Source organism: Oxyura jamaicensis, chromosome 1, assembly GCF_011077185.1.
Source record: "Oxyura jamaicensis isolate SHBP4307 breed ruddy duck chromosome 1, BPBGC_Ojam_1.0, whole genome shotgun sequence".
In the NCBI taxonomy this organism is placed as follows: Eukaryota; Metazoa; Chordata; class Aves; order Anseriformes; family Anatidae; genus Oxyura; species Oxyura jamaicensis.
In genome coordinates this window covers 36,546,790-36,618,878 of record NC_048893.1, presented here as the reverse complement: position 1 = coordinate 36,618,878, position 72,089 = coordinate 36,546,790, and the positions used below count along the sequence as shown (strand labels likewise).

The window sequence follows — 72,089 nt, the reverse complement described above, 5'->3', positions numbered from 1 at the left end:
TTATACAAGGCTGTATTTAGATTAAAGCTTTATGACCTCTCAATGTACACCAGTCTAAAAATAACATTAAGCATATGTTTTTTATCACGGTTAAAGCTGTTGCAACAAACTCCTTTCCACCCAACATCACACCCAGCTGCCTGCTGTTATGTTGCACAGTAACAACACTCGGCAGAAACAAAAACCACTCCTGGTCGAATGGGACGGGAAACGGAGACTGGACTGTCGCTCCCAAGCTCCATGAAGTCCATGAAGGAGGATGCCCCGCTGGGCTGTGGCATTTACTCTGCTGAGTGAGACGCAGGCAAGAGTTTGATGCCAAGAGGAGATGGAGCCCAAGGCCTGATACCCAGTCAGGGAATGCTGTAGGGTGGGATGGGGCAGGATCCTCATCCTGGGGATCACCAAACATGTTTTCTGTCCCTGCACCCTGGCCTAGCCCATTCAACTCAGCAGTAAGGGAAAAACAGCTGCAGTGTCTGCCCTGCTGGGAGCCGGGGGATGACTTATTTCAGACTATTGTATGGCTGGGATATCTGGGAGAAGGCCATCAGTGAAGAGCAGGAGGAAGGGCAGCAGGTTCTGCCTTCATGGGTGCATCTTCACACGACTAAAGAGGCATGAAACTACATTAGTGCAATGAAGGATCAGTCCCCAGACATAAAAGCATCAAAACTTTGGAATCAGTGCAACTCTGGCCAGCACTGCTGGCTGGTCTGCATTGTCAGCATCACCCAGCTCATGCCCCTGGATCTGCTCACCCCCAAACTCATTTCCAGGAGAGGAAATGTTTAGGTTCCTGCCTACAGCTGAGAGTACCTTTAACTATGTTGTAGTTTATTTTGAACACTGCACAGTAGCAATGAACCAGCTTGCAAGGCTTTCCCATGTTACAACTTACCTGGGAAGGGACATTTGTCCCAGAGAAGTAAGGAGTGACTGAGGACTGTACAATAAGCACAGCAAGACTACAAATGTATGGAAAAAGAGGTTGAATCCAAGGTCAGACACTCCAAAATACCTCCAGTGACATGCACTTCAGCATCTGACTTGCTAACTTGGAACACAACCAATGCTTCTGTTTTGTTAGTAGGAACAGAAAAACACAGTTCTTCACATCTTTCTATTCAGCTTAAATGTGACAGGACAAGCATTTGACACTTTGGCAGTCAAGCAACAAAAATAAGAAGTTTATAAAGAAAATGCTGACACAACTGCTAGTGGTGCTGCTGGGCATCCCTATAACATGGGTGTGCGTTGTGAGCTGTTGCAAAGGCTGCATCCACCCTAGAGAAGGCTCACTGCTTATGTCCATGTTTAGGCACATCGGCACTATCTTTGTGCTACTGTCAGCTTTGGAAAAGCTGCTGAGAATATCTTTGACCTTACTGTATCTCAAGTTAGAAGCTAAATGGAAGCAGGCAACTAAAAGCTTGCAAGAATCTCTGCCAAGGCTAAACTCCCAGCAAGAAGTAAGAAGTGGTTTTGTAACTTTACTACATTTCCAAACACGAATGGTGCCCCTGACAGTCCTCAAATAGTCATTCAGAAACCAGCAGATGAAAGTCAAGTAACACAGCTTGAAGAAACCCCTCTGCCCTCTATCACCTCTGAGCTAAAATGCAACAGCTGGGGCATGTTTCCTGGCACTGGGACATGCCCTGATTTTCCCCATCAGAAATTTTCCTTTCAGGGGAGTGGCTACCAGCTTTATAGTGCACAAGCTTCAAAGGCAATGCAGGTCACTTAATCAGATATGGATGTAGCTGCTATTCTGTTCACTTGGGTACCAAGCGGCTTTGTGTCTCCTCCCTGCATCAGCTCACCTCAGGTAGCACGGTGTTTGCTATAGGAAAGGCAAACCTGTACCCACAGCAAGCAGCCACCGGGGCCCCTGCCCCACCACAACACAGAGCAGGGCTGCTGGAAGGAGCAGCAGCCAAAATGGGCACACACACAATTTGCTTCAGCTCTAACTGGATTTTTTGTGCCACATTAGCTGGCTATTTGCTCCATCCTTCCCTCAGCACCTCTTTATTTCAGCTTTACTTCATCCCCAGCCCTCCAACTTGCTTTTTGTTATCTCCATCAGTTTCCTTTCTATATTGCACATCTCCTCATCTAACCTCCACCTTCCCAGAATAAGAAAAACAACAGGAAAATAGTACTGCCGTTGTCACTGCCCTGTGATGCCCCTCACTTGGCTGTGTCTCTTCACCCTTGTGCCCAGCTTGTTATTGCAAGGGACAGGAACTGTCTGCTGCACGATGCTTTTACAGAGGGGTGCAAGCCCAGCTGCTCCCATTGTCGTACGTACAATAGGCTCTTTACCAGCACTGGTGCTGGATTAATGGCTTTGGGAGTGTTAGTCAGGACAGTCAGCTATTTTTATTATTTCTCTTGCGGTACATGGGAATTCCAGCCCACTCATCAAAGATCCCGTTCGTTGCACAGCTTCCCACACCAAGCAAAGGCAGGCACCAATTCCTGGGCTGTGTGGGTGGAAGCTGTGCTGGAAATTACATGCTCTCTTCACATCTGACTTGGCTTTTCCTAGGAAAACAAGAAAAAGCCACAGATTTTGGTCATTTCTGCACACATAGAGAGAGGCACACATTCGATGAAAGGCCCCCAAAACACCCGGAGTACTGCTGCTGCCTGCGTGGAGCTATCTCTGGTCATATCGATGAAGGTTTTGGTGTGGTTTGGTCCCATGTGCAACCACCTTCCAAGGGTTGAGCAGGAGCCATCGGGACTGAAGACAGCACTGGCATTTGTGGGCTAAGAATGTCTGTGAGAAGACTTCAGAGGGATATTTGTGTGTGTGTGTGTGTGTGTGCACATACATGCATGCATATTTATATATGTAACTGTGCAAAAGGCTACCTCAAAACCTGATATTGGAACACACCTATTTCAGGCCATGCTTGTAATACATTTGTTTAAAAGAAATCCTCACACTGCATGTAATAGTCTGTTATTTTTAGCTCTGTGAATTCAGCTTTAGCTTTTCTAAGGACCTGCATGGCATTTTCTCTTCCCTCCCCCCCTCTGGGAGCAGGTAACACTGAATTATCCCGGATTTAGGTAAAATGCTACCCTGTGTGACACTTTCTGTAAGCAGCTGGAAAGAACAACCCTGGCTTATCCTCTGTCAGAGGTCTGTGCCAGCAGGGAGGACATAGAGATGCCGTTTTGGGATGCCACTGCCTCAGTTTTGGGGTGCCACTGCCTCAGCATCTCCTAATCTGCTCCACACCTCTCAGGCTTCAACAGATATGAAATACAGCCTTGAGGAGCCCACTGGAGAGCAGCTTCCAGCCCCAAACCTCATCTCCAGCTTTCCCTAAAGTAACCCAGGGAGAGGCGCTGGGTCCCCTCTGCACGTGAGAACCCAATCGAGGGCTGAGGGCAAGGACCCTGACACGACCCCAGGGGGCTGCAGGCAGAGAGCAGAGTGTGGGGAAAGACACAGGGAGAGGGGGAAAGACACGGCCAGGGGGGAAGGACAGAGTGAAGGGGGTGAATGGGGCCTTCCCCTGACTGCTGGAGGCATCCTGCCATCAAAGGGCACGGCCTCCTGTGGAGAGTAAATGAAAGGCTCCTTCAGAGGGACTGGCAAAAAATAAATAAAGTAAATAAATAAAGACATACACACACACATATATATATATTCTCTGCTGTTTGGACGTGCTTTATTGCTCGCTGTCTCTCCAGCGCTGGCAGCGGGCACTAGGGGTCGCCCGGCGCAGCGGGAAGCCCGGGGGTCGCGGGGGGCTCGGCTGCGGGGCAGGGGCTGGCAGCCCCCGGCCTGCTCCTCGGGCAGCAGAGGCCAGGGGAGGTGCAGGACCCCCAGCCCAAGCTCTGGGGGCATCGCCGCCTCGGCAGGTGTCTCCAAAGGACAAACCCACAGAGGGTGCTGCTGATTCGTGAGCCTTGGCCGTGTCTGGCCCACAAAGCAGGGGGCACCCCTGTGGGACACCTTCCCCCACACCATTCCCCCCGGTGCAAAGCCAGGTCTCCAAATGAAGATCCATCCGTGCTGCTCACTTAGGGCCCAGTTTGCCCACAGCTCCCGGCCTGTGCCAGGCCTCGAGGGTGAGGCGGAGGAGGCCAGTCTGATATATAAGGCGCCTTTCTCACCCCACACCTGCCTGCAGCACGGACTGTCTCACAGCCCTGCAGTGCCACAACGTCCCCTTGGATCCACAGCCCGCTACCTTATGTGCCGCTGACCAGTCCCACCTGGGATTCACCGACCTGCCAAACCAGGCATGCGGGGTGCCAAAGTTGGAAATACACCACCTGGCTTGGAAAACAGATGGTATTCTACATCTGAAAACACCCCGTAGGGCTCGCTGGGTGCTAGCCCACTACCAGCCATGTGGCATGACATCTACGGGACCAACACCTCCCTGCCTCGAGCCCCATCTACGCCCAGCAGCGCGGTGCACATCGGCCACCAGCAGCCCCCCGGGGCACAGCCCCGAGGTCCCTTGACCTGGTTTCTAACCCCCAGCCCACACCCGAAGCACTTGGTAGGTTTTATTTCCTTCAGCAACAGCACCGACTCGATTTTGTACCAGTGCAGCACCGCACCTATCCCTTCTAATTAAGAGACATTTTCATAGAGGGGGTGAAGCAAATTAAAACAGTAATTAACTGAGAAACAACTCGAGTTGTTCTCTTAATTCCCTATGCGCTGGGCTGAAATTGTGTTCTGCCTTCCTACAAAATTACACGTACCACATCAAAAGTAAACACTTAATCTAATATTCTAATTGTGTTTTTAGATAAACATCACAGTTATAAATCATTTTAATGAGTACATAAAAAAGAAGCAAATACCACATTAACTTTTCATTACCTTTTTAACATCCCCCGTGGATAATGCAATTCGTTTATGAGTATAACAGCCCCCTCTATTATACGGTGTTGGTACACAGAGCGATGAAATCGTGTAGCTTTGGGAGTGGTTAAGGTGTTTTAGAATAAGAAATGGCCATGGCTTGTTGATCCACTGCTTGTAAAAATAAAGGTTATGTATTGTAACAAAGAAGACTGAGAGGGAAGCATGGACAATTTGATCCATTAATTAAAAAGAAAAGCTTTTTTTTTTTTTTTTTTTAATTGCTGCTTTCACACAGGAAAGGTTTTAATAAAAGGAAAAGTGAACAGTAGAAACTCAGGGAACTCAACTTTTCTTGACAAGCTGTTGCTCTAAAAGACTCTCCTGTTACAGTAACGTAATCAAATACATCCAAAAAATCACAGTTCAAGCAAACTAAGCATCCCAATGGGTGGCAACCTCTTAAGCAACAGGAATTCAACTGCCTTCAGAAGTGTAGCCATATGCTTCTGTAAAGAACAGAAACATCTGGGGAAAAATCATGCTGTTCTTTAACTCAGCAGAATTTCGACATTGACTTCAAATATGGTCAGGATTTGGGCGGTGTTTTCAGTCCTCTCCTTTAGAAAAAGATCCCTCTTCAGGGTATTTGCTTGATAGTAATAGCTTTAAAAAAATGAAAAATAAAAAAATAAAATTTTGGTTATCTGAGCAAAAGTAGCTAAGAACTTCTCTTTCTTTGGCCTGAAGTAAGTCAACATCCCATGCAGCCTTCCTACAACAGTACATCTATTGTTTATGATCTTACATAATTTCTTTGTGTCTTACTCTAAAATTTATGTTGCAATATTTGTACAGGCAATAGGATTCCACACAGAGCTTTGCAGTAGCTGTATCAAATAACAGCAATGGTGAAGAAAATAAACTCTTTCACCGTATCCTAATTTATTACACTTGACTGAAATGGTTTAGAGCCATCTCTGAGCCACACAACCAGTAATTCTCTGCTTCACAGACAAGACATATTTTCCTAGATATAAAGTAAAATTTTTATATAATGCATAGAGCGTATGAGCCATCCATTACCTGGTACCTCTGAAAAAATAGGATGGAAAGCAGCCAGCATTAATTGATCATCCAACTGTCCAGTTAGTCTGTGTGGGCAATTTATGTCAGCTGCAATATAATCATACTTTGAAACATTTTCCAGAAATAAATCTCCCATATAAAGGGAGGTGGCTGTCTTTGGGAGAACTCTTTATGCGCAGTGATTTTCCAGCTACAGCACTTGGGCAGGACACGAGCCAGGCTCAGCCCCCAGCGAACAGCAGGGCTGGTGCTCACATACAGATGCACCTGGAAGAAGGGCTGAGTTAATAGGGCCCCACATAATGTTCCTAAGATGGGTTTCCAGAAAGGGCTGGGTCTCTGGGATGTGTCAGAGACGCTTTGGCCAGGATCAGGAAAATCAGTAATCAAAATTATTGCTAGTTTGTGAAACCAGTGGTTCAAAGCCTGCCTTTGAGAGACTTCCCCACTGCAGTGCCTGGCCCAGCAGGGCAGGTGGGCAGGTGAGCTTGCTGGGCTGCTCCCCAGGCATGGTGGCAGCAGCTCATATGGCTGAACCAGGCACAAACCAGCTGGCACCATCCCTGCTGCTCTCCCTCCTGCATCCCCATCCAGGTCTTCTGGGCAAAATCAGCTCCTACAGCAGTCCAGGATTTTTTTCTTTCCTGTATCTCAACTTTCTAATCCACCAGAGCTAATATATTTACATCAAAGACAAGCTGCCTCTTAAGTTTTCAGCCTTCATCTCAATTGTTTTTCATCTCGAAGGAATTCTTTCTTTTGAGAAGCCAGCCTTGGAGCATTTGTCAAACTGCAGGGTGATGAAATGCTCTGCACAATGGAAACTGGGTCAATGGATCAGCGCTGTGTGTTTTAATGGACACTTGCAGCATGTCCACAGAAAGTCACGGTTTTCTCTGGTAGGATGATATAAATAATATTTTTTACTGCGTATGGAAGAATGCAGAAAAAAATTGATTTGTTACAACTGCAGCATACATCTTCAGGAAGCCTCAGCAGGAGAGCTTGTGGGGCATAGAGAGACTGTGTAATACATGAAAAATAATTACCCTTCTCCAGCTTCTCCTTGCTGCTCCACAAGACCCTGAGAGCAGGTCACCTCGGTAGCCTGAACAATCCCAGCTAAGCCTTTGCAATGACAAACTCATCCTCCCACGTGTGCTGGTAATCCCAGCTCCCTCCCTCCCTTGCACACACTCCTGGTGCAGCCCAGCAAAGATGCTGGCTGTGCTGCAGGCAGCATCGCCCAGCCCGCAGCCTGCCTGCAGGTGAGGGCAGTGGTGGCTGGTGTGCTTGCAGAGCTGCAGGGCTTTACCTGTGAGAACATCAGCCCCCTGACAGCAACACACAGAAGACCCCCAGCTGATGCATCTCTCTCAGCCCCATGCAGATCCCTGCAGCTCTCCAAATCTGTAGTGACTGAGAACCTGCTTGCAGCTCCCTCCAAACCTTCCTAATGTAAAGCTTCATGTGTTTCCAGGCATTGTTATCTAGCGAGCAAGCTGGGGGGCTTTCTGTCAAAACAGCTTTATTTTCTATTTTTAGCCTGGCTCCCTGAGGACACAAGTCTCAAGCAACCATGCTGCAAGTTTGCCTTTTTCCCCTGCATGCACTCCAGCATCTTTTGAAGCTATTAGTTGTTTCAGCTGTCTCTAATGGGAGAGGCCTCAAAGATATCGAATTCCTGTGAACTCTGTGAAAACAGGCAGCCGGGCTCACCCCAGTGACTAAAAGACAACAGGAATTCAATTGTGATAGTAAGCACCAGAGGCTCCACATGTGACACAGCTACCATGGCAGCCCCAAGGGCAGGGACAGCAAGGACCCCGACTCAAACCTTTCCAGGTGCTCCACTGCCACACACAGAGGCAGGGATAGCTGGCGAACACGGCCCTGCCTCTCCGGGGAGGAGCGGTACCTTTACCAACGTCTCCACAAGCTGCTCCATCCCATCCTTCAATTTTTAAATCAGCCCATCTTTTCCTATCTTCTGTCTTCTTGCTTTTCCAAGTCTTTCCATGACTATGTTTTTCCTTTCTTTCCTCATCTAAGCTTCCATTCTGTTCTCTTAATATTTTATCCTCCTGAAAATCACTTCTTCACCACGCAGTGCTGATCACCAGGAGAAGACCTGGTGGTGGCAGGACCATCTTGTTCCTCCAAGACTTCTCCACTGAGCCTTTTTCCCCATGAAGGTCATTTAAATCTAATGGGAAGTGAGAATTATACTTAGGTGTAAAATATGACATTATCCCTTTTCCCTGTACCCTAACTCAGACAGAGGCTTTAATTTAGCAGTGGTTTTGCTGAAGTGCAGGAAGACCTCTACCTTTCCTGGGCCTCCCAGGTAGAAGAGCAAAGATTGCACTACACAGAATTACAGCCCCACAGCTCCAATATACAAAGGTTTGAACAAGGGTTTTAATGACAAGTGCCACTCGAACCAGTACCTGGGCTCTGAAGTGTGCTGTCCCTGGTCCTTGCTCTGAGAGGACAAAGTGCAGAGCTGCTTAAATCACTTCTGCATGGGGGAAATCCTACCCAGTTTCCAAAACAGCTATTGAATATGTGGTGCCTCTGGACGTCACTGGGATCTCCTAAGTGATCTGTTTGCATGTGCTGAGAGGGTGTGGAGGGTTCCACTGAAAGCCAGTATCACCACGGCAGCAGTGAGAAAGGGGAGAAAGGGTTTGTTCTTCATCGCTTTGCTTAGTCCTGTCTTTTGCTACCTCCTCATGTTGTCCCAGTGAGCTCCAGAATGTGGATGCCTAACTACATAAACTACACTTGATCCAAGATTGCTTCCAAATTTTATTTTCTTCATGCTCCTGTCTACAGCAGAGGAATTTTCACACTTTAACAGGGCCTCCTTATCTTTGCAGGAGAGCCCAACTACCTAACTAGCAAAATATAGGGCTGTTATAAAACAGAGTAACTGCTTGACTGCTTATCTCAAAAATAATTTACTCTCTCCCTAAAGAGGCATATAGATGCAAGATGGGAATTTATTTACAGTTCATGCCTGACCTTTTTAATGTCTGGTAAAGTCATGTTATGGAACTGTTTGAAAATTTATTGTCCCCATTTAGCAACACTGACATTTTGTGATTATTGGCTCTGCAAAATCTACTGGCACTGTCAGGCAGAGAAAGTTCAGAAATTGCTTCCAGGGAACAACAGACCCCTGATTTTTAGAGTGCTGAACACTAACAGATTCTTTTTACTGCATATTTTTAATACCCACAAAAAAAAAAAAAAAAAAAAAAAAAAAAAAAAAAGGAAAACAAGCTGCAAAGCAAAGCTGAAAAAGGAAAGGAGAAAAATGCCCTTGATTAAACGCAAATCAGAGCAGGGCTTCACTCCCAGCTGGTTGAAGTCAATGGTAAAAAGCATCATTACTTCAAAGCAAGGATGACGGTGTCCAGGAATGCTCCGAGACTGGTTGTGTGCCAGTTGGGCCTGGTGGCAGGTGGAAAATATCTCGGAGAGGGCCAGCTGGCAGCGGAGCCACCACACCTGAGCTCCAGGCTCATGCGGGCACTGCAGGCGAGGAGCCCCGGCCATTAGTGCCTGTGAAAAGTCCCAAGTGCTCCGGCCAAGCCAGCGCCCCCCCCACCCCTGGCACAGAAAGAGATGGGGACAGGCCCACGGGCTCCTCAAATTGCCAACAGCAAGTCATGCTGTCTGTACATGGCCCCAGGGGGTGCTCCTCAGCGGGTGTCACAGCACTGATGAGGTCAGGCCACTGCACAAGTGAAATAGCCATAAAATTGTCAGTAGGTAATAGTTTAACGTGGCACTCAGGGTGGCGTTGAGAAAGCCTTTGCCAAGACACTTCAGTTGGGTTCATGTACAGCAGCAAAACATTACAGCAACATAAGTACTTGCAACCTCTGTTAGAAGGAGGTGTTCTTTGTCCCGACACCTAATTTCTCGATCTTTCAAACATTACCAGTCTTACTTTGAAAATTCTCCTTTTTCCTTTTATTTTTTTTTCCACTTAAAGCTACAAAATGTTGAATTGTTGGTAAAAAATCAACACAGTTCTGTACAATAGCAAAAAGCTAGCTGTTTCATCAGGGTGCTCTTAAAATTCAGATTGATAATGGTTCATAAAACAGGCAAATGCACAGTTAGCTAAACAGCTTGTCATTGGAGGACATGGGGTTTCAATACACTTATATTGCTGTAAAACATTTAAGGAAACCGGATTTAAAAGGAAAAACTTTAAGAACTGCAGCTACAAAGAGAAGAAAAAATAAAATAAAATAAAATAAAATAAAATAAAATAAAATAAAATAAAATAAAATAAAATAAAATAAAATAAAATAAAATAAAAATAAAAGATTTACAGCCTTTCAAAGACCCCATTTCCAAGCCCAGTTTGTTATCACAGTTGCAAACAAAACCACGGGGTACACCAGAGACCGTGGCAGTATGTGACATGAAATATGTAAAACTCTGCAAGTGGAAAAATTGTGCTTTACACTGGTGTGAAAGTTCTTAAACACAGTTATTTAGAGCTAGCCAAGCATGGCAGTGATTTCATTGAATTATAATGGTCTTTACAACTGGTCTTTTAAATGTAATGACTGATGTAATAGAGTGATCTTATAAAGTGTATTCAGTCATCTGAGGTCCAATGGCCTAGACTTAGCTGTGCATCAAGTCCATTTACAGGCCGAGTTGTTTTAAGTTAGTCCTTCTATCTTCCTTTCTTCAGGCTTTAGGAACTCCTAATGGCTCTTTAGTTACTTCTAATTGTATATTGTGACTTGAGATAAGACGCTATGGGTCTCCCTTCAGAGAAGACCACATCTGACTCCTGTGATTTTGACATTTTAATGACATTTTAATACCTCTCGTTATTGCTCCAGAGATCATATACATTAAGAGAATTATTTCAGCATGTTAAGCAATTTTTGACAGTCAAAGAGTTCAAAGAATATGTAGACAGAGGAGCATAGACTATGGCACGTAGCACGTAGCACTGGAGTGTCTTGGCAAAAGCTGTCTCAACACCATCCTGAGTGCCATGTAAAACTATTAACCAACTGATAATCACGTCGCAGCTCGGCTGACTGTCTGTGTCTTGGCCAGGTATCAGCTCTGTCAATGGAAATGAGGAAATTACTTGAGTGGCAATCGGGTTAACATGTTCGCACATCTCTGAGCACACCGGTGCTGGAACTGCCATGGAGAGTTCTGCTCGCCCTGCTGCGGGCATTGTGACTCTGCCTGGTGGCATCGCAGAATGGTGATGCCATTCTGTGATGCCACCATTTCTGGTGGCAGTCATGCCCTGGTCGGTCTCTCTCAATGCAATGGGACCCAAAAGTCAGACTCTGCTGAAGTGCATAGCAGTCGTGTTTCAGTATCACACAAATATCTGCAGTCTTTAGCATTGTTTCTGCCTCCCTCCACACTCCAGTGAGCTACTGTGATGGCTATTACCTGAAATCACCGAGCAGATTTTATTTGCCTATAGAAAATTAAAAGGCAAAAGCTGCACTGTACTGTAACAGCCGTGGCGTGATTGAATTAAAATGCAACAGCAGCTAAATAATTATCACGTTACTCCATTAGTCCACATTCATAAAGCAGAGTTATCAGCACTCAGTGACTTCCAACAATTATTTTAAATGTTTTTTTAAATGTGGTAATGGGGAAAATTTATGGAGTGTTTCTAAAGCAGCTTGCTTCTGAAGGACTTATTCATCAACTCTTCATTTATTCCTGTATTAACATTTGCAAGTCAGCTCTTAAGGAAATTTTGCATATTTCCATTCACAATAAATAGCATTATAAAATACGAACTGCTAATGACTGAATGCTGTTTAGAAGGGAGAAACATTTTGGGCAGTCACTCAAGAAAAATGTGTGTGTCAAAACCAAAAGTGGGTTCCTGTTTTCAGAGAGAAGGGAAAAGGGATTTGACCTTTTAATGCTAGGGCAGATCCAAAGGCAAGCGGCTGTGAATGAGCAGACTTCTGTGCTTTCAGCTGCCCTCCACATCGCCTCAACAGAGCGGTCAGAGTTCCTGATCTCCACATGCGAGTCGTAAGAGCAATGCATTGCCTACTGACGGTGCTCAGGGGCCAGGAGAAGCTAAAGGTGATGCTACGGCTTGGCTCTGCTGGCTGCGGTGGCAGAGGCAGGTGCCAGCTGTTCAGGAAACACTCCCAGGCATGCTCAATGCCTGAGGACCTGAAAGTGCACGGACTGTGTTATTTGCTAATTTGCTCTGGCTAGTATCCCTAATGAGCCAGGGAGCTGTTAGAAAATGCCCAGTGCTTCCTGATGGCCCTGCCGAACACATTGAGAAGTCCAGATACTTGAAGAACCAGGAAAAAAAATGTTACACGATAAAAAAAATCGGTGAGCAAAATACCGCGCATATGAAGAGGCACTGGTGAGTTGTAAACAGGCAGAGGTGAAATTCCAGCCTCACGTTCAAATATGTTGCTATTTCATGAGGTGCACCCATTCTACACTGCTCTCCATGAGAATTGCTCCTTTTAATGACAAGAATGATGCACAGGCAATTTTTTCCCCACAGTCAATCTATACAGCACACTCCCTTTAATTAGCTAGTATCCTGAATGAGGAACACTTGCACTTTGATGAATAAAAATATAAGCAGAAATTTGGTAGGTGAACTAGACACAAAGATACAACTAAAGAGCATATTTTAACCCATTGATATTCAAGGAGATGATTCTGGATCACAGTGTCACAGGGTTGATCCTGTTATTTTCTACTTTCTATCTCGGAGAGGCAGGCTTGATAGAGCGTTTGGGATTAATGGCGAGTGTTCTTTCCAGAGCTTGATCCTTTTCCCACTGGCGAATGACTCAGACATCTCTCACCCTTAAAGCCCTTCATCCTGCGTTTGCTATCTTTCATCAGACTGTCCTTGAACAGGTAGAAGGAGCCCATAGCCATGTTCTTCCTTCTTGAACAGGTGAGATACAAACATTTTACAAATATTTACAGTATTTCTTTTGAGCAGTAAAACTACAAGGACTGATTTAATTTTTTTTTTTTTCTTCAGTATTTTCATTCCAGCCCAAACATCCCAAGTTATTGTTTTAAAAGTGATAGAAGAATTTGTCATCTCATTTGTCATCTGCATTGAGCAAAAAAAGGAGATACTGCTACTCTTACCTATTCACATTTTCTGAACCAAATGTTATTTTTATTCTATAAGCTGACAAATCTCTACTTGGGTTTGTTGCAATGTTGGCTTTACTCTAAGATTAATGGAAATCAATCAACCAATTTTCACAAAATAAGAAATCTGAACTTTTGAAAAAAATAAAAATTAAAGACCTTTCATATGAGGCCCACTACAATTGTCCATAAATATTGTAAGATACCTGAATGAGTTTTTCTTCATTCACAATAGATTCAGTTCTGTTTTCTCTCTGTATCTAATGCACCAAAGCTATTGATCAAAATCTCAGAACAAAACATCCAGGAGAAATTTTGACTGAGCTGCTCTGAAAGCCTAGATTTCAGTGTGGACTGTCGCTTGTGTCTTACTGATGCTATTTATGCCCACAATAGAAAACTTCAAGCATTTTCAGCTGCCCTGTTATGTCTGCTGCAGTGCAGGATCCTTATGGCTTTGTCTACACTTGAATAAGCATTGCCAATAGCTTCCGACTTCATGCAAAACCTCAGGAAGCTGTTAATTGTTCAGCATCTGATCAGATACAGGGGCTCGTTCCAGGTCCCACTGCAGGCATGTTTGTCACCATTTTTCAGCAGAGATAAAAGCCATATTCTCGATTTTCATACTATTTTCATTCTTTCTGCAAAATGCACATCTGAAATTGATTGCTCCATTATGAAGGATTAGGGAAGCGGTGCACGGTAATAAATCACTTATCCCATTCACAGCGTAGAGGCAATCATAATGGGCTTAAACTCAGCTAGGGGAACATGACTAAGTGTAAATTAAAATTTAGACATAAGGTATCTAGAAAAGTGACGGTTGTAAGAACTTGTCCAATTTTACAGAGGGGATCACAAGGTGTAAAGTCATTACAATTGAAATGCTTTGGTCAGTCTTAAAAGAAGGTGAGCAATACAGATTTGGACCAGCCCACACTTGTCTTTGTCTGACTATTGTCAGTCCCATGTGCAAGCAACACCGTGCAATGCCAGTGTGGCCTCTGTGACTGGCTGGTAAGGAGAAAGTGGGGTATTATTTCAGGTAAGTGAAAGAGAAAGTGGGGTATTATTTCAGGTAAGGAGAAAGTGGGGTATTATTTCAGGTAAGTGAAAGAGAAAGCGGGGTATTATTTCAGAAAAAAAAAAAAAAAAAAAAAATGGAGTCCCCAAAGTTCTCTCCAGGGTGGAGGGAACGTCCTTCTGGCCAAACGCAGACACAAACAGTGCTGGAAATGATGCACTGGTATGTCTCTGCAAAAAAGCAGTGACTACTGCACTGCTCACGGAGTATTCACATTAGCCTGCACACCAGCTACTATTTAAAATATAACTGATGAAGCCCTGTTGTGTAAGGAAGCAGCAGTAGCTATGTACTGACAAAGCCCTCCCCCCCTTTCTGCTCCAGGAGCCTGGCACGATGCTGCCAGCATCCTCAGGGAGGCATGCTTGGTACTGCCCCACGGGCACCGACACGCAGGAGCAGCACGCAGCAACGTCTCTGAGCAGTACAGCAGGGGAGGAAAAATGAGAGGGAGCTGCAACACAACACTGTATTCAAATTCAGCAGGGAGAGACACTGGCTGCCTGGAGATGGACGTTTCCCTCCGAGGCTTGTGGCTCTTCTCAGAGAGGGGCTGTGGGCCAAGCAAGAGTGCAGGGTAAGAGGCTGTTGAGTTGTATGTCATTCATTGGTTTTGAAATCCTTTTTCCTCTAGAGTCAATCTGTGTTCCTGCTTTTAAAGGAAATACGCCTGGGTTCAAGCCAGCTGGCTATGCACGGCCCACCGGAGGTCACAGCTTCCCGTGGGAAGGCTGGCACGTACCCCCATCCCAAAAGAGAGCCTCTAACACACATTCAGTGATTATTTTTTCCTCTATTTTTAACTGTTCTACTTTTCAGGAGCAATTAATACACACAGGACAGGAGAGAGATCTGTTGGGGCATTCAGAGAAGGTTCAAGCCCCAGCTCCTCTATACCCAGTATTTAGTACCTAAACAAGAGAAGTTAAACAGAGTAGTACAGCTGTAGTAAGGCATCTTGAGGGAGACTCACCTCAGAGCAATGTACAGTCTCCTGTTTAGGCCACTAAAATGCAAAATCCTGGTTTGAATCAACAGAACCAGACTCAGGCTCTACAGGGTGAGGGAGGTGATCTCTACTGGCTGCAAGTTGTTTCTGGGGACGCTAATAGAAATGTGACATGCTATGGGAATGCTAAGCTTTATTGAAATGCATGAAAATATATGAACCCACAGACAACAATAACGAGTTCAGGTTCATTTTCCCTCCTTCTCACAATACAGAACTCTCAAAGATTATTCTGGATTTTTAGTTTTCCAGCAGAGGCACTAAGTCAGAAAAATATCACATCTCGTCTAGCATTGCAAGAGCCTTTGTGTAATTAAACATGGGATGTATTTTCATTTTAATTTGTACAATTAATCACTTTCCACATGAGAGGTAACAAAATATGTCTCCATTTAGGAAAAAAAAAAAAAAAAGAATAATCATGTAATTAAACATGATAAATTACTTCATGACAAGTGTTTCTCAGCCACAGGCAATGCTGTGGAACAACTGACCTTTCTTTCAGTAACACCTACACCTCGCTGGTAGTCATTCTCCTCCCTCTCTTTGGCATGGGTAGGAAGGGGCTGCTCGTCATTCTCAAGTTTTCCCCATTAGCCATTACCATTTCAGTTAACAATTTTAAATAATATTTTATCTCCAAACATTTTGTTCACAAAGTACTAAACCCAGCCCTTCTTTCTCTTCAAAAGCTGTCATTAAACCATCAGCAGGTTCCTGACTAAGCAGATGTGGCAGTACCTCTTGTGAGCGGCATCTGAATGAGAGGCTGGGCCCAGCATTCTTAATTTACTTAATGTGCAATTTGATAAATTCCTACCAACCAGCTGTCCGGGTTATAAAACAATATAGCACTCTGAAGTGATTTTGCAATAGCACAGGGAGAAACCTACCAAGGAAATTGCAGTAGCAGCTTTGCTAATCAATATTTCCATTACACTAAAGAACAAATAGCTGTCTGATTTTTGTGTGGAAAGTGATTTTTGCAGTTTTACCCTTACTTGCACATGAATTTAATTCTGGACAGGACAGTCAATTTTCACTTCCAGACACACAAAGAAAAGCTTGGAAAGGACGTGGGGGTCCTGCTGGATGCCAAATTGACCATGAGCCAGCAAAATGCTCTTGTAGCAGAGAATACCAGGGCCTCCCAGGCTGTATCAGAGAGACTGCTGCCAGCAGGTCGGAGCAGGCGAGCCTTCCCCTCTGCTCAGCAGCAGGGAGGTGCACCTGGAAGGCCTGGTCCAAGAGAGGCATGGACGTATCAGAGAGACCCCAAGGGCCACCAAGATGGTTTCGAGCTTGGAGCATCTGGTGTACACAGGGTGAAGGGGCTGTTCAGCCTGGAGATGAGACGTCTCAGGGGGAATCTCATCTAAGTGTATAAATACAAAAAACACTTTATTATTGTGAGGGTAGTCAGGGAGTGGAAGAGGTTGCACTGGAAGAGGTTGCTCAAAGTGACTGTGTGGTCCCACCATTGGAGAGTTATTCTATAAACTCAGCTGAACACAGCCCTGGGCAGCGTGCTCGAGCTGTCCGTGTGTTGGGACCCTCATAGTCCTCCTCTTTCCACAAACCCTGTTCAAGAAAACTAGCATGAGAGAAAGAAAAAGGCAAAAGGAAGGAGAGGGGGAATGAAAAAAAAAAAAAAAAAGTGAGTTTTTCATCTTAATAATTAACATTTCTGGATGGGAGCACACAAGCACAGTTTTCATTAGCACCATCACTTACGCAGCCCTCCAACGCCGTACACTCATGCTGTGGGTGTACGGTGCAGCTGTCGGTGCAGATTCAGGGATGCTTTAGGAAACACTCTAAGGACTTGATTCTCCTCTGTGCCTTGCACAACCCTTGCTGAGGGCTCCATAGAGAATTATTCTTGACATCCCATTCCCAAAGGATTTGGTATCACCAGTGCTGAGTAGCTCCTTTGATGGTGATACGTGGATGTGTCTGGGAGCACCCCACCTCACAGTTCCCTGCAGCCACACACGTGAACTTATTAAAGCCCCGAAAGCTGTTATCTGTGGCTCCACAACAACCTCACACAACCTCAGTGTTTCTCCTCTGGCTGCCTCTCTCCTGCCAGTAACTCGCTCCCCAATTCAAGAGAATCTCTATTGTCGAGTCGGCGCTGCACAGCCGAGTGGCCCCGGCGGCAGTCGCTGAGGCAGATAACCTCTGCAGAGACAGCAAGGGGAACCACGTTTTAGCCTCTAGCTGGTGCAGTTCCTATAACTGTCACGAGGTTAAAGCAAACAACTGATTTATAAAGTGAGAGATAATATGAAAAGATGATTCTCAGAAATCACCGACATAGTTCACAGAAGGAGCAGGGCCCGTTTGTTACCCATTAGTACACAATGTGTGTGTTGATAGCCTCCTTGGCCACACTGGGACATAATCTGTTTAAGGTCACACCAAAGTTAAATCAAAACAGATACATTGATTAAAGCTTGTCAATATAAATTGAAATTTAAAAGAAAGATTTTTTGTCCTACCTAGAGAAATTAATAGAATTATGTACAGGATAAATCAGACCTGACTGAGTCAGATGCTCCCAAGCATATATATTAGCAAGGAACAGACTCTGGAAGTTCATGCTGAGCCCTCACTCACACCCAGGAAACCACGATACAGGCAGCAGAACTACAAAAACTGCAAATAAAGGCCCGTTTTGGCCACAGCAATGCAACATAACCTCTTTGATATTACAGAAGCAAACTTCTTTCTAAAGGCTGTGATACAGGCCTTGTCAGAGAGGATAACCACAAAATAGCCTGTTTTTCTGATCCATTATGGCAATTCTGATGTTCCCAAGTGAGAGGAGTGGAGAGCCTGTAAACATGTCATCAAACCAGGGGTTACGTTTGTTCCATTCATTTCCTAGTTGAATTGCATTCAATTGTTGCCACTGGTTACAAGTAGGAACAGTTTCAAAATGAATGGGAGTTATTAGAAAAGAATTAAAACTTCGAATGGATTTCCTTCCCATTTACTTTTAACGTTACATGAATGTAAGGGGAGTTGTTTTTGTGGTGGTGTTTTTTTTTTTTTATCCCATTGCCAGATAGACACATATTATTAAATGAACAATTTATGCGTATTCTGATGTTTGCCATGTCACATAGGACCGCCACAATAAGAGGATACATATGAAGCCTGAAAATGCTCATCAGTGCCTGTTTGTACAGCTACAGTTGCAGTTTGTGCCAGTCAAGAGGCTTCAAGCAAGCCATTTTTATGACATACCCTGTAGCTCCATATACTTTGCATCTAAAAACATCACATGCATGCTATTAAATTGTCCTGGATTCATCTGGGAAAGAGGTAGTCTTCCGAGTAGCTGGCATGGTGCTGTGTTTTGGATTTAGGATGAGAGTAGTGCTGATAACACACTGGTATTTTAGTTGTTGCAGATCAGGACTTGCACAGAGCCAAGGACATTCCAGCTTCTCACACTGCCCTGCCAGCGAGGGGGCTGGGGGTGCACCAGGAGCTGGGAGGGGACAGACCCGGGACAGCTGGCCCAGGCTGGCCACAGGGATGTCCCACGCCGCATGACAACATGATGAACAATAAAACCGGGAGGGTTGGCCAGGGATGGGTGAGGCATCAGTCAGCAGGTGGTGAGCAATTGCATTGTGCATTGCTTGCTTTGTACATTTTTGTCATCATTATTATAATTACCTTCCCTTCCTTTTCTGCCCTGTTAAACTGTCTTTATCTCAACCCACAAGCATTTACCCTTTTTCCAATTCTCTCCCCCATCCCCCATCCCATCCTGGCTGTGGTGGTTAGCTGCCTGCCAGGTTAAACCACAACACAAATACAGGACTGGTCTGTGGTAAGTGCAGACCAGTTAACTAGTGCATATTATACATATACATAGGTATAATCTTTTCCCTTTCTGAAATTCCTCAGAATATTCCAGTTGGTCCTTTCCAGTTCAGGTGTATCAGGGAGGAGCAGTGGTGCCCTTTGCCTTCTTCATCTTCTGACAAAGGGATAATATTGAGAGCGTTACTCTATGAATGAAAAAACGATATTGTTGTGAAACTGAGTTGGTGTTAACCAGTATGGTTTCAACAGAATTTCAGCTGGCGTTTTATTCAGCACCACAGGAGTCATCCTTGACAAGCTGTTCATAACTTTGGTATGAACAATTACCTCCATCCAAATTCATTGTAATTTTGGAGCCTTACGTCCAGCTTGTTTCTGTGAGGCAAAGCTTGTAATTGAAACCAGGTTCCAGCAAAAATACCAAGTTTTAATAGCAGCTGAGCACTAGCAAATCCAGGCATGAGGACAATCTAAGACTGTATTTGTAATTGTAGTTTAGAAATGTATACAAATACTACTTTTCCTTTCAGTTTCTAATTAAATACGTATGTTCCAGCATGCCTCGCCTTTCCTCAGCCCTATCAAAACAATCTCAACAGGCTTGTGAGCTCCTGAAGCTGCTGTTAGCTCGCACATGTTGTTGAGTGACAACTGCTAGGCAATTGTGTTCCCCAGCTCTCTGTATAATTATGTTGCAGGCTGTGGTTCCTTAGAACTGTGTGCATTTTGCTGTACAGTACTCCTCTGGATCAATGCCATTCCAGAAGGGAAACCTCAGTTCTATGGCATAACCAAATATCAGGGTTGGGAGGTTTTTGGCGTTCCCATTTATTTGGTGGCCAAATTCTAAAACAATGCATGATAAGATTTTGTTGGCTAGACCATTAAAATAAATAAATAAATAAATAAATAAATCTCTTAAAGCTCTTGCTAGTCATGTTAACTTACAATAGAAACAAACTAAAAAGGCATCTTACCTGCTTCCCCTCCTTCACCCTCTTAAAAAACAATCAAACAAAAAACAGCAACAAAAATAACTCCAGACATGAAAAGCAAACCAGTGTATTATCACCAAATTTTAGCACTTTTAGGAAAGATATGAATATAATTATGTAAAAGGTAAACCCTGCTGACATACCAGTCTGCTCCCCAACACCTAGTTTTGCCAGGCCTCTCATGTTAAGAGCCACCAACCCCATTGCAGCTGCGTACTGAAAGTGTGGGAGAAGGGAAATCATGAGCAAGGTAGAGGGAAAATCTGGCGTTTTGTCATGAAATCTGCTTTACCGGGCCGGGAGCGCAGCTGGTGGGACACAGCGGTCCCCTCCACGCCTTGCAGCAGTGCCAAGGCCACCAGGCCGTGCCACCACCCAGCACCTCATTGCCGGACAGGCATCGCCAGGCCCTTCACCCACCTGCACAGACCTACCCAAACTTTATGGTACGTACACAAGTGAAGCTTGGAAATGACTTGTAAACGTTTTAAAAGGGTCTTCAAACGGGAGCCATTTATAACAGAGAGCTCCCATACTTTGGCAAGAAAATAAAACGACTAGATCCGTTTCAAACCCGTTTGTCAAATTCCTGCAATTTCTTATTTGTGAAGAAATTTTGCTGTACTTTCTCCCCGGTGTTCGGCACTTGTTAATGAGGTTACGGCGCCATCTCCTGGAACAAACTAAGTAGTTGGCGTTGTCCTGAAATTCAGCTGATTCTCACCCGTGTCCACAGAGCCAGCCAACGCGCTACGTCCTGCCATGACAGCACAACAGGATGAAGTAGCGGGACAGGAAATAAACTGTGTATTATCAACTTCTTTTTTTTCTTTTTTTTTTTTTTTCTTAGCAGCCATACTGTAAACTGCTACAATAAACGTAGAGAAAGAATGGAGAGGTTAACCTTAGCCCTTTGAGAGGAAATTCTTACTCTCCATTGCTAAGACAATGGCAGATTCATCATTAGAGAATCAACACTGGGAGAGCAGGGACCCACTCTAACACATTTTGCCATTTGTTAATCCAAACTAAATTAAAGGGTTTCTGGTTCAAGCCAGAGGATATAAAACCAGAAGGTCCAAAGTACTAATATTACAATGAAATTGAAATACCACAGACAAATTATGTTCTAGATTTACGCTTGATTTCTTTACAAAAGGACCAATAAATTTATAGCAATATGGGCATTTTCATATAAAAATGCTCATCAATATATATATGCATATATATATAATATTACTGCGTGATTTTATTTAACACTTGGCATTGGAAAAAATATTCAAGATTTATCATTTCAGATCAGTAAAACAATTACCACACGTACAAAACTTGCATCTAGGTAGAACTGTAACCTCAAAAAGGAAGGACCAAGAAAACAGGAAAGCTCACCTATTCTCAGATAGATATACACATACTAGTGTGTTGGAGAGCCACTTGAAAGAACAGAAAATATCTGAATGAAAACTTATTAACGAGCATGTGTTTTAATCCTACAGCTATGTATCACGTTAATACTCTTAGGTACTTCACTATATTCACAGTGCATTCTGAAAACTTTGTTGGGGGCATAAAGAATGTACTCATTACATGAGGTTAATACGAAAGTTATCATGAAGAAATTCTAGTTGTTCCATGTGTATTAACATTATTGGTGAATTATCCCATTGAGTGGGATTGTAGCCAGTATACTTATTACAATTCTAAAATTGCAAGAGAAGTGTGAAAAAATATAGCTACAGGATTAAATACTATAGTTATCCAAAAACTTTTCTTTCATTAAAAGGTTTCAGGGCTTGATATTTAAAGCTCTTCCTGAGAGACAAAATTATAGCTTTTTTATGATCTAATCAATGTAAGATAATAGTCTTGGGGCATCCAGTCTCTGGAGAAATGGTAGTTTCTGCAATCGCTAACATTTTATTCATAAAGCTGTCAAATTGCTAATACGGGACTACAGTAATACCTTGTACACAATGCAGCATCCTGTTTTCGAGCACAAATAACCTTCAGCACTGTGCTGCATTTACCAACATGATAGCGTATTCAGCAATATAGCCAGGAAGAAACAATTTGGAGTTTTCTTTAACAAAGGGCATTGATGGCCAATGAGCAATGAAGACAGACTTCACCGAGTAGACTTCTTCAGCCACACCATCTACCAGCTGTAAGAATGGATATATCCGAAGATGCTTCTGATGCTCTTCTCAGATACTGTGCTTTTAATAAACCTATTTCCACTAGTTTGTCAAAGAAATAACTGGTCTGCAAAGTGGAGTGCATTAACTATGACATCTTTGTAGTCAAACATATTATTCTGTATGCAGTCCTCAGACATTTCCTACGGCTCCTCTGTTTCTGTAACATCGGCTTTGTCAGAAATGAATTCTGTTTTCATTGCTATAGGCTGAACTGTGGATAAAACTGCAGAAAAGTACGCAAAATTTAACCAAGGCAAGCAAGACTGTTCTGCAGTGACATAAAGCAAACAAACATTCACAATAAAAGATGTCATCGTTTTACAGTCCTGAAGTGCATGTGTTTGAACATTTCTCTTGTAAACAAACACTGCAGTAGCACAGAAAAAATGTTGTGACATTTAAGACCAACTTTGTAAATAAATACTTAAATCTTGTATTACATTCTTTGCCCTTTCCAAGCACTACCCAGACAGTTTGCTCCTCATGCGTTCAAATATTAGCTCTAGTCTACAACAGTAGCAGGTCACTTTCTAAGAAGAGAAAAGTAGTCTCCAACATTTAAACAGGATGCTAAAGTCTGAAAAGAAACATATATTTAATTTTTAGAGCATAAGCATTCACATTTATCCACCAGATCACATTAAAATTAAAATTAAGGAGAGGGACACGGAATAAATGTCCTCCCTCTTCACCACTTCCAAAAGCAGAAGGTAGTAGGTGTAAGACTAAATTTCTGCAGAATGTTTTAGTTTATTCTGGGTTTCACACAAAGGCCTTAGGTGTGCATTTAGGCTTTTTGTTGTTGGTGGTGGTTTTTTACTTGCTTTACACAGCAGCAGTTTAAAGTTTCCCTTGTGGAAAATAAATTTAATTTATTGCAACAGTTGAAAGTATTATCAACTCACAGCTTTAGTTATTCCATCCTGACAGAGGAATCACTTAATCTTATTACTTGAGGTGAATTTTCCAGAAAGAAATCAATGAAGCAAGCAACTTCTTAAAATGAACATTCCCTTGAAAATGTAATTGCGCACTTAGTAAAAACATAATTAAAAAATAACAAATTACTGCATTCTTACAGCAAAATGCATAAACCTGAAAATTAGCATAAATCTACTATCTCAGGTAACAAAAAGCTCCTTTCCATCTCCTACTTGTTGCAATGTGCATCAAATGATCAAGGTGGCATGACCAGATTTTTTCTGCGTGACGTTCTTCCCATCTTTAGGCAGCATATTTTGCTTCAAATCTACTCAGCGAGCTTTATTAAATATTTTTTCCCTCTGTTGTGCACCAAATAACAGGAAAAAAATGACCAAATTGTTATATTCTGCAGTTTTCTTAAACCCCTATAGGAATGCCTAAACCCAACAATGGATCTCATCTTTCCTGTTCTTCAACATGATCAAAGATGCATGGGAAAAAATAAAGCCAGTCAGGCACCCAACTGCTTCAGCACACCAAATCCTTCTGCAAACTCCTTCTCCCTTAATCAGAGGCAACTCGGATACAGCGGAACACCTGCTTCTGATAGTTAAGCTATGAAAAGCCTCAGAACAATAAGACTGGTAAGAAAAAAGCAGACCAATAAATATTAGCCATTTGCTAAACAGCAATATAACACAGATTCACATTTGTACGTGGCAGCCTGCCCTTGCACTCCTTTGGTCATGGTTCAGCCACCTAACAGACCTGAAAGAAATCATTCATGGAAAACCAGAAATTTTACAGTTTCAGAAGATTCTTTGTCCCTAAAATAACCCTTGATGATATCAAACTGTTTCAAATCTGAATACATTAATTCAAACCATTCTTTGAGAAAGCATCATTTTCTATGTATATAAATAACACCTCTTGAATTTTGTGTAAAATTTAACATAGAATGATTGAATGCACAAGGCTGAAAGCCATTCAACTGCATTTCTGTTCTTTTTTCTTGGAAGACTAACAAGGCCAAAAAAAGGACAGCCCTACAAAAATCAAATACAACAGCACTACAGAATTACAGAATTGGGGTTTTCCTCTTATTTTAAAAAGCTGAGAGTGAAAGAGAGGAGCAGATCTGATAAACTGTCATGTTCTTCGAAAAGGACCTGCAAGTAAGGTCACTGTTTCTCCACATATATGCTCCTAAATAAATAAAAAGAACAGTACTTAATCTTTCACATCATACATTTTTTTCATTTTTCACATCAGCCACATGAGATAAAAATATTCTAGTATTTTAATGGGCGTTGAATTGCGCCTCAGGTTCCAAAGTTGTTACCAAGTGGGAGAGCAGCAGTTCGGTGTTTCACTTTGGCTCTACTTTGCTTGACACATGAGGATAAAGACGCTTGGCTTGCCTAGTTTGAAGAAAAGGAGGCAGCCTCGTGGCTCTCTGCAACTTCCTGAAGGGGAGAGCGAAGTGCTGGTCTCTTCTTCCTGAGAACTGATGATGGGACACAGGGGAATAGCACAGAGCTGTGCCGGGGAAGGTTTAGACTGGGTGTGAGGAAAAATCTCTTTGCTATGGCAGAAGTCAAACCCTGGAACAGGCTTCCTAGTCCTAGTGGGGTGGCTGATGCCCCGTGCCTGCCAGCGTTCAAGGGGCATCTGGACAATGCCCTCAGTAGTGTGCTTTAACTTCTGGCTAGCCCTGAAGCAGTCAGGCAGTTGGATTGGAAAAATCTTTGGAGGTCCTTTCCAACTGAGCTACTCTATTCTATTCATCTTGCCTTGGCAAGGTCCTAAAACCAACTCTCATCCATCTACAGCCTCAGCTCCACAATTCTAATTCTGATGATGAGGTGAGTTTTGTAAACAAGTCAAGATTTCAAATCAGAGCTGTGTGTTTTCAGTTTGCAGCATTAGTTAAAAATAGGACTCTGTAATCTTGTTGCTTTAATTTAGCATCTTCCTCCTAATATAGACTCCCTTGATCATCTTTGCATTTAGAAAATTTCGCTTAAGTTGTTTGACTGCTGAGTTTGACTTTGAAGAATCAGGATCATGGGAAATCCAATTTTTTGTTTTCTTCTTAAACGTTAGTTAATTTCTACCCTTCTGTCAAAAACGGCCAATGTTGCAAAATCAGTTACCTGTGTGAAAAATCAGTAGCTGCACAGGGAAAAGAATCAAAGCAGTACTTGCCGCACGTTCCCCCAGCAGGCAGAACTTAGCTGTTGCAACAAAAAAAAAACCTTCTGACCTAGACACGTGATTCTTTGTGCAGTGCAATTTAATGGAAAGAAAATTCTACCTGAAACCACATTCCTTTAGTTGTGCTGCACATGGAACATGGTTTCATTTTTGTCCTTTGGTATGTTTTTAAGCAGGATAACATGAAAATGTATATTTTACATATATATATATATATCACTTGATACTCTAAGTTATAGTGACTTTTAAGTATACTCGTTTTTAAGTGAAGTGGTAGAATTACAAACTTCCTCAAAAATTGGCTTCAATTGCATATAAGCACAGCATCTCTCAGAGAAATCCCTCTATAAAATGGATATTACATGCAATTCCTGAAAGAACCAGAACCGCTTCCATGGACAACGGAAGTGGCATAGATATGGGAGATAAACCTGAGCCTTACAGCAAACAATCTGAGAAATACTTTAAAAAGTCTTCCAGAGGACTTGAAATTAAAATATTGGGAACGCCCAGATGGGTGGCATCAAAATAACAGTCATCAGATGATTAAGAGTCCAGTATTTTCTCAGCTGAACAGAAAAAAGGCTAGAGGTTGGAAGGAAAGCAGTCACGTGTGATTTTTTTTTTCATCTATTACAAAAAAAAAAATAAGAAAGAGTGAATTGTAAACTTACTCTACCACAGGAATAGCTTCACAGCCCTGAACCAAGCGACACAGTTTATGTCCTAAGGCCTACAGCAGTACTGAATCACCTCCAAATTATCAGGTGAGAGAAATCCACAGATGAAGGGAAATAATTTCTTCAGAATAAATATAATATTGAAAATACGATTAAAGAACTTAAAACCTACTAAAAAGGCTTTTGAATATATACTTCTGTAGAAAACCTGTGGAAGACTGGTTGGACTTATTTATTTAAAAGGAAGCAGCAGGGAAGAGAAATTAAACCACAAAATTCCAGGATCACAGAATTTCACAGCTTGCTAATTACTTCTTTTTTTCTTCTGTATTTATCTTCAAAAACAGGATCAAAGGCAGGAGCATTTTTTTTTAAATGAAAATATTTGCACTTTCAGATTATTTTTGTTTGTTTTTCTCAGTGTTGCATTTCAGCTGACATCTGTCTTCCAGCCAGTGTCTGTGTGGTTCTCAGAGAAACACTCTTATGTCCTCTCCAGTTCAGGGTTAGGCTCTAAAACACAATACACAGACTACAGAAATCCCTTTGTTTGTTCAGGGGGACGGATGACCTTTGTGGAAGGCAGTTTTATCCTCAGCAAAGATTATGTGGAAACGATACAGCCTCATGCATGGAAAAGAATTTAAAGAAGTCTAACTCCCTACTGAGACCAAATTGCCTGATGCCCACCTCTTGCAGAAAACTTCCCCGTTTCAACACTATTCACAAAGCTTAATTCACTTCATTATGGTCATGAAACCTGATTTCCTTCTCTTCCCCAAATTCAAGATACAGTGAAAAATTTAAAACCTCAAGATACAATGAAAAATTAAAAATTGATACTGATGAATAAGCTCTGTTTTAGTGTAAAAGAACATTTTTGCTCTAACTCTATACTGAAGAGCTCTTCCAGAGCACCAGGGCAATCCTTGCAGTCACAAAGCCTGCCCGTTCACGTTCAATAGAGCAACAAGCAAAGCTTCCCGTCTCACATCAAAGGGTAAACAAGGGGAAAAAGAACGTAATGAAGTGACCAGTAGTTTTCATTTCCCCAGAGTTAAAATAAAAAAATGGTAACAAAGAAATAATTTTTATCTGCAGTTTAGGGTAGCCGGGAAATAAAACCCAGAAGCTGCAGGCTTAGCTGTTTCATCTTTGCAAGAACAGGGTGAACTTACAAACTTATTCCTCATATTGTTACTGAGCTACATTAAGCCAAATATAATAGACACAAATATGAACTTTTAAATCACATTTCTAATTTGTGTTGATGTTAGAACGATCCTTCATTTGAGAGAAGCAGTGCTGCTTACATGCATATGAATGAACCTCATCCAAACAGCAGTTGTATCAGGACTCATTTCATTTCATTCACGTAAATACAATCTGAAAGCAGTTCAGCTCTGTCAACTGCTATATTAGATGTAACATTTGGAAGGAAAGTTAAAATCAGTTTAGATTAAAGTGCAGCAAAATATGTATCTAAATTATGCGTGTGTGTATATATACATATATATATGTGTGAATCATGGGTTTGTTTTTTAAAGAAAATACCTCCTTCACAAGGATGGTGAGATTTTTCATAGAAAAATCAGAGCATGCTGAACAACTTTTTCTAGTAAAAACTTTAATAATGTTTGAGATACAAAAATAGTTAATGGCAACAAAGGCCAACCATTTCTATATTATGTGTGAGGTTATTAAATTCTCTTGATTGAGTTTGTGCAAAGTCATGAAAAGTACTGAAGTTCTAACCATACAAGGTACCTTTAAAACAAAACTAGAATTCTGAAAGGCTGCTCTTAGTGTCATTTTGTACTTCAGTTTCAGACATTTATTGCCTAATAAACAGCTAGAGGTATTCCTGACATCATCCTTAGCAGAACTGAACCTAATTGCAGGGAAAGCATAAATACATCAGATTTACTCAAACATACTTGACAAAGTGGTGCAGAAAAAAAGCTCTGCTACCCCAAGAACAAACACTTAAAGTGGTCCAGTGAATGTCAATGGAATCTGAACACCTAACCTAGTTAGGTTTTATAAAAGCAGCAAGTAATTTCAGTAATGCAGTTACAACCTTGATAAGGCTGTCTTCCTGCCTTGCTGAAATATCCACAGCTACTTGGTGAGGATCCTATCTTGGAATTTCCATAATTTATAGAAAACTTAAATCAACTTAATTATTCTGTGAAATAAATGTTGATTCTTATGTTCCCACCCGTTTCGTAAGTGGTCAAGTAAAAATTACTCTCTTGTAAAGAAAGCATTCACCATGTCATACATCTCAACCTTCTATTCTGTCCTTAAGCTTGCTCTGCTGTACTGTAAATAAAGTGAGTATTATTTGGATCCACAACATAGGCATTATGGCAGCACCAAGCACACGCACCTCTCAACCGTGAATTTAAGTATCCTGTTTACTTACCATTGCCACCTACTCCTTTTACATGTTTTAGCCTCACATTTCATGTTTATCATACCATCCTCACACTTAGCTTTAGGTCTAGAAAACATCTTAATGCACTCTGAAAATTTAACACAAAGGAAATAAGATTAATTTGACAACTAATTAGCACAACAGATTCTTAATTAGAAGGCCTGAATATTGCTGTAATTGAAGTAGATGAGTTATACAGCAGGGGGAAACGCACCTAATTCACAGCGCTTTTCTACCATATGGTTTCTCTCTAGCGTCATCCCATACTTTTTCATGACATTTAGATATGTTGGTACAATTAATTTCATTTATTTCTACTTCTAGAAGACAATTGTTACATTAGTACGACGACTTCGGAGACAGAGAAAGCTACAATTTCAAAATTTCTACAGCATTAAAATTGTTACTACTGAATGAGTTCATAGATTTCTTCTTTCATGTCCTTTATTTAAAGTAAAATGCACCAATATCTCCCCTGCTTTCCCCAATCTTAAAGTGTGTGAAAAAAATCGCCCCTGAACCCCAATGCTCACAGGAAACTCTCTCTGAAGTCATAAAAATGTATGTTTGTTTAGTTCAGTGGCAGCTTCTGCCACATCGCCATGTAACAGGCACGTTTCCAAAAATGTCAGCTAACCCGAGGAAAATCAAGTTCAGATTTAAGAGAGACAACTAGCCAACTGCATTAACCAAATAATAACAAGTCCCAGTTTCAGGCAGTGTTTCATCATCTTTTGGTATTAAATTCCAAAATCCAGTTCATGGAGGTGCTGCCAGCTATCGCATTCTAGTCCCCTTTCAAAGTACCTCAGCATATTGACAGCAGATTTTTTCCCCCTTTCAGCTTGTTTTCTAACATTTCTCTCTCAAGTCTTATGACCATTCCCTGTTCCCTCTCTCACCAGAATACCAACAACAGTTGCAGTACTGTGATCTACTGCTGATTCCACGTGCCAGAATACCTTTTTGATAGGCACAGAACGATGCTCTGGCAATGCTTGCCTAGGTACCACCTACATTAGTGCCTTAACAAAAGCTGTTGCACAAAGAATAGGAGGTAGAAGGCACCGAAGAAACCTCCTTTCACAGTTTTATAACAAGGGCAGAGTTGAATCCAGAGTTCAGCAGCCATTGAGCAGCTATTGTTCTTCTCTGCTCATTTTACCTCCAGCTCATCCTATTTCCCTCCGATCTTCTGGTTTGTCCACCTCAGTTCCAGGGAATCCAGCCTTTGAGTCTGAAAAGCCATGAGAACTGCAGAAGCTGTCATATTTGCTGCGAGTATAATCTGCAGGGTCATACTATTGGCATTTCAAAAACCCAGGTTAAAACAACTAACCTTCATTCCTCCCTTCCTGTATGAATGTTCTGTATGTTAAGATACCTGAAAACTGCACTGATACAGTAGCACTTATTTTAACTTGTATTACGAATAAACTGCACATGCTGTTTTACAGACAATATATATTTGTAAACTTGCTCATGCAAAATTAGTGTGCACAAGAGGGATATTTGTTTTTTAATCCCCACACCTTTAAAAATGACATTTATGTCTGCTTTTTTTTCCAACTGTGCCCAAGCCCTCTCTTTAATATAATAAATCTTACACAGAACTTATCTGCCAGCCAAACCAATTTATGAAGCTGAAACAAAACGAAAAAAAAAACAAATAAAAAGTTATACAAAAACATGGTGCACCTGGATGCTTGATTCCCACCTTCCCTCACACACACCTTTCTTGTTGTTGTTTACAAGTAGAAAGAGTGAATAAAAGAAAAAAAATCATGGTCACAAAATTTTAACATTTTAATCCTAAATATTACAGGGCAAATGGATGTTGGAACCTATTTCCATACACCATGCGTCAACTTTTAATTCCCAAATGTGGCCAAATCTGCTAAAACAAGAGTGGTTAACAAACTCTGGATTATGGAAATACATTTCTGGAATAAATGCTAGAAAAGCAACAATGGGAAAAGCCAACTGTCTCCATAAAGGTAAATAAAGTGGAACAATGTGTAGATTAGATACTTTTTTGTTTCTTACTCATAACCTGTCAATTCAGTGCATCGTATGGTTCAACATAATGGTCCCCGTTTTGGGCAAACATCTAACTAGTGTCCATTGATTCCAAGTTAGTGGATGATGAATCTTTTTGGATACTTTCAAAGATGGCTGCCAGCTCAGGGTTAGAGCTTATCTGTGACTGAAATTCACTCATTAATGGACTCTTCTCTGCTTCTGGAATGGTTAGAAGCGCTGCTACTGCCCTCATAGCTGATCGTTTCAGTTCATCTTGCTTTTCAAACTCCTGTTTCACTGAATTTGCCTTGACCTATAAAAAAACAAAAAAAAACTTTTTGAAGATTTATCTCAAGTTTCCCTCTACACCCACCTTAACACACACAGCTTATAAAGATCTATTTCCTTCCATAGCTTTGGAAAACTTTCACAATAGTTTTAAAGGTCTTAAAATGTCTACTTTTAGCAGACTTTTTACCGGCAGTTGAAAAAACAGACTGAAACTTGAACACTGAAAGGTAAGCAGAAAAAAAGCTGTGAGTTACCAAGTCAATTACCAAATTGAAACAACTCTAGCAGCCAACCTATAGCTACTAAGGTCAGTAAACAACACTGAAATGGTATTAACACAATACTTCCTGTCTCCAGAGAATAAGATTTTTTAAAAAGAGTTAACCTTTATGAAAAAATTGATTTGCCTTGTTTGATTTCAGTGATAAAAACAAGCTATTGTTAAAAGCAGACAAATTTCTTGACTCAAAATATAACAGATTACAGTATTGAAGAAACGTAAATCAAGCATTAAATCACTATCAGAGTACATAGCTGGATCAAGACAACGGTAGGTATAGGAGACCAACTGTGCCAAGAACCAAGAATCTCGTAACATAAATGATAAAAGGAGAAAAAAACAGCACCACTTTACACAGCCTCCATCCCTCATCACCTGATTTGTCTGCGATAACAATCATCAGAAGTCAGAAAAACCCTCAGTATTCTACTTTCACTATTTATAATGAAATGGGACAAGTTGTCCACATGGCAGCTAAATTTCTAAGGAATAAAAGGAATGTCATCAAAGAAACAGAGGATTTTAAAAAGAAGCTTAACAAGTTTACTCTTCAATTTGTACCTTAAGGAAAGGTAATACATCTATAAGAGTTCACATTATTTGTATTATTTTACCTGTTGCAAATTATGAACTGAAATAATTCAGCAAATGCTGAGGCAATATACTTAGATTCTCAGAATTGTTCTTCATACACAATTTTTTTTACACTTCTGTAAGACAATACTAAGTAATTAACAAACAGAAGCCGAAGTTTAAAACAATACCTTAGTTGTACACGTAGCACGCAAAGGTTCAACAAGCCTGTCCAGTCTCTGCAGCACTGCACTTGGACAAAGCGTAGACAGTCTCACCAACATTAAGAAGGTTAGCATCTAGTTTGAGAGAAAAACAATCCAAAAATCAGTTATGCTCAGCATGCGAAGAGAAATTCCAATAATGCTGTGTAACCTTTAACAGTAATATTAAAAAAATGTTTTAAATAGCAAAATATTTATGCATATGAAGTAGTATTTTTACCATTTCAGTCTATCCACTATTTAAAACATTTTCACTGAGTCACTGTGTACACACACACACGCACAAAAGACAGCTAACCTTAATATCATAGTGGTCCTTCAAGCCATCTTCAACATGGTTCAGGAATTCAAATATATCTAGTCTATCCAAACAGCTATCCAAAAGAGTATACATGCACTCAAAAGCAGCTTTCCTTATGTCCAACCCATCATCGACTGTATGCTTAAATGGTCCCATTTCCACCTGTTGGCAAATTTCAAAAAATGAAGTTAGAAAGTAATGTATTTAGAAAAACTAAGAGTCTACTTATGTTAATTTAGCCCTGTTTTTCTCAGTTAACATACCTCTCTGATTAATTCCTTTCTGACTTTTGTTTCATTGTACAGATGAGGAAGCACAGTATCTAAGAGGTCCCTTATTAATGATGGTTTATTGTGTGCAGCTGAGTTAAATGTCACTAGGGCTACTCTCCTGACATTGAGATCCGGGTCTTCCAATGTTTTCAGAAAATCACCTGCAATTGTGTACAGAAACAAATCAACACATTCCTAAGCTACCAGAAGACAAGCCTATTCAGTACATATAAATGTAACAATGCGTCTCTCAGCCCACCCCACCCTCAGTGCATTTTCAGATTAGAAATTTTAGAGTTCTATAGCACTGCCTGGGTAAAATAAATGCCTGCAAAAATATATCATATTTTCATCCCCAATGTTTAAAAGAGATGAAAATTTTAAAAGGAGAAAAACAGCAGGCTGTAAACAAGTAAATTCCATAACCACAATAAAAAGGGTAAGAAAACTAAAAATGATTTTTAAACAAAACTAAACAAGATTTTGCAGTAATATATACGAATAGTTTTTGACTGTATGAGTATTCAATACTTAGTGAATATTTCCAGAAACCAAAGGGGTGAGGCAGCTTCACTGGAAGGGGGGGAGAGCAGAAGGAGAAACCCAGAAGCACAATCAACCAATTTTATATATTATTATAAAAACTATTATAAAAACTTAGTGATGAAAGTAACATATAACAGCTGACACCACCTCACCAAAAAAAAAAAAAAAACTTGCTCTCTACAGAACTGTTTTTAAAGATGAATCCTTCCCTCCCTGTTACATCTGTACATAGCTTTGTACAGATTTTACAGTGTAATCATATCCTCTATAAAACTATCATTCACCATAGCATATTAAACAGATCTACAACACTATCATACAAATGAGCATTGCAAAGCTCCACCATACTCAAAGCTCTGGTTACCCAATCCCTATAAAAACCACACATGCTCCCAATAACTTTCAGACCACAAAGCATTACAGAATCACGAGGATCTAAATTGACAGGTTGCCCAGCATTCACATCTATACATATTTTAACTGAAAATGTCCAATATTTCCAAAACTACCCTTCTGGTTAAAGACAGTACCTTACTACATCAAACTGATATAATTTGGCAAGAGCATGGGAAAGGAAATCTGCTTTTAGGCACCATCCTAAATACCCTAGCTCTTTGTATTCTTTGCCCATCGCAGCTTCAATACATACTACTTTTATCACACATCTTTACTGCTCAGAATTCAAACCAGCTAGAATTAATAAAAATAACTGTTTATTAAGGAAGCACTTCATAACTGCTGCAACAGCTAACATTAGCAGCTATTTCTGGTACCTACACAGTATTTTTTTCTGAAAGCACAAAGAACACATTTTAAATGCAACTCAATCACTTGAAAACTTAGAGGCTGTCACTAAAAGCAAATAACTTACCTATGCAGTTCTTCAAGAGTGGGTCTATGGGTTGTGGATGATCAGAAATAGTGAACTTAACAGCAGTAACCACTGAACTTCGAGCATATGAGGATCCTAATATGAAATAAAATCGTGAGTACGTAACAATAGAACAGCACAACTAAAGCTTCTAATACTCTTAATAAAGCTGAAAAATAAACGTTACTTCCACAGATGCACTAATGTTGCATTTTAAACAGGGGGTGATGACATAGTATTTGTAATAAACTATTTCTGTCACAGAAAACTCAAGTAATGAGCATATTAGAACACATTTTTTAATTCATCTCACACAAGCTTACAAACAACCTTCCTTTATGAAGTAGAAGCACATGAAGAAAGCACATCAATACAGTTCTTGATATGAAACTGATTCATGAATTATACACAATTCCTCCTAATACTTACAAATTTCAGAATTCTCATCTGAAATTAGGAATACTGTAGTTTACTTATAAATGTCAATACATTACAATTAGGCCATCAAGCAGTGCCCTTTGTTGCCCATGCACTGCCCCTTAAGTTTATAGCTTTGTTGAATGTAACATAATAAAATACCATACTCATACGAAAGATTATAAAGTAATTCATGTTATGTATGACTAACATCCTAGAGCAAAATGGATCTAAGCTCCATGTTGTTCCTGGTGCAGAAGTGGTGAGGGAGAGCAAAACATGAGTATCACAGAACTTAAGCAAATCATTTGCAAAAACAAAATATATATATATATTAATAGATAGAATAAGGCCATTTCCTACAACATATACATGAGTTATTACTACTCACCTGATGCCAAGTATCCCTTGAGTCGTGGAAGCAGAGTCTCTGGGTCTATTAAAGTAAGCTTGCCCAAGCATTCAGCAACAACATTCCTTGTACCCTCTTCTGCACATTCGCAGTGTTTCAAAAGTAAGGCCCAGATGTTCTCAACATATGGCTTGAGACCAATCACTGATGCAGAGCTAATTATTTCTTTCAAGGAATGAAGAAGAAGGTATTGCCTCTTAGGTTGGCTGGTTATTTCTTGTAAGACAAATGGCAGATACTCAGGAAGATTGCCAACACTAATACTGCCTAATGCGTAAGATGCTGCTGATTTGACTTCTTCGCTAGGAGAAGAGAATGCTTCTAATATTACAGACTTCAGCTCAATTTGTCCACTTAAGTCAATGTGATGCCCAACTTCCCCAAGAGAAAGCAAAGCCAAAAGCCGAATGGAATCCGTGGACCTTGAGTTCTTGACATCTTGAATGAACTGACCTACAACAGCTGGTCCTTCCTTAGGGCAGGCTCGAGTAAGGGCAGCCACACATTTGGCAATGGAATAGTAAGACTGCTTGTGAGTAAGTGCTGTGCTCTGAGAGTACACTGGACCCGTTAACATGCGGAGTAAATCCATGTAGCCTAAATTATTTGTACCAGTCACAACTAAAGCTTGGAAAAATTCTAGCATGGCACTAAGTGCTCCACCCTGGAGTAGAGGCGATCTCACCAGCCCAATAAGTTCGTTGAGAATGGACCCACTAATCTTTGACAGGGAGGAAGGGTATACTTTAGCCAGTGTTGTCAGAAAACTGATGGCCATCTGCGATACATGCATATCACTTTCACTAATAAGAGGTGGAAGCTCGTCCAGGACAGCATCAATCATGGCAGCTGTCAAGCTGTCACTGTAATTCTTAATTAAGATATCTAGAGCAGAAAGAGTACCCAGTTTCAAAGCTCGTTGGTTCTTTCTCAAAAAAGAAGCAAGAATAGGAACTCCTTCCCCAAGGATTGGTCTCAAATCTATCTTCAAAGGAGAACCAGCAATCAGAGTCATGGCCTTCACGGTAGTTAACCGAGTGATCTCATTCTTCAGTCTCTCTAGGAAGATCTGAAGTGTACTAGGTAGGTCTGTACCCAAGCTGTCACCAAGGCTACAAATGATTTGACCCATGCAAGATATTGCCCTTTCTTTCACTTCCTGATCAATGTCAGCAGCCTTTAATCTCTTGATTGTACAAGTAAAGAGATCTTTGATGTAAGGAGTAGCATCAAAGGAAGAAGGCTGGTCTAAAGGACGAATGACCTTCACAAGCTGTTGGGTAACCAGAAGCGCCTCTGATGTTATCTTGTAAAACGGGTCTCCAACACAAGCTACAACTGGCGGTACCAGTGCTTGAACATGAGGATGAAAGACTTGGGGAGAATGATTGCAGAGGATCACATACAAACAGGATAAAGCATCTATCTTCAGATTAGAAGAACTTGATTTGTCATTCAGTGAAAAAATTATTCCTGGAAGAAAAAAGAAAAATGTACTTTTAGGTTAGGGTATTTATATTCTGTTAGAACACTTCAAAATTTCTGAAATAAGATAGCTGTAACTGTGTCAGGTTGGGTGCAGGAAAACATTTCTTGAATGCTTCTAATCTTGAATGCTTCTAATCCACTTTCACCTCTTTATTCAAACAATTACTTTTCAGACTTCCTCTACACAGAGGACCTGAGCCATCTGATGGTTTGTGATGTCTTTTCTTAATTATAAAGGTAACCTGTACCCTTAAGTTTTCCAGATTTACTTTTCATTTTTACTTCAAAATTCAGCATTTTAGGCTCCAAAAGCCAAAATCTGGGCAACATTTTTGATGTAAGAGGACAGCGTTTGATCTTGCAACTAGAGGCAAATCAACTTTTCATCAAAATAGAAAAAAAAGTCAAACTTACAGCCAACGCTTGTTTCCAAGATTAATGGATATGCGTCACTAAAATATTTATATGGTTTCACACAGCAGCTGATTATGTTGCCAATTTCTTCAAATAGAAACAACACTTCAAAGCTTTTGTAAAAAGCACATTGAAGTTTTTTTGTATTTAGAAACTTCATATCCAAGTTGCCAGTAAATCTTTAGGTTAATAGTATGTTTTTCATACCTGGTACAAGTACAGGAACATGTTGTGTTAGGGCTCCAGGTAATACATTTACTAGCTCAGTCAGCATGTTGAAGCAACACTGACGGGTCTTCACACTTTTCTCCTTCATTTGTTTGTGCAAGGCTTTAACAATGTTGGGAACCTGTAACCATCACACATCTGTTAATTGATTCAGCTGACATTTCTTTCACCTTTGATCACTGGGGGATATAGAAGGCTAGGACACATCTTTCTCTATTTCTGATTTCTCCACAGAATCGGAATTGTTAGATAAACAGTAGGAAATGAAGATTCAAAAAGAACTGGTAACCATAAAAATAGCAATTTAACTTCAAAAGGTGAGATGAAACAAATGAAAACTAGGTTTGCACTAATAAAATTATATAGAGCAACAATTGAAAGTTTAGTCAAATAATTAACTTAGAAAAAGGAAAATGCCATTTGACAATATCCTTTTTATGCAAATAAAACATGTTGCAGCAAATAAAATTTTATCTTGATGATTAGACCTTTTGCTTATGTTCTAGAACGCACAAAATAACTACTTTGCCTTGGTACCGTGGCAAAACCACACAGGTCACACAACTTTTACAGGTGAGAGTAAAGAACAAGTCAGCTAAACACATTTGCCTGAGCTGCTAGTTTTAGTTTCCAAGACTGCTGTACTGTTCCGGGCCAGTTCCCTGGCTTACTCTCTCTGTTAGTACTACAATAATAATTTGTAATCTACAAATGACAGAAGTATAGCACAGCATATTTCAGGAGCTATCCATATGAACAGGACAACTTCAATGTGTCTTCAAATAGATAACAAAAATTTGATGAACAACCTGACTCTGAAGCATTGTCAAAGGTGTCTCTCCCTGCTCCATTGCATCAGGATCACAAAGCCAACTTTGCACAGGTCGAGTTTGTTTTAAAAGAGAAAGATATGCATGAAAGACATCTGCTTTAACATTCTCTTCACGCTCTTTGAATCTGGCTATTAAAGCAGGAGATACAGTTTTGTAGAATTCTGGAAGCATTTCGTGTCGTGTGCTAACAACAGCATCCAGACATTTAGCAGCTGCACGCCTCACTTTCCAGCTCATGTCATCATCATCACTATATTCATCATCGCTCCCTTGGAAAAAAAATATGCATATGTTCAAATCTAGACAATCACAGCATCAAGCTTTATTTTAAACAATTAATAAAAACACACTTGGGTTCTTTGTGTGAGGGACTCCAAAGTAACAGGTGGAGAAGTACGTTACAAACCATACATAAAAGGCTTCTGAACTGCCTAAATCTTAAGACTAATTATTTTCTCTAACAATTCTCTCACACTAGTCTTACACATGTATTTATTTAAGCTGGGAACTGGACAAGGTGGTTCCCATCACATTTACAGCCTGACTACTGATTTAAAGCATGTTCTTCTTTTTTTTCCATGACATAATCAAAAATGCAGCAACTACTAACTGACCAAGATTCAATAAATGATTCTATTCAGTTCTTTCTATGAATGCATCAAACCAAATAATACCCAAAATGACCACAGAGAACATAACAATAAGCAATACAAACTGACTTTTTAAACACTAAGGCAACAACTATGCAGCTCATTCAATCTTAAAGTAATGATAATGTTATGCTCTGGTTTCAGATTAGTTGTATCCAAGTTTTCATAAACCTTACATACGGCAAAGAATTTAGCCACAATATTAACAATAAATACCTTCTACTTTTCAATCAAAATCATTTATCCTAACAGAAAAACACTGAGTATGTTTCAATTTTCAATGTATTTGATTTTATGCATTAAGTAATGATATTTTATATACTGGAAGTACTGAGGAGTCTTTCCCATGACAAATACGTATTTTCAATTTATTAACTTACATGTTTCTTTCTTTGGTTCAATCATCTTAGACACTGCTAGCTTTTACCATCTCATTTTTCTCTTTCAAGTATTTTAAAGTATTTACTTCCAGTGGTGAATGTAAAGTACAAGATACATATCTCCAGAAGTAACATCCAGTACTTCTATTGTACATTTATTTTTAAATGTGCTGTTTTTAAACACATCTAAAAAATTGAATTCAGAAGTATACAAGCCATTCAAATACTTGTACTTATTAGCAATACCACCTGTTTTCTCAGTTCACAAGCTCTTTCTCTCCCCCTCACCAAAAACCAAACATACCTTGATCATCATCATCACCACCATCAGCATCCATAGCATTTTCATCTTCGTCTTCATCATCATAATTGTAATTTGGATCATAGGTAAGGTATTTAAGACAAATGTTTATAATAGTAGATACATGAGGATAAACTTCTTTAGGACATCTGCATAGTACAAAAATAAAAGCAAAGTTAAATTACCTACAAGAATTAAAACATTTCTACCTAGGAGACAAAATATCACATCTTGAACTCTGAAGACGTTATAGCCAAGGCAAGCGTCATCAAATGCAACCATCTGAATCTGTAGCTCAGAAAGGACCCAAGCTACTAGACTGGAAGACCAAGATATGCCTTTGGATATCAAATTTTTCTCCCTCATCATCAGTGGACAAGAAATATTGGAATACTTCCCCCCCCTCCTGTATGAATTAGTAGTATGTCTGGCACAGTAGACAGTTTATGAAGTGCAGACATAACATACTGCTTAACGTTTAAGTTTTAAGACAGTTATAGGAAGAGTTCCAGTTCAAAGCGTGCAAAAATATTTTGTACCAAGGAGACTAGCAGTTGACACTTACAACCGAAAAGTACACTACACATAGGCACGTGACATAGGTACCTGAGAATTACTTACCTCCTAACAAAGGATTCAAAGGCTTGAATGCAATACTCTCGTAGTTCATCATCATCTACATTACAAAACTGTACAACCAAAGGAATTATTTTCTCAAGATATTCACCTGATAAAAGAATATTAGCAAAGTCATTATTTTCATCTAAAGAACTTTTTAGTTACAGATAATTTATGTATTTTTCTTACCTATTCTATGACCTGCTTGCCTACTGATAGCAGCAATACACTGTATATAGGTCCTAGTTGTTGACATGGAATCATTTTTAGACAGCTCTGTCAACAGATGTTCAATGAGGTCAACAAAAACCATATTGCCACAACTCATAACCAGGTGACCAAGAGCAATGATGGTTCTTTTCCTCACAGCAAGTCTGGGGCTAGTCAGCTGGGGGAGCAGACAGGTCAGAATTGAAGGATGGAAGTTAACAAGCAGTCCTCCTTGCCTTAAAACAGACAAAACACAAACTCAAACCAATTGAATCTAGGTAACTTCGTTCATATATTCTACCAGAATTATTTTAAATATTTTCAAAACATCACAGAAATTACAATTAAGTTTTTAAAAGTTCCAAAAGCTTAAACACAACAAAGGAGCTTAAAATATACCTTCAAATCAATAAGCACTGAAAATTAGCTTAAAGCTACAGTTCTCAGAAGATGAAACAATAATCAGTCTATCAACCAACTTATCTTCAATACATTCATTTTTTTTAAATGAGGCTTCATCTGTACTTAATATCTTGCCATATTTTTTATTTAACTTAAAAAAAAATAATTTATGTTTAATATTTAAAAGATTAAAAAGATCAAGCTTTAAAAAGTATTTATCAGCATTCACCAGCATTTCGGAAGAAGGATGTTTACCTGCTCAGCATATCAGCCATGATATCCAGTGCCTCCAGTTGAACAGACACATCTTCTTGCTTGGCTATAGCACTAGTGAGACGCCCTGTGATCTTCTTGCAAACATTAGCCGCTAATGCAGAACCTGAAAGTACAACAAAACCTCAGCATATTCGTAATGAGAAAATACAGGTTTTAAACACCAGAGATCCTCTGTCACTATGAGAAGCTGAACGTAACATGAAGAAGCTTTCACACCCAACAGAACAAGCTTGAACAGCCAGTTGCTTTGCTAATGTAAAGTATTATGCTCTGCATTAGAACTGTAAGCCTGCATAGAAACATACTGAGTAAGATAACTTTAGATTCAGGTGAACAGAACAGAAAGGACACTGCTTTCGGCAGGGCAAGCAAGTGAAGACCAAGACAAGTCTAGAGCAATAAATAAAAGGCATACAGGTAGAAATAAAGGAGTAACTAAAAGGTAAGGGGAAGCACAGAAGTAGATAAAGCCACCTCTAAAGAACAGCTGTAAAATGAAACAGGATTGTAAAATGATTTTGCATAAGAAGCTATTTAATTCTACTTGAAATACTGCTGAAACACTTGAAAAAAGGACAAAATATATACCCAAAGTATTTTGAAATTCAAGTTAAAATTTCTTCACTGTATCTGCATAGCTTTCTCCCCCCAGCACATACAACTCCCCAGCACCGTTTAGTGTAATTTTGTGAAGCAGTTCAGGTTTTCCAATGGCTAGCACTCATCTTCATTTGGATTAAGTTCTGTGGGTTTTTCAAATCCTATTTTTGGAATGTAGACGTGTAATTAATACCATTACAACCTACATTAAATATAGGTTTTTTATACTGGAAGATTTTGCTGTCTTTGAGGCTTACCTCCAGCTGAAAATCTGGTTTTGTTTTGTGAGGGCATATAAAAGAATAATAAAAGCTTCAAGTGACTTACAAGTTCTTTCATCTCACCACTACCTGATAAACTCATCATTTACTTATGGACTTTCAGTAGAGGATGTCAAAATCAGAGGGTTTGGTGGTTTTTTGTTTGTTTTTGTTTTGTTTTTAATTCAAGAAACCTCAGCCTCTAAAAACTTCACGTCCAAAACCTTTTTAATCACTTCTCTATTCTCATTCATACAGTAACTTACAATATTTGAAAATCACTTGAATAAAAATGTAACACCATAATGATGAGCTGTTCATCATTAACATCAGTTTTGTAGTAAAGACTACCTTCATTTAAAACTGCAGGCAAGCACTGCATTAATTTAGCAGGCAATTGTTAGAAACATTAGGTACATTCCAAAATACTTACCTAAACTGAGGCAAGAAATCAGATCACTGAAGAAAAATGAGTTATAATCAATTTAAAAGTCTACTATCAACCAAAAAGTAAGATGAGATTTAGCTATGTCTACAGCCTAGAAACGTTCCACCACACAATTATTAACACATAAGCTTTTACACTCAATTCGTTATACCAATGATCATATACTGTAAGTTAATTTTCTACATCCATACAATTCTTCAGTAAAAGAAGTTTTTTAAACCAGCAAAATCTGCAAGTACAGTCACAGAAGAAACAAAAATATCTTGAATAGCAAACTCCTTACCGCTGGAAGCTGGGGGGAGTTCTCCAATCACAGTTTTAAGGCCAATGCTTGAAATGTCACGTAACTGTTCTTTATCTGAAAGCATGTTTGTACAGAGTGTATCTACAATGGTCTCCACTTGATACTCCTTTACTTTACTCACCAAAGGGCCAAGGCTGTATAAACAGAAGAAAAGTATTAGGCTTGTAACCTTAAATAAAACCCTCAATCCTTCATTTTATTTTACTATTTTATTTGAAGTCACAAACTTTTAGATTGGTTTTGGTAGCAATATAAAGCAGAATTTTTAAATCTGAAAACCTTCAACTGGTTAGGCTGATAAATTTACCTTAAATCTAGTAGCAAACTACTGTTTACTGTTTGTTTTTAATCCATTGGTGGAAATAGTTTCTACGTAATTGTTCTGCTTCACAATCTCAAAGTCTGAGTCCCTCTTAACTTCATCATACTTAACGCCAAGATTTATAACTAAGTTACCTAGCCAGAGACACCACTTTATGTGTTTGACCACCAGTGTCCATCCACACTGTTGGGACAAGTAAGCAAACCTCTCGATTACAGCATCTTTATTTTTCACAACACGTGGGTTCAGTCTGACAGACCCATTCTGTCTTAGGGTGCCTTAACTGAATGCAAACAGTGAAATAAAAATCAATGATATGGTCTTCATTTACAGACTCCAAACATCCCCTTACACACTTCACTTGGAGGAAAGATAGAAAACGTCACCAAATTTGGGGGGTTTAGTTATTCAGTTTAAGAATCATGACAATTTTACATCCCTAGCCAAATGCTCCCATCTGAACACTGAAGCTACAGGTCTCTGGTGAAGTCTAGTTCATTACTAAGAAGGACAGCATCCTTTACCACCTTCCTAGCCCAATCACCAACGTTTAGTGTCTGCCCATTGATAACACCCTGTTCCAAAAAGGACGTTGCGCACAAAAACAACGCCGCCTTATTTGGCCTCTATTTTCTTCCAGCACTAGCTAGTAAGTCTTCCACATCTTTCTTCACGCTCTAGGAAAGACACAAGAGCAGGACTTTGGTTTTATTGAGCTTTGTAGGAGCATACATACATCTTATCTCAGCTACAAACCCAATGCTGTCCTGTTGCAGAGAGGAGATCTAGAAAATCTCACAGACTTTATGTAATGATACATGACAAAAATCACAGCTTGACTTTCACCCTCTACATTTAGCTTCCAATGTAAGCCTGAAAGCACTGCCATCATGTCTCACTGTGGCCTTGGATGCTGCCATCCATCTGCTTTTCTTTCTTTTGTATTGGTATTAAAAGTATTCCCACATTCTTGCTGTGTTAACGCATTTTCTTACTGTGTTTAATTACTAGACAATACATGATCTGATTAAATCTATTATCCGCTATGCAATAAAAGTAGTTATGAAAAAGGACATGATTTCAGTACTAAGCAGATCCCATAAATTAATCAAAACTAACATCAAGAACCACAATACAATTAGTTTTTCTCTAATGCAAAAGTGGTACTGTAAGCACTTGGCAACAATCACCAAAGTTTTATCAGCAAAACAAGAAAAACTACCTTGTAAAAATAAGTTATTTTACAATTCCATTCACCTGTGAAAAGGCTCCATAAGAGTAAGAACTTAATCTTTTTCCCTCTTCATATTTGCTTACCTAGTTTCTCCCTAAATTTTTTAAATCACCTGCCTTCAAACCACCTCAGAAATGGAAAATAAGTTTTGAAAGACTTGACCAATTCTTTTAATTTAATTCCACTCCCCCCAAACATACTACATTAACAACAAACATGTCAAATTCTGGAAAATGAGTACTGTAAGCTGCTTGTTCCATCAAAAAGCAGTCGTTAACCTGCACAAGGAGTAACTTCTCTGAAAGACACAGCTCCATTGTTCTACAAGCTTCTGCACAATGACCTTGCCAGCTATTCTCCCTCTGTGGTGGCATCTATCACATTACAACCAATCAAAGCACTCTCACTAACGCAACATCAATACAAGAGGTGAGATGCAACAGGAAGCTCGAGTTAGTGAATTCTTGCAGGCCTTGGTTTTGGACTGAACCTGAGAGAAGCAAGGGCTGTAGACCAAGGAGCTGCATGCAAATCACACAGGAAAACAAGCAATGGCTTGACGCAGAAATGGAAACAGCAGATGGTCCAAATGGGGACCATCTACAGAAAACACGGGAACCATGAACTAGAACTCAGTCTTGAGCAAAGAACTTCCCTTGGTTATGTTTTACAGCTGCTCCAGATGTCCCATCAAGAAAATCCTACAGCCCGATTCATAGCAGTATCTCAATGCTTTTCCACCTATGACACATGCTTCAACTTGCATTGCCATCAAACTCAACTTGGGCTACAATAAGAAAGCACAGAAGTTTTCAAGAGATTCTGTATGCACCCTCAGTGTGAACTTTGAGTGCGATGACTTCTGATATGAAGGGCTCACCTAACCTGGTTATGATTTCCAGAAGTGGAAAGACTTGGGCAAGGTTATTATTTCAGAAGCATTTTTCAGAAGCTTAAACTTGTCGCAATACCATTTGTGTGTAAGTTGGTGCCCAACTCGCAGTACCCGATCCAAGCAAGCCTGTGGGAGGGTTCCGTCAGGTCTGTGCAGTCTTCTGCTGAGATGCCGGAGTGAGCAAGTAGCTTCAAGAGCCACAGCAGCCTGCTGCCGCAACCAACAGAGCCAGAAACCATGGATGTTTCTGCTGTTCACAAGGAAGGATCCAAATCTTTTTCTTTTTTTTTTAATATGCCCTTCAACACTGTACACAATGTACACAGACAACCTAACCACTCTACAAACCAGAGGTATAAAACTGAACCATATGGAAATAAGTGCATGAACAAATGCAGAAAAAGAAGCATCTTTAAGCCAATTGCAAACTGATTATTATTAGGACTACTTTAAAATATGATGCCTCCATTTTTTCCCTGCACTGAACTTTAATACTGCATACATCTGCTTTTCATTAAGGTTTATTCTAGCAAAGCTAACAGAGGATAAAATGATCTCTGCAGGCTTAGTAAACACTAACTTCGGAGAGCTGAAACCAAATTGAAACCCTACAGGTAAAAATGAACGAACTTGTTATCAAAATAACATTAAGTGTAAGGAAGCAAAGTTTAACTTTTCAAATCCATGTCACCATTTACTAGAAGTACATCGGATTTTTGAGGCTGCAATCATTTAGGGCTGTATTATTACTGAAATATCTGAAGTATGCATAAGTTTTACAAATAATTTCACCATCTGCTTGTAAAACAGATTAACATAATTAACAACAGAACAACTTCCAACTGGAAGTATTTGTCTAATCTAAATACTTGTCAACTGTCAAGGCAGGACTCTGCAGAAAGACAGTCTTCCCATGTTCAGAAAAAAAATAGTATTTAAAAAGTTGTAATGTATTAGTTTAAAATTCAGTTTTCACTGATACAAATAGCAGCTATCAAGCTTTTACAACAGCTCGGTCACAAGTTAATTTGAAACACACGGGTAGATAACTTTCTTCTTCCCCAGATTGCCCTTTCAAAGCATTTTACTGAAAAAAGATAAAAACACAAGCCCGAGACACTAGGGAAAAAGGTGGGATGAGAACTTCCAACTTCATAAATTTGAAATATCCAATGTAATAATAGAGTTGCCAGATCATGGTAGAGCAAAACCCTGATTAACAAATAGCAGGATGCAGTTCTAGCAAATGAAGAAATGCAATACATGATAGTCTAGTTGTACTAGATTACTGGAAGCAAGCAATCTAGATGCAAAGTATTTCCTTTCAGTGATTACAGCAGGGAAAAAAATGCTTTGGTTTTATTTCCTAAGATTCTAAGAGTGATTCTGAATTAAAAGAGCAAATTTCACATTAAAAAAAAAAAAAAATCATCTCACTGGCACTAAGTCAACTGTACAAAACGAGAAAATAAATAAAAATCAGCATGCAAGCAGAAATTCTGTCCAAGATATCTGGCAAGATACTCATCTGTCAATAAAGACTATTACTGTGGAAGAAGATAGTCCAAAATCTAAAACAAGATATGTCACTCAGGCAAAAGCTTACTTTAAGCTTAAATCATCTAATTCCCACATTATTGTATTATAAAAACCCGCAAGTATTTTAAGACAGAAAAACCACCCCTGAGTCTTCATGATCTAAAGGAAAAAGTTGCTGTGTATGTATTGAGACAAGCACACAAGATGACAAGCAAAGCAGTCTGTCTTGTTTTACTGGAAATGGGTCTGGAGTTGAAGTCTAAGTCTCCAAGAACACAGCTGGATCCTGGGTTCACCACTAGCTAATAAAACTGTCAGGAAGGCATTTGCAGGGGAACACGCCAGTGACCCATCACATTCAGAAGCAAAGGCTCGAGGCAACAGCATGCAGCATACAAGCACTCAAGTTAGTGTAGGAGCTCAGTACTGTATTTACCAAGACTGAGAGCAAGACAACCCCACACTTTTATTACCTTGCTGGTACTGCTGAGGAGACCAATTTCTGGGTTGTTTTAGCAGTGGAGATTTGAGGATGTGTAGCTCAATTCTGAAGAGCTGACAACAGCAAAATGTTACCTGCTATTAATTTTACTTGTCGACATGCTTTGGATTTTCTCACTGAAATTCAACTTGGCACTTTGGACCTTACCAAATTAACTTCTGAATGTACAGTCGAACATAAATTTCCTCATTTTGAAGTTGTGCATTTTACTGATTCCTCTTTCTGGATGAGGCTACTGTCCTTTTGACTTTACGTGGGGGAAAAAAGAATAGTCTGATCAGACAGTTTAGAAGCACCTACAGGGTAAATTCAAACCCATACGTTCCAAACTCCTCTGAAACTGTCTTCTATCCTGTCTCTGAGCATCAAGTTGTCCACTCCTGCCACAAAAGCTTCCAAACACACTCCAAGTTCCCTACACCTTTCACACTTCTTACTGTCTAGGTCCTCTTGTCACTCCTTTTCACCATATAGTACACACCACAGGATGATTGTAGGCCCTCGTAAACATTCCACCTGATCTGATCAGCTCTTGAAAAAGGCAGTGTTCCAACAGTTCCAACTAAACACCACACACAGATTTTGGATGGAGCTAGATGGGTGGACTAGGCTCAAATTCCAAGGACTGCAAGCCAGTGACTCCAGCTGGACTCAAAGGGCCAAGATCTACAGCTTTCACCCTAGGACAGCTAGTAGACATGGCTCTATGTGAGGGGACAACATACACCTTCCATCCCTAAAACCTGCTCTACGTGCCCCCCACTGCTGTTACCCTTCTTCCCCAGGTCCAGAAGTCACAGTAGCAGGAGCTAACTATCATCAAAAAAGCTCAACAGAAGCAAAAGGCAGCAAGCTAGTGTAGACAAGAAAAGCACGTGCAATACTTTGTTACATAAAGCAAACTTTTGCATTCAAGCACTACGTGTAACTTAGTGCTTGAATTAATTTGCTTTTTGCTAACATTATGATAGTAACCAAAGAGTAAGTTCCAACACCTTGGCACCAGTGGTCTGTCACTAAGTTAGGCAAACCTATGAGCTTCTATTCCAGTGGCTACACTCGTAACACCCTACCCCCATGAAATCAAAACGTTAGCATTTGAGGCACAGCACCTACATAAAAAGCCCTGGAACATGCAGTTCCCAATTACCAAGAGACTCATATCTACTCCTTTCCAGGCCTTCCTTCACAAACTGTAACCTGCATGGTTTCCTGCTCTCCTTACCCACCAACACCCTACTTGTGTCATAGAGCCTGCTCAAAGTAAGTGCAATTTGAGAATTTAAAAAAAAGCACCATAGACAAAGCCTATCTACCATAAACATGCACTGCAATATTACACTCAACTCATTTTTTTACAGCACATATCTTCAAACAAATCTGACATTGAGGCCAACTCCCCAGATTAGAACACAGACGTTATGATCGCCCCACATGCCATAAATTCAGGAAGATTCCAATTCACTCTTTATTTTGCAGAGCATTTTACAGAGATGTGGGTATCTTAAAAATAACTCCATAAAAACAACTTTGGTATAACATTTCTAGAAGGTTCTGCATGCAGGCAATTTCAAGAGAAGTGTTAATTGAGATACCTACCGACTGCTATAGGATGAAAGGCATAAAAAGAAGCCCTTTAAGTGCCCAGAAACAAAGATGCAATGGAACGGTTTCTCACCTGCTGCAGGTACGCCTACTCCTGCAGCAATGAACAGCGCTAACAGAGAAGCCTTTGTTAAAAACAGCAAAACTCGAGCCCTAACCTGGCACTGTCCTTTAATTGAGGGCCAGGGGGCAGTACGAACATCTTTACATTCCAGCTAACCACCTCCACAGCTGCTAAATCCCTGAGAGCAGGGGGTTTAGAAGACCATACCCACAATCCTAATCTGGTTGTGTTACTGCTTCAATCATGTTAAATGAATACTGCAGCCTTAAGGTAATTTTTGGACACTGGTCCAAATGAGGACCATTTCTCCCCTCCAATACGTAAGTCCTGGCAAGTTTGTAGATGAGCATCTACCAAAACACAAATTACCACCAAGAATTTTCTGGCAGGCACAGATACACCATGCCATCCCTGACTGCATCCCTAGAAGTTGAAACATTTTCTCCAGCTGCTCAAAAAGCTCTCAGATTGCTCCACAACCTAATTTCACTCTTCAACAAAGCCTCCCCATTGGTGGCACATCACTAGCTCCTCTTCCAGTGCACTCTGCTGGCAGCCAGCAGCTACTCAAAGCACCACTGCACTGTTCTACTCTTGCTGCATAACAAACTGTTTTGCAAGCAACACAAGCACAAAGCACCCAAACAGAAACTATCACAATTCCAAGGCAGGGCAATCATCCACAATAGTCTGGAGAGAGGAAATTCCCCGTGCATTTCAGTCAACAGACCACAGTCCAGAAAGGTGTGACCACAGAATCTGTGGAAACTATTTTGCATGCATGCTGCTTCATAATCCAACAAAAGTCTGTAAACAGAAGCACAAACAAGCAGATGTACAATTATGGAAACATATTAATATAAAACCGAACAACAGCAGCCTCTCAAAACTACAGCTAGCCTTCAGAGTAGCAATCCCAAAAGTCAGCAAACTCGCTCTCTATTAATCAAAAGCGATCTGGTTGGTGAGGTTCCAGGTGGCAATGTCAGCTTTCCTTTCACTGATATAAAGATCGCATCTCCTGCTTTTGCAGTTTGCAAAGATTTGCACAGCTCTGTGAAAATACACCTTCCACATCCTAGGCATCTGCAGCTGACACCATCTTTTTATGCACCAATGACTGACAGACCGTATCTCCACCAAAAAAAAAAAGTTGCTCCAGAAGCAAAAACACCTAAAATAATGGGTAGGATGTTCAGTTTTTCAATGTAAATAAAGAGAAACTAAAATAATCAGAGCCAACGCTGGTCAATTAGACATATTAGATGATCAGTTCAGTAAACAAATTTTTGCCAATGTCTGAAGATGACAAACTACTGAAGTGACATAAGTCACTTACCCAAACACTTGTAATTTCAGTCCATAGAAGGCATTAAACCAGACTTTACCTGAGTTAGCATCTTCATTTCATTATTCATTCCTGGATATTTTGCTTTAGTTCAATAAAATTGACATACCAATTAGGAAATACATTGTAAAAAAAACACCACCTTAAGCTTTTCTGGCCTTTCAAATCAGAAGCTCTCACTTACAGACCTTATTGTCAGCATCAGATTGCAAACTGAGCTTATCGAAAGTAGAAAATAAACTACAACTTTTCTTTTTTTTTTTTTTTTTGGAGGTACTTTTTCATTATTATTATTAAGTCCTCTTTGATCTTTTCCTTTTCACTGGAAAATCACATTTACCAATAATTGCATCCAACTTCCCTTAAAGTCACCAGCTCCTTCAGCTGTCTATGGAAATAAACAGCAACTATAGCTGCGTCTCCTTTAAGTTATATACATCTGAAAATAAAGGTGTTCATAGCATGCCCTCCCTACTTGGAAGAGGGATGTCATCTCACAACCAAATGTAGGCTGAAATCAGTGTGGCTATCACACCAACACATTTACTTACAGGGAAGAGTTAAAATTCACAAATGAAAAATAAATATATTTGATTCAAATCACCAATATAGCATGATGTATAACAGTGTATTACCACGGCATCCAAAACACTTTAAAGCTGCTAAACCCGCTCAGCCACACAACATATGTGCATCATCCTGCTCACATTAATGACTCACACTCGCAGCATCAGGCAGGGTTCCCTGCGTTGAACTACTGCCCAGAGAAGTCACACTGATAAATGGAGATAAACTACAGAGTGACAAGGGGAGGAATCACTGAAAGAAGTTACTTCAATCCCACTTTCCTACTTCACATTTGGAGATATATACATATACAATGAATGACTATTTATTATAAGTTTCAGGAAGCGTTTCAGCGTGAAACAATACAAATTCGTCAGTATAGGTTTTAATGGCAGAGTATCACACCATAAATAGCTACCAGAACGAGAATGCAGTTCATCCTTAAACTGCAGCACCGAACATAGAAGTGATTAATGGCAGCTTGGGCCAACAGAACATGACCAGCAACAAAGCACAAACAATCCACCCCACACTCAGGCAAACCACACTGCTCGTCTAATCCAAACGCAGGTAACTTTGGATAGAGCTACAGGCAGTAAAACTCCTGCCACCATAAGGTGCTCAGGGTACCATTCTGGACTACACAGACAGACTTAAAACATGAATGGTGTAAGAACATCCAATGGTATTTTTTACATTGGCTGACTGTAAAACAGCCTTTGATCGTCAGACAGAACAAAGCAGTCTTTCAGAAAAAAAACACAAACAATGCACTAAAATATTCTTAAGACAGACAAGGTGAAAAAACTGACCTAGTTTGCATCTACTGCCTGAAGTAACAGAAGTTTGATGACTACACTCCTTTCTCTTCTGTAGGGCCAAAACTTAGAACTGGTTGACTTAATGCAAGAGTATTAAATCAGTTTATTTATTTTCAGTTTTATTCAGAAATGAACATCACAATCATCTTGCAAGATAGTTACCCAAGTATCCATAAGCTCTCAAGCTGTTAAGCAAAGACAAACATGTTTTATCCTATCCGAAAGCAGTGTGATATAACTGAAAGGTTCAAAAACAAAAACACCAGTGTGCTTTGAAGAGATAATAAGAAACAAGTTCATCAGCATTTTAACCAACAGAGCACTTCCTCTCCAAATGTGAAAGAGATTAGTGGATAAGGCAAAATTTACTCGTTACTACACTTGCCTAAGAAAAAATATTGCTTTACGATTGTTCTGAGTTATTTCAAATCTTCTCTGTTCAGTGACATTAGTAATCAAACCTTGAAAGAACAATCCTCCTTGAAAAGATTCTGTCCTTTTTAAGGAGTGATCAATAACATTACCATTCAGTGTTTCCATGGACCTAGCTGGAAGAGGAAGATTCCCCAGGAAATTGCAAATCTTTCTTCCTCCCCAAAAAAAGCTGTCTCAAATGCAGACTTAGCAGCACAGAGCTTTCTGTGTACCTTTAAGGCACTCCTACGAGAGGGAATCTATAGTTGAATGGGTCATCAAGCATCAGTCTGATGAAAGTTCCTGCTGATAGTCTCTAAAGAGCACCAGAGCATTTAATTTAATAAGGTAATCTAAACACGGTTTATGCTTTCCTCAGCTGAAAGTGGCAGCAAACACGTAACAGAACTACACAAGTAAAGAACAGCAACACAAAATATTTTAAAACCAAAAAGTAGAGGAAAATACACTGGTCAAATTTAAATTAACAAATTAGGTTCCCACCTAATTGTAGTAGATGGAAAATCTAGTTTAGATCACCTGAAAATGCCTTAAACTACAGCTTAACAGTGTTTTAACCTCTCCCATCCTGTACCCTCACTACTGTTTCTACCAATGCTCATCTCAATATAGGAGGAGAGAGCTGAGGCAGAAGAAATCTAACTCCCCAAACCAGTCTACAACAAAATCAGATGCACTCAAGAAAATGGACATAGAGGGAGAGAACATCAGAACAGCACCAAAATTAGCTTAGACTGGCTTAAAACTGTGACAGAACAATACTGTGAGTCTAAGTTACCTGAAAATAAATAAATAAATAGATACATTCAAGGTACAAATTCTACATGAAAGCTGACAATTTCCTGATAATTTTTTCCATCTTGTTTCTTGTCCCGTTACAAGAAATTTAATGCTGTTCTTTAATGCTGCTTGGATTTTTTCTAAAAGCACTCCAAACTTTAAATTGATTCTGTCGTTTTAATTAAATCCAAGTATTTTATCAGGGTGTCAAAGCGAACTCTAAAAATGGAAGAATGGTTAATAAGAAAAGAACAGGGCATGCCCACATGCACAGGCAGCTATCTATTTTCCTCATTCTCTTTCCTTTGAAGTCTTTAACATTACCTGTACGTTAGGTCCAAAATCCTAACCTTGTCATTACGATTGTTACATATACACTGTGTGCATTAATCTGAATTTCAGGGTAACTTCAGGCTATGCATTGTAGATGAGTGCTGCATGTATGCTGTAACCATTTTTTTTTCCACACAATGTTACTTTACGAAAAGCCAGTTCTAAGCCTGAGCCAAGTTTCGTAATAATCTACTTAATACTTTTCATGCATGTGTCTCTTCTGACTGAGCGCAGGCACCCTGATTCAAAGCCAGAAAACTTAAGCTGTGCCACAAGGTACTTTGACGTTTTAGAACTTCACATTCAAAAGCAACGTGTTGGTTTGTGTTGTTTAGAAAAACTGGCAGGAGACATGTTTCAACAAAACTGCAACTCTTATAAGAGTAGTGAAAAAGTAGTGATAATTATATTACTATACAGCTCACAGAACATTAAACTTTGGCTGGAAACTTGCTACTCTCATATTAGATCCTCTGTGAAAGGTTTTAGCTATCACATAAAATATTTCAGAAGCCGAAGCAAGCATCTCTTGTAAGTATATAAGCAGATTTATGTACGCACAGGCTTTAATTTTCTGCTTTGTTCATGTGATGGGTCAAATTGTAAAAAACAAGCTGAAACAAACTAACTGAGCTAGTCACAATGTGAAACTCTTCTTCAAAGCTGTCCCAAGCTCTGCAGTGGTAAGTTTACTTCAACACATGCTTCACAGAATATGACTCAAGTAGATCAGACGAGATATTTAAAAAAAAAGAAATATTATTAAATAAAACAATAAATATTCTTACAGGAACACTAGGAGCTTCAGAACAGAGATGCCCTCCTTATAGGAGGCAAAAGGAGTCAGAACAACCAAGTACAAAAAGTCATAATAAATGTAGCACCTCTTCAAAGAGGTGGAACACAGCCAGAAAAGCCACACCACAGGTAAAGTTAAATAAAGGGAGGAAGAAAGGCCACTGAACCAATAGAAGCCTCTGAAAAGCAAGTAACTGCACCCTGACCCCATAAAACATCTGCAGTTCCTGTAAAGCATGTAAAAAAACCATTAACACAATATTTCAAATGCTAGTGAAGAGGCAAGTTCCATATTTGATTAAAAGGTAAATACACAGTCTTGGTTATGTTATTTCTGTTTGAGAAGGCAGATCATGGAATTGTAGTATTGGAGTAGTTTTCACTGTTAAACATCAATGTGGCAATTATCTATGAACTATAATCTTTAAAGTCTATTTACCATTCAAGATTTATCACCAGAGAATAAGCACATCGTTCTTATACCTTCAGCAATGACTGCACACTGTATATGTCCCCTTAAACCCCAAATGTTAAATAGCAACATCAACAAAAGATGGTTCTATAAGAAGCTACAATTAATGCAAACAACCTGCAAAGGTTCCTGTGTGGACAACAGATTCACATTTATTTTGCATAGCAGTGGTCCTTTAAGTTTTTTTTTTTAAAAAGCTTTATGTTTTTCAGTCAACAGACAATTCTTTACACCACAGAGAAAGAATACATACCATTTGACAGCTAAGTTCTGCACTTCTCCATTTTTATCTTCCAGTAATTTCAAGATCATCTTCACCACCTTTCTTTCACTGTCATCATCCAGCTTAATAGAATCTTTCTGTAGTTCTGTCATCAAGTCATTAGTAGCCATAAACCTGACAAAAGACAGTCAGATAATTATTGCTAAAAGGTTATATATGGGTCATTCAGTGCTCTACAATTCAAGATTCTCAGTTTCCACCTTTTGTTACCAAATAAACCACACTTAACGTTGGATTAGAGTTACCTGCTTTGTGATGCAAGCAGCATTTCTACTACTTATCAAATAAATAAGGAGAAAATGTCATTTTGAAATACTATTTAACTTTTAGTTAGGTCATCATCGTTCCTTGGTGAGGACAGCTCCACGTTTTACTCCCGATCTTTACGCTGTGCTCCAAATAATCGCCAACAAGGAAACTGACACTTTCCCAGATTTGAAGTAGTTCTCTCACTAACTACACAATTTTTTTCTTAAGAAGAAAAATTCAGTTTTTCAAACATTCTCCCACAAAAATAATAAGCCAGACATCAACGGAGAAATAAAAGTGAAGCCACGATTTATAAATTTTTAATTTTCTTTGTCTGTCCAGACTGACTTTTATAATCCAGACAATGGCCAATGATGTTCATCCAGACCTCAATCTAGGGCATGACATTAAAGTCTAAAATTAATTCTTGAGAGATCAAGAAAACAAAATCAGCTTTCCTATCAGTTCATTTAGTATTCCATACCACCGTCACACCAACCAACACGAGAACGTACTGAGAAATGACTTCCCAAAAATACTGCTTTTATGCCTTTCGGGTTTTTTTGTGTTTGTTTGTTTGTTTTTTACCTTCTGAAGTCTGTTTTCCAATCTGTTTTCATTTCCTAACTGTCCTTTCTCCTCAAGAGAAGTCATAGAGATGCCTTACTCAATTACCAGTCCCGGGGGCTCCAGTACCAATGCCAGCCCCCAGACAAAAATCATCTGTTAATTACACAGCTAAGTTAGCATTTGGGCTTCCAACACATCAGCCTCAAGCAGCCATCACTTAAGCTCCGGTCATCCTTGGAAGGTTATCTCCACAGCCTGACCTGCTCGATACTTTTTTATTAAGAATGAAAGCCAAGACTGCATAATCTTAAAGTGCATCACAAATGCCAGATGACTCCCCTCAAATAATGGACCCCGACTTATCCCGTCTTGTAACTCAGCCGCTCCAGTCTAACAGTCTCAAGGTGTTTCTAAGATAAGCGAAGCCCTCACTCGTTCTTCGTTCACTCCAAGAGCCCCGCCGAAGCAAGCCTGTAATCTGACAGGAACCAGATGTGTGCATAAACAGATGATGGATGTGAAAGGCACCAGCCTTTAAGCAGAGCAAGGGAAAAAGCTACTTGAAAAGTAAAGGTAAGGGGCAGATTGGACAGGAACAAGAGCATCTACAAAGCCAAGCGGCACTAAAACATTTAAAAGCCATCTCCGTGACACTGCTGTATTTACCTCTTTTTCTTAAACCTTAACAGCTTCCCCCCACTTCCTTGGGCAATAACTCCCATTTCCTAGCCCTATGAGTTCACATGAACTCATCACCTACTTGTGATGAGTTCCTAAACTAACTTCCTAAACTAAGCAGAGCTTGAACATCCTCAGCTCATCAGCACTTCCGCGCTTGGCTACCACTGAGGAGTCCTCCTGGTGGACTCCTACGTTTAAAAAATAAACTACCCAAACCTCACAGTGCCATGGGGAAGACTGGCAACTCTGAATTGAAGTAGCTGGTATTTAGAAACACAGTTTTGAGCAGCACAGATGTGGCCTTTGACCAACTTTACATGGTGCAAAGCAGCAGCGTATTGGTAGCTCCTCACCCCTTCTACGTGGAGCAGCCATCCTCTTCTTCCCACAGCCCCAAAGTAAACTGCCACCTTACATCACTGCCCACTTAGAACTGAAGTTTCCACACAATAAATGCCACCAACAATTGCATCAGACAAGTTAGCTTATCCAAAAAAAATTGAGGATTAAAATTTACTGTAGAATAGCTACTTGAACTGTGGTTTCCAGTCAGCCCCCTGATATCAACAACTCCACCGTCCCCCTTCAAATACGCACGGTCTAAGAATAAATACACTTGTAATTACCAGTACTGAGAACTATTTTATCCATTATGCAAATGCATGATACATGCCAAGGTTTCATAAAACACAGTATTGCATAACAGCCAGTTTGTAGAGGTCGATCGTCACTCATTTTACGGTTTCTAATTCAGATTTTAATCTATATTTTTATTATTTTTTAGTATTTAAGAATCCCAAAGATGTTCAAAGCTCCTGGAATGGGTAATCTGCAGAGCATGCTCTCCTGAATCAACTACAAAGCACGTTTTAACTACATGTAGCTTGGAAAACTACTTGCTACATCCTCATTTGATAGGTATAGCCTCTCTCTTTTATGCAAAAAGTTTTAAAATCATTGGAGCTCAGTATTAAGAAGCAAATCCATCACAATATTTTGTAAGACATCCTTCCCATAAGCACTAAATGCAAAGTTCACTTATTCACAGAAAAAAAAATAGCATGATAAAACTAAAAAAAAAAAAAAAATCAGAAAACAGTTTGAATCTATTTTTAAGTGTAATTTAAATGATTCAGGCAATTTTGGACTGCATCTTTTCAGACTAATCAGTTTTCATTATTTTTCTTCTTCTTCCCCAAAGTTTCTAGCCTAAACTCTCCTGGTAACGACATACTAGAGAATCGGAAAGAGATGGACATGAAAAATGTGTACAATTATCACACCTGTGCCCAGTGCTTCAACAGTTTTGTCAAAAGCCAACTCTATGGCTGCTTAATCACGGCCTGTTTTCTTTTACATTTTAATATATTAATAAAAGGCTGCTTTGGATGTCACTGTGTTCTTTAACTAGAAACTATGAACTGTAAAGTTGCAAAAATGGAATAAACCCCAAGTGTGTTTTATGACTTTTCCCTACCTGTATTGCTGCACTCTCTTTCACAAATGAAAGCTTCATATATGAATTTCTAGGTATGCACAATGCAGACAAAGAAATTTAATTATCTTTAACCTAATGGCTTGTTAGAGCTACTGTCTAAGTGTATGGCCTCTTTTTTTTTAGTTGTTTAGTTGTGTGGTTTTTAGTTGCTATGCTATTTCATTATCTGATACACCATCTTTTGCATTTTATCTCCTGTAACCAAACGGTTACTCCAATAAATAATAACAGTCTGGTGACAGATCCTAAGCTCCATAATATGTATTCCAGTCCCGCCTTCATAAAACTTACCTGGACTCCTCTCTCTGGACACACACACTTTTAGAGGGGTCCTACAAGAAGGCTGGGGAGGGACTCTTTGTCAGGGGGCGTAGTGATAAGACAAGGGGGAATGGCTTTAAAGTAAAACGGGTGGGTTTAGATTAGATATTTGGAAGGAATTATTTACTATGAGGGTGGTGAGGCCCTGGCACAGGCTGCCCAGAGCAGCTGTGGATGCCCCATCCCTGGAGCTGCTCAAGGCCAAGCTGGATGGGGCTTTGAGCAACCTGGTCTGGTGGGAGGTGTCCCTGCCCATGGCAAGGGTTAGAGCTGGGTGCTCTGTAAGGCCCCTTCCCACCCAAGGCTCTACACAGGGAGCCCAGCACCCCTGCCCGCACCCCGCAGCACACAGGAGGCGTAAGTGCCGCGGAAGCCGAGGCCCAGGGCTCCACGCTGCTCTCCCAGCCCCTCCGCAGCACCCCGCGGCCGGCGGGGCGCTCACCGGGCCCGGCCGCCCCGAGCAGGCCCCGCTCCTCCGGGCTCCGCGGGCCCCGCGCCTGCCGCAGGCGGAGGCCGAGGCTCCGCTCCTCAGCGCGGGGAAGCCCCGAGGCGAGGCGGGCCGGGCCCGGCGGCGGCTCCCACCTGAAGTCCTTGTCGCTGGACGTCATCTTCTCCAGCAGGTTGGAGATGTGGTACGAGGCGCTCGCCATGTTGACGGGCCCGGCCGGCAGCAGCGGCGGCGGCAGCAGCAGGAGGAGGAGGAGGAGGGGGGGTGGAGGAGGAGGAGAAGGGGGAGGGCGGCGCCTCCCGGCTCCGCTCGCCGGGGCTGGGCCTAGGCCTGGGCCTGCTGGGGCCGCCGCAGCCCCCCGCGCGCCGCCGCCGCCGCCCGCGATTGGCGGCGCTCGCAGCCCCGTGACGCCGCCCGCGGACGTGGCGCCGAGCGGGTGCGCGCCCGGCCCGAGCCGCCGTTGGAGAGGCGGCGGGAAGGGCGGCCGCGGACTACGAGTCCCAGCGCGCACCGCGCGCGCGTCCCGCCCGGCGCTGTTGGCGGGGCATGGCGGGAGTTGTAGTTTGGCTCGGTCGGGTGGCCCTGGCCACCACGAGGCCGCAGCTGCCCCGTCAGGCCCTCGCAAAGCTACGTTCAGTGTCTGACAGAAGTCAAAAGCAACGACATAAAAATGTTTTTTTCTTGCTTAATAAACGTGTGTTTCTGTCTGACCCTGATGCAGAAAGCTGCCCCAAAATGTGATGTGCTTCCGGAACGCCTGGGGCAGACTAAGAGATTTTTTCATATATTCACATCACTTAAACACTCATACCGTAATCTCAGCAGTAACATAAACACTCAGTTCCCCAGGAAATGCACGGCCTGGCCCCAGGGTCTGCTTGGCGCAGGCCAGGCCAGGCTGTGGTACTAGCATAGTGCCCAGCAGGCCTCCTGGGCCCAGGGGAAAACAAGTTTTTGTATCTGCAGCCAAGCAAAAACGCACTTTGTTACTTGTTTTTGCCTCCCTTGTTGCTGTACATGTCAATCACAATGCTTTTCTGGGCAAAACTTGTGATCTGTCTACGTGTGGGTGGCTGATAGGAAGTGGTGGGAGAACTGAGGAAGTGTTTCCATGGGTAAAACAAGTCAGCCTACTGCAGGCAGCCTCCTCGAGGTTCTGACTGAAATAAAAGAACATGGAACAATCTTAATCCTCAGTTATGCGTATGTACAGCAAAACTAAGGAACTGCTTTTTTGTTGGTGGTGGTTGATATTTAAAAAGATTTGAACTAAAAGCAAGATGTCCTTAAAATACGCATGTTTAGGTGCACCTTGCAGGCAGCCTTTCACAGCAGCTGGAGGAAGGCATGTGTTCTTCGTTAACTGAACCGAAACCACGAGTGGATCTGCCATGGCCTGTCACCCAGGCACCCCCCCATGTGCAAACAACTGTTTTGAAGACCCAGATGCTGTCGTTGTCTGGTTGCTGTGTTGGAAAGAGAGCTCGGTATGTATTGGTCTCATTCCCCACAGCAGCTTGGCGTCAGGTGAGTGCTGTACAGCAAACATAAGGGACAGGTAAGAAGGAGGTAGACAGCGTGGGGGTGGATTGGTGACACTGACGTGGATGGGTTACAGAAGGTGGGAGTAGTCAGGGGGAGGAAGAGGGGATCTCAATGAGAATTGGGGGACCATCAGTATGGGCAGGGGAACTGCAGTGAGGTAAAGCACTCTGAAGGAGAGGTGGCCCTTTCAAATAGGCCATTCACTCGTTTGACTTGGGAAATACTTGATTGAGGGTTTACCTTTGGAGAGGAAAATCATTTACTTCCTTTTGCTTGAACGTTTAGGCTGGCTATTCAAGGAAGCCAGCTGGAACAGTACAGATGAAGATAGGCTCACTCCTGACTTGTTTGTGACAGCTGAAAACAGCTTATGATGTCTGAATTGTGATAACACTGTGCCATGCACAGGAAAACTATGCAGCTTCTCTTTGAAGCACCAAGACAGAAGAAAGTTGAAATACAAATAGTTGTCATTTGGCACATCAATTCGTGTTTTGCCATGTGGACGCTAGCACCATTCTAAATCGCTTTGGTGACAGTGACTTGTGAGCATGTTACAATTACAAGAGATGTTTTGTTTCTGAGATGTCAGATTGTCACATCATTGCTTCTCACGCACTGTTGGACAAGACTGTTCTAACCTGTTCTTTATTTACATTCATGACTTTGTTCCTAAGTGGGGATCAGGTGGTTAGGGGGTGGTGAATGATCATCTATTACAAAAATGTTCTGGTTACATAGTTACTGTGATGCATGTTATTGAATAAGTATGTCAAACGAACCAGATGATAGAAAATCCTGTTATGGAAGAGGACCTTTATGTCAGTCACTATTGTAGAATGAAGCATTGTCAGTGTTCACTGGAAGCAGATCCACTCAACCTGGGAGTTAACTTTTTAAATTAATATTGCTTCAAATTAGACACTAAACTGAGCTACTTCCCACTTTGGGAAATCTACAAACATTCACTTCCAATAAGGTTATTCATGCTGAGAATAAAAAAAAAAAAAAAAAAAAAAAAAAAGAACAGTTCTACAGAACAATTGTACTCCAGTTCACGCATCTGACTGATCTTTGTCTGGTCCGTCTTTAGGTTATATTCCCCACTTTGCATCTCAGAGATTCTATTCCTGTCAGTTTTCATGTTCCCAGCGTATTTTAACTTGCTTATTTCTCTTTATCAACTTTTTTTCTGGTTGTTCATGTTGGGGGTTGTCATCCTCGTGCTCAAATCTCTTCCTTAAAGATTCTTGGAGGACAGGAGAAAGGCAGAAATAAATCCATAGCATGAAAGTCACATCTGCCTTCTACTAAAAGGGAATCTTAAATGGGAAAGTATCTGCATATCCTAAGCTGATACTAAAAGTAGGAATTTAGTCTTGCATGTGCAAGATGTAAATATAACCGACAACCTCTAACACATCCAGGATGCTTTGTGATCTTGTACATTTTTAAATGATTTTTAAATCATTTAAAGTCATAATTCTTCTGCTGGTTTCTGTAGCTCAACAAGCTTAGCCTGCCACTACTTAAACCTGGTTTCATATTACTACCAGAAATACAGGTCATCGTGGAGGAAGTCAAAGGATTTTTTTTGTTGTTCAAGCACAATTATTACAATTGGGATTCAGCTATAGTGGATGCAGTGTTCCAGAGGAAGTTAGACACACGTAGAGGCTAATTGAGAAGAGATTTTTTTCCAGCTGATAGCAAACAACTTCACAGATGGAGTGGTACTCCTGATCTGTTCCCTGTAGACACGCATATTAGATGCTCTTGGTTCATTCACAAAGATAGCTGAAAGCTTAATTAAATGCGGGAACCTGAAAGGATTTATCTTGCTTTATACTTGCAAATACATTCCCCAAATGCTGAAGATGAGAGAAGAGCACTGTTCGATTAGGGATCCATTCACCGCACTAGAATTTGAGCCCTCACCAATTTGCTCTTTCACTTCACACAGGAGTTGTGAGCCCACAGCCAGGAGAGGAAATCAGGAATGTGTTGCATGTTCATATATCAGCATGTAAAGAGCTGTATCACACAGCTTCACTAGGCTTAAAGGGACTCCTTTACGATGACAAATTTAAAGCTGGTTATCAGTTTTTACAGATGGTTTTGGGGAAATAAAAGGAAAATTGCCGTTCCGAGTCAAAAGCTGCACACTGCTGTAAGCAGATATTTTGAGCTAGAGAACCGTACGATCCTGGTTTATCACTTAGATAGGTGACTGACTTTGTACATCTGAACTATTAATCTTGAAAAAGATACTTGGGAAGGAAGACTTCAAAAATGGAGTTGACTGATTATAGTAACAAACCGCAAATGGAGTCAAAGGAGTGATCTAGATTAAAACATGGAAAAAAACGTAAAAAGGGATGCTATGACTGTTTAACTTAGAGCAAACAAATTGAAAAAACATGGCATGCATTAGACCAGTCATATGGGTAAATGTGTGTTTCAAGCACTGTATTGCATTGTATAAAATACGATGTTCCAAGAGAGGGGGAAGAGTTAGTTGCAGAACTAAAAGCTTGGCTCTGGAATCTTAATCATAACATTTTTCTGCTAAGATTTTTTTCCCCTATCTTCTCTCTTCCTTACTTTTAAAGTTAGATGACATTCTGTAGCAAATGATAGTAATTTCCAAAGTTGGCACATACAGAACTAAACAAATATCATCTGCCTTTCACCTCATAAGCCAAAGTTTTAGTTAAGTTTTCCTGTTTAGTTAAGTTTTCTTTTAAAGCTGAAAAAATTTTCACATGAAACTTAAGAATCCCAAAGCATCTATCCTAAAGCAATTTAAAGCATTGCTACTGTGTTGAATCTCACTTAAGACTGTTTCGTTCTGGGACAGTAGAAAACATTACTGATCTTATTTATGGGAGATTCCTACACACTTGCCAAGAAGAATAAGTAATATATGTAGTTACAGACTGCCTGGCCTTTACTTCCTAACCCAGATAATCCTCTTTTGTAAATCAAAGTAAAGCAAAGCAAACTGTTTGCGTGTCAGATTCCATAAGCTGTAAGAAGAGAAAGACTGGGAAACAGTGCTGAAAATAATATATGTATCCAGTTAAGTAATGGACTGAAGCAACTGTCAAGTGGGCTGAAATTGCCTCTCTAAAAGAACAGAGCTCCAATAGCATCTTCATCATAAGGTTGTCAGGACACATAGTATCTTGAAGGAAAAAAATGTAACAGTCTTCTGGCTAAAATTGGATAAAAAATGCAAAAAAAAAAAAAAAAAAGCTAAAAGTAATTTACCTTCTGCTTGCTAAACACTGCACAGCTATTTGCAGCATTTGTGGTCAACAGATTTCAAACATTTGCCACACACTCACAAATAAAAACTAAAATGAATCTTTCAGATAAAATCTGACGTGATATATGAGACAGAAATTTAGACTCCCAGCTGTTTACTGTTGTATTATTCCTATGCCAAATGAACTCAGCTTAGAAGACGGAAAAATTTTCATCATTACTACCTCTTCTGAAAATTAATCCAGATTGTTCTCCTTTTTGATTGACCATTTTCATTCCTTATCATAACTCCAAACGTCTGACTCCTTCAGAGCAAGTTATGTTTCCTTTTATGTCAGCACAGCCAGCTTTCTGCACGTAATTACCTCAACAATGCTTGTACGGGAGACACTTGTCTCAAGTAAACTTACAAGCACTTGCTTAATCAGAACTTCTGATATTGAACAATATTGTTTGTGTTTCAAAAGTGGTACAAGTAGAAATTATTTGAAGTGTTTTGGCTATTTAGGCGTATTAGAACCACAGACAGCCATGCAATGGATTTTGCTTACTCTGGATCCTACATGTCAAGAAAACCTTGGCTCTCAATAATTTAGGAATTTGTGTGTTAGCACATTGGCTAGTTACAATATGAGCCAAGGTTTGACAAAGGGTACCTAAAGGCTAATCTGTTCCATTTCATAGCACTTTAAAGCACTGCTGTTAGCGTGTTGATTCTTGCCTAAGAGTGCTTCATTTCACGACAATAGAATGTGCCATCTCCCTCATGTATGAGACTAGCAGTAAAATTATCAAAGATGAAAAATCGCAGGGTATAGTCTAAGTTTAGGACCGAATGTTTGAACTTGTTAGAGCCACCATTAAAATTCTTAAACCCTCTGGCCATGTGCAATCTCTATTCTATTCACCAAGAATATGTATAAAATTGAGTAGGTCTGACAAGTATTGGTGGCTTGCTTGTGAATTTATGTCTGTGAATAGCAAAGACAAAACAAAATATCAAAAGGAGCAAGAATCTCATATATCTCATATGCATTATTCAAGCAGGAACAGGCTCTCAAAAGAAAATATCTGCAATTAGTTTTAATACTTTGGAAATAATTACATGCCAGTAGGAAAACCATATATCGAAAAGAATATGTTTAAATTTCAAAACAATCTTCAGAGATACCTCCTGTTGTTTCGTTATCTCTCTGGGGGTTAATGATGCCAGTACTTCGCAGTGAGAAGGCATTTTTAATAACTTCTATCAGAAAAGTCAACCCATGCTGCTACAGCCTGATCCAGAGGAATGTCATTTCAAAAACCAAAACAGTTCTACAAAACTTTTCAGTCTTTTTATGCATTAAAACGCTGAGTCCTATTACTTGTGTTAGAAACATCTCCTGCCAATCACAGTCAAGGTGACCTACTTGATTTTAATTTATTTTTTTAATTCCTTTCTGTGGTACTGCCAGTTTAAGGGCAAAATTTCATCTCTGTATTCAGCTGCAGCGATACCAGATCATGGCTTTGTTCTGTTATCAAACTGCAGAGGCCAAAATTAGACATTTTTGGAAGATTGTTATGTTGCTAGCCATTTCTTCAGAGAGTCAGGAACTAATATATTGCAGAAGCAATGTCATTTGAAAGGATTAGATACAGAGACAATTGTCTGCTCACAGCTCACCAAATAAAGATGATTTTGTCTCCCAATGCTTCCTAAGAATATCCTCAAATTCCATTCCTGCAATATTTCTGGAGGCAGTGATTTCTTTGCCAATAGAAAGAAATTAGCTTGTTTCCTTTTTGTTGCGTACCTGATGTCGTCATTTACGCAGTGTGAAAAAGCTGGTGGCACTTCGAAGCCGTTTTGTCCTGATGTGAGCTGTGGCACTGTCTGCAGCTGTGGGGGACATGGAGGGAAGGAAGATGCAGTTTTGCAGCCTGGTCTCCATCAAGCAGTCACCAAGGTGGGATGAAAAGGCAGGATCCCTGTGAAAGCAGGAACTAGCATCCCCCAAGCTCTTCTCCCTCAAAACGTGTGCTGCCAAGAAGCAGAGAAACAGATGGAGAAGCACCTACGGTAATCTGCTAGCCTCAGATGTGGCTGAGTGCCGTTCTGTTTGAGATACAGGACATTTTTACTTCCACATTTGCTGTTTTGATTAAACCACGGAGGCTCGTTACTCCCAGGATCTCTTCTCACGTTGCTTCTACTCCCTGCACTCTCTTTCACTCTACATGGTGTTAACAGGGTCATACTAGGAATCCAGCGAAGGCCAAGAACAGTATGAGATTATGTTAAATTTACACAGCATCAGCAGCTGAGCCTGAAAGAGAATTTTCATTATCCCTTAGCAGCACACAGTCTAAGGCATGTAGCTGAGAGGCTGTGATACCATCGTGGAGGAATGGTTTCTACATGCTTCAAGGTCAGCTTGTAAATATAGTTATTTTATTGCAATGGAAATATCCAATTTTAGTCAAAGCTCAGGACCAGGACATTACCAGAAGGGCAGGAATACCTAAGAGAGTCATTATTTTTTTTTCTGTTGAGAACTGTTTGTCCACAAACCAATGCAAAGAGTGTTTGTTTCCAGCAGCCAACTCCAAAATTACATTTCTTTGTGGTGACTCATCTAGTAGTGCAGCAGTGCAGTACCTGCAGGGCAGTCAAAGCAGATTGGCAGTGATCCATGGTATCTCATACCTCTGGGAGAGCAGTAAATCGTGTAACGTGGTTGGGTCTTCTGATCCATCTTGGTTGATTCAAGGATATCTTAAATACAGCCAAGCACTTAAGCTGTGGGAACTGACTGAATGCAGCATCATATCCCTTTGGTTCTCTTTTATTAGTAACCACCTGGATGTCCAGACAGATAATTCCAAACAAATTTGCTCCTTTGAGTGATTAGAAACTGAACTGGAATGAAAATCCATTTTCACATCAATTGCTAAACACTCACCAAAACAGCAAATATTATTCTGAACCATGTTCTAATTTGGGTGTGTGTGTGTGGGGGGGGGGGGGGGGGGGAGATAAAAATTGACACTCAACGTAAATGTCTTTCAAGATAAAGCACTGGGTCATGTATGGGTGCTGTTAGAAGAGAGAGGAGAAAAGAACTGCATGCTGCAATTATTTGCAGGTAGGAATTGCATTTGCTGCCAAGTAAAACGTCTCCTCTAAAATTGCTCTGTTTGTAGTTCTGCCTCGAGATAACTTTCGCACCTGCTGCTCAAAGATTAAACTACATCTGTTGAAAGGAAACTGCCACTTGGGGTCACATTTGTTATCAAATGACATTTTTTGCTTATTTGTGTAGCAAGGGCTGTAGAATTAGAAATTCCCTCTCTTCATTTTGAGCTTTGCTGTAGATCCTCATCATAAAATATTTTTGGAGCCAGTGAAAACACTGAGGCTTTAAGCTTTATAGCATGAAAATAAGAAAAAAAGATGGCATATTTTTCCGAGATTTCTCTTCAATAATATACCTGTATTATTCATACTTCAGTCATATATGTAATAATCCTAATTTATAATCCTTATCCCAAGTACCAGTTCAGCATTCTTCGTGATGTGCACAAAATATATCATAAGAACAATACAAAAGAAAGAACAATGGCTACTTTTGAAAAATAAGGTTTATGTATGGAGGTGTTCCCCAACATAAGTATTTTAGAATATTTACAGCACACTTACGATGTGGGTACTCTTAACATGAAATAATGTTCCTATGGAGAGGTATTTGATGACAGCTGTAGTTCTTTAACTTTCTACGTCCTATTCAAGAATAATTTCTTTATGGAGATGAGCTTGGTAATGTTCAGCAGTAGTGAACTGTAGAATTATCTACATTCGCAGTTTTTGCTTTAGAGGATTAGCCATTAGAAATGTATCTGCAGGGCTTGGAAAATTTTTAATATGAAAAAGCCAACTAATCAGAGCCTTTCACAAAAAAAAGCAAAGGAATAATGGCTGAACACACATCACTATTTTTAACAGACTGATATGAATCACTCAGTCCCTCAGTGCTGATTCCGTAGCGATATGTTCTGTTTTGACAAGATCATTCACTCAAGCTGTCTTTCTTTTGGCACTCACACTTGGTGGCATACAGAGTCAAGTAAGCCTAAGCTTCTGGTCCTTTTTCCCATCAGGGAGTAAAATTACTATGAAAACAGAGAACCAGGTGAAGATTCAGAATGGAACCTAGTGATTCAACGTTATATGTTGTTGGACCCCACAGTCTTGGTATGTGTTCAGAGTTACTTCCAGCTGAAATCCGCTGAACTTGCAATTTCATGTATTCGTTTTGTTTACCAGTAAAAACTACTTGAAAACCTAGTGCAAGAGGTTTAGGATGTGTTTACTGTAATTTGTCTTAAGAGCCATCATCATTTATGCTGAATATAAATGCCTGAATAATAAGACTACGCTTCTAGGAATGGGAGCAAAACAGAGCTTCATCAAAAAACTGCTCTCTGGATTGGGTGTCAAGCTGTGTTAGAATTTCCAGGGTATTTCCAGTCATTAGGGAACGCAAATGAAGTACAGAAGAAATGAATGTTGCCCCAAATGCTGAATAATATCAAGAACTGGAGTAATCAGCCCTTCTTGTTCCAAAGAGTTATTTTTTAAAAGCAGATGGAGAAAAATGCCACAATCATAACCTATAATTCAAAGATGGAGGATGCAGTGAGAGCCATATTCCATTACAGTTCATTTTTCCTTTTTCACTGAAGATCAACAAGTTCAACAACAGCTGAAATCAGATTGTTATAGACAGTTATTGTTTCAGCTGTCATTACGTTTTTATTATTTGCCATCAATGAATATTTTCGAGCAGCGCATCCAGTCTTGTTGCACCAAGACCCACTTAGAAAGGAAACTCTGGATGATTATTTAATAACTAGGGATTTAAACATGGGGAAGAGTTAAAGGAAATAATAAAACCAGTATGCATAGGATCTCAATCAGGAAATAGTTTTGATTTGCTAGCAGGGCCACCCAAAAATAAAGACTCAAAGCAGTGGATGTGTTTTATGGCCAATTGAGGCTGACAGAGCGAAGGTTCCCAATACGTAAAGTTGAATCACACTGTGTGCCAATTGTGTTTTTTTTTTTCTTTTGCCCGTTAAATAATCTTGTGATTCCAATAAAAAAATCCAATGCTGCAGCTTTATTCTTATCCCTTCAAACCAAACCCAAGGAGCTAATGGCACAGAAGATACCAGAATTATATATCACATTGGTGCTGAGTGATCTAATTTGCTCTGATGCAGAAGTCCTGAAGAAATAGCTGCTAAGGCGATCCAATCAGCTAGGGTTTATTCTTTTCCTGTTCTACTTTAGAAAGCAAAAAAATTATCTGAAAACTAAAGCTATGCCCTCCAGAGATTTACTTTATCACCAAATCAGTCACGAATGGAATGCAGAAATCTTTCAGGGCAAACAGACATTGAATCCATCTTGGTGTTATCTTCATTTCAGAGCTTTAGTAAGGATATTTCAGAGGAATTCATAATGAACCTGCAAAAAAAGGGAGAGGTAGGGATGTTTCACTACAATTTCATACATGAGTTGCAACAACAGTTCCCAAACTGAGACCTTCCTCTCTAATGGTCATAAACAAACCTATGCCTAAAGAACTATGTCAAAAAAATCTTGCCGACACAGAGCGTGCCTGAACGCCCTGGGAGTTTATTTCAGAGTTCAGGTGCAAAGGTACTGAAGTGTGATGTCTCTTTCAGATGCTAATAATACAACCAAGTAGGAAGGTCTAGAAAGTCTCAGTGTGTTCATGATTGGGTATGGTCTCTTGAATGTCTAGGGTAGTGATTTAAATCCAAAATAAGTCAATGCAATAGTCTATGAATTTTGTTGCCATCTCTGCTGTCAGAGAATTGGTGTCTCAGAGTTCCCGGTAAATGGGTATAATATCGCATACAAAATGTCCCACCATAATTATCACCATTATAAGCCTCAAAGAAAAACATTATATAGACTAGAGCAAGTATGAAGAGCAAAACTCACATTAGTTCTTTAGGTTGTTCCCCATTGGGCAACAGATTTACATTAAGGAATTTGGCCCAGAAGAGGAAAAAAAAAAAAAAAAAAAAAAGAACAAACAAATGAAAAACCACTTGTAATGCTTCCCTCCTACAGCTTTTAGTACCAGCTTTTTGTTTAGCCAAACTTGGTCAGTTTTTTTTTAATATTCTTCATGAACATTAGAAAAACATTTTTGGGGTCTACATAGAATCACTAAATGACAGCTGAAAAGAAACAACTAAGGAAATTAAAGCAATAAATCTTTTTTTTTTTTTTTTTTTTCCACCCACAAAAATACGTTTCAGATTTACATTCTTTTCCATTCTTTCTTGGTAATAATTTATTCTTTAGTTTTGTGCAACAGGTCATTAACCTGCTTAACAGCCCTAAATCTAGATGTTTTCCTTTTAGAGAAAAGTAGTGAAAGTCAAGTGGGCAAAATACCAAATCTCACTTTCACTTCATTTTCTTTGATAGTTTAGGGGAATACATGATCCAGGATTTTTCTCTCACAACAGAAAATGGCAATTTAGCTGTTAACTACATGGGATTCAGATTTGGGACCCTTACTAAGTCTGAGTACATTCTTATTATCTGCTAGGTCTGATTATGTTCTGATCGATATTAGCTGATCACTGTGACCACAGGTGAGAAGTTTCAAGCATATTTTGTCTTCCATGGTCATTTGACAGAAAGTAGGCAGAAAGTACCACTGTGAAATTCTTGTCCATCTTGGTCTTTTTTGCTAATCAGAAACAAGAGGAAAATCCATGAGGGGATGATTCAGTTTCTGAGTCTCTGCCTCCCATGTTTTATCTGCAACATAAACCACGTGGGTGTTTAAGAGACAGGCTGTGCAAAGAAAGCAAAAGTTAGAGCTGTGCCTAAAAGCCTGGTGACGGTTCAAAAGCCCTCCTAGGTTTTCCCTCTCTCTAATCTGAATCGTTTTTTTACTAGGAGTTACTATTCTTAAGATATGTTAAGATTTTCTGTGTTTCCCTTGACATGTTCAGTCTTGCTCTCACCTATATCAATGCTCCTTTTGAAATTCATAACCTGGAGGCGAAGGCCAAAACCTTTCTAGCTGTAGAAGCAAACGTATTCACTTTACTTGAAGGATCATAAAAACCCATCTCTTTGCCAAAGATGCTCACTGAGAGAGATGTCAGCCAGCGTGGCGTTCCAGGATTAATTAAGGAGTTTGTCTGCCAGACATTCTTGAAGTCTGCTTTTTCTTGTCTTATTTTTACTTTTTGGCATGTAGTAGTATTTCCATATTTATTAAATGCGTGCTGATAATTACATGCAGAAGAGCAATTAGCAGCAGACAATTTAGTGGCAAAGAATTTATAATTTGAACTGTTTACCATTCAGAGATGACTGGAAGTGATGACAACTTGTTTCCAGCCCATTGGACTTCTCAGCTGTATGAGTGATGGGGCCCTATAAATAGAAGCAAAACGGCTCCAAATGAAACTTCATTTCAGCGATATTGTTATAGCAGAACTTCCAGCTGAAGTGGCCATTTTTAATTCTCTGTTTCTCCAGTCTGTCTTTGCACTAAACATAAAACCATACCTGTGCAGTAGGCAGTTCCCTAAATGGCATGCAGTCTATCAGATGTTTTATAATTCAAAACCTAAATTCAAACCAGTGACAGATCCCTGTTCATCGTGGTGCGTTGAGTGACCTGTCCACACGCTGCCTCTTGTTCTCACTAGAAAATAATTTCATGAGTTAGCATAAATTATGTTTCTTAGTCAAAGAAACCCAGTGGTGTCTGAGATCTATGGAGGTTTTCTTTACTTGTTTTAATAGAAACTTTAATTATCTGTCAGCAGGAACATAGTTTCTCTGTTCCAAAAATAATATTGCAATTTCAAGCACAGTCACTAGACCAGAAAATGCAGAACTCCAATCAATCAGCTCATATCTGAAAGAAGGAAAAGATTTGATGGGTATTACAGAGAGCTCTTTCTGAATGAGTAGTCTGAGGAAAGTGTTTGAATGCCTTTGATCATGGACTCACCAGGAACCAGAATGTCTCACTTTCCTGACAGTCCTTTCAGCTTGAAGTGTTTCAGTCCATTTACATATGGACAAGAACAGGCACAGGCACTACCAGTTTTATAAGGACTTATCAAGCTCCCTTGTCCCCTGTGATGTGCATCAGAGAAAAGATTTTTAAGTGGTGCTGGAAAACCAGAAAGAAGAAGAATGCCTGAAAAATGGAAGACGCCCCCCAGGTGGTGAGGCATGATTTCTTTCTACTGTTTGGTCTTTATACTTTAGTCTGTTACTCTTTTGCCTTGTTTAAATTGCAGTTATGCAAAGTTACGTCTCTAGTGCAAACCTTGCTATCGATTGTCACAATTTTTTGTCAGCCATCCCACCAAAAAAGCTATAGAAAAGTCAGTACATTTATGATTGAACTCAAATCATCACAAAGAAGTCTGGTACCTGTTTGTATAATAATACCATTATATAGTCACGACAGTTTTAATACTCCTCTAAAAAGCCACGTGGATCTCAGCTGTCTATGTCAACCTGAAGACTTGTGGTGGCATCCTGCCCTTTCAAACACTGGTTTAAGGCTCATACGAAAGGAGTCTGCTACCTACTAAGGAACTATTTCCTTCCAAATTCACCTGCCGTGTCTGTCCAGCCAAGTAATGACCTCATCAAAACTCACTCAGTTTATGAGACCTGACGTGACTACGGCCTGGCAGGTACAGTTTGTAATACTTTAGAACTCAGCAGAAGAAAACATGTCCACTTTTTATTTTAAGCATCCAACCCTGAGCACGCATTTTGATTCACCATGAATGCTGATGTTTATTTTAAACAGAAATGCAGAGAAAAGGATCTGTTTTGTGGCTGTGGTGTTTTTTAGATTTATTTGCATGTGTAAGTGATTTTTCAGTCTAACTGACATAACAGGAAACTCTTGTTTGCCTTACAGTTCAAGTATAAGTATGATGAGAAGCGTCCTCCAGCATTTATCATGAATATACACAACAGTGGCTCCATAATGAGCTTTCAAACCAAAATCGGGCAGCTTGGGAAATCTTCTGTATGGCTGTACCTGCTGCATTGAAGATCTATAGATCGTTGCCTATGCTGCTCTTACCAGTACTTTTACAGCATCAAAAGATGTTGTAGCCTTCAATCTGTTGCATAACTATAACTGTGGGCACTGAAATTCCTCTGAAATCAATGCTCACTTTTAATTTGCTAACCATAAGTCAAAACAGAAAAATCCAGAAAGACATTCGGGCAAGTTTGTTTTAAAGAGAAAGGGTGTGTTTCTTTAATAAAAATAATAAGACACAAGCATGCAGTAA

The 72,089-nt window shown here is 40.1% G+C and overlaps 1 protein-coding gene across 1 annotated transcript; it reads right to left on the bottom strand.

Moving 5' to 3' along the window:
* Nucleotides 1-28,800: 28,800 nt before the first annotated feature.
* On the bottom strand, nt 28,801-58,197 carry CAND1 (cullin associated and neddylation dissociated 1). The gene is made up of 15 exons (XM_035333314.1): nt 58,028-58,197; nt 54,097-54,240; nt 42,108-42,262; nt 40,496-40,619; nt 39,818-40,074; nt 39,632-39,737; nt 39,014-39,159; nt 37,656-37,948; nt 36,826-36,967; nt 34,696-36,189; nt 33,888-33,983; nt 32,462-32,631; nt 32,196-32,360; nt 31,865-31,972; nt 28,801-30,842 (listed from the first exon to the last, which is right to left on the bottom strand). Exons 1-15 carry the CDS (start codon nt 58,093-58,095, stop codon nt 30,618-30,620), a joined length of 3,693 nt encoding a protein of 1,230 aa, XP_035189205.1. The 5' UTR covers nt 58,096-58,197; the 3' UTR covers nt 28,801-30,617.
* Between the last annotated feature and the right edge of the window lie 13,892 nt (nt 58,198-72,089).

What these genes read in the sequence shown, in the direction of transcription:
- CAND1 (XM_035333314.1), bottom strand. Translation starts at nt 58,095, where the DNA reads ATGGCGAGCGCCTCGTACCACATCTCCAACCTGCTGGAGAAGATGACG. An exon ending in ACTCCCCCCAGCTTCCAGCG is followed by an intron (nt 40,620 to 42,107) that starts GTAAGGAGTTTG and finishes TTGTACTTTCAG; the next exon opens with GTTCTGCATTAGCGGCTAAT. An exon ending in AGGACCACTATGATATTAAG is followed by an intron (nt 31,973 to 32,195) that starts GTTAGCTGTCTT and finishes CTCTCAAACTAG; the next exon opens with ATGCTAACCTTCTTAATGTT.